Raw genomic sequence first — 72089 nt, 5'->3', positions numbered from 1 at the left:
ATATATGTATGAAAACAGTGGAAAATGTCTCTATCCCGGTTGGAAAGAGCCTGTATACATTTCCTAGATGGACCGAAACTCGTAATTAGTATAAGCATTATCCCTATTAACGTTAACACTTTGTCAAGCGCTATAGTGGTTTTTGTGCCCAAACAGCATATGGAAGATAAAAGTTCTTATCAGATTACACACGCCTGGTACTAGTTAATGAAGGTTGATCATCTGTCGCCCAAAGTGTGTTGCCAGTTTGACAACTGATGGCACGTGTGTCAAAACATCCCATTTTTCGACCTATTAAAAGTGATATGTTTGCCCTTGGCAGTTTTCCGCTTTGCACAAACACATGTCCTTTTACCTATAGTTCTTATATTACATTACTTTAACAACCAATCTGTGATTTTTGCAGACTTTTTCCATTTTATGTTCTTTGAACAACATTTCTATTAGATGTGTTAAAGAGATATTGCGTTTTTAAGTTGTATGTAGTTGATGCTGAGCCAAAGTAATCCTTGTCGATGCCTTTTTCAAAAGTGTTCTGTACATTTTGTTTGCAATAAATCGTATAAGGCGGTGTTTGTAAGCAAAATTAAGATTTCAAATTGCTATTTTCAAAAATGCAATGAAATCATGTGACATGCCAAACAATTATAATTTGTCAACGAAAAAATATATGGGTGATCAGAATTGTGAAAATCCATGCAAAGATTTGATTCACACCGTTTAGCAGAAATGCATACAAACGCAATTAAACTTTTAAGTAACACATGGACAAAAAATAAAAGTAATCATGTTGACAAACTGTTCATGGTTTATTTAGGGTCGTGCTCGTGTATCACGTGATCAAAGATAACAAAATATTATATTTGATACTTGTTGTTATGTGGTATTGAAAAATGTGCAAGCTATCACTTAGGTGGAGTGCAACATCCCATTTCTAACGTCTGCGTCGCAAATCAATTTGTGCGTTTACTTACGCGATCTACGGTAGTGTATATTTGTCCTTCGGTGCTTGTGTGTTACATGACACCTGTTGAATCACTTAAGCTTATGTTTTATTTCGACCACATTACAACGTAAAACTTATTTTGAAAGAATTATATAGAGTGACACGCTTCTTCATCTGCATTATCTAATATATAAAATTATTTTTATTTGCTTCCTAATTTTTATTACCTTTGTGTTCTCACAAAATCGAAAATTAAAGCCCATCTTACTTGCAAACTATGTATAGCGTAACATCCAGATAATAGTAAGCCAGTATAGTTGATCAGACTGAAGCGTTTCTTTGTTGTCAGATGCGGATGTGGTTGGTAACCCAGATGTTGTTGTTTTGTCTGTCTTCTGGGCAGCCTAAAACTAAATCAAACACACAGAAACATTTTGGTCGAAAACTCAAGAACTAGGGGAAAAATGACAATGATGGCACTCAGACAACCTCATACGTGAATATAGCAGGGTATACAAACGAAAATTTTGTCCTTAAAAATTTTCCTGTAAAATGTTTTGTGATGTAGGTAGGGCGAAAATTGTTATAGTGGCTGATACAAATATTTGCAAGTTTGCGTTTAGCCAAAAGTAACAAACCATGTGAAAGGATAGCGATATATAACGCGCATAACAAGAAGTCATACTCTACGAAAAACAAACAGATGTGAACAGTACATATAAGGTCGTGTTACGATAACGACACATTCATATCTTATGTCACGCCTAGACTGGTAACGAAAATGTCTGTAAAACTCGATTAATTTCACATCGTATAGGCCAGGTATATTCTGATCAAACAAATATGAACATTTCGCATGGACTACCGGTACAAACCTGTTTAATATTTCCACCGCTCCTCCAAGCTTTTACAAGTTTGTAGATTGCGCAACCAGGTATAAATGCAATTAAACTTAGACTTGTTACATGCCCAATACATTCAGCCCATAGAGGGTAAGTATAGTCATCATATGTTGGACGTTTGATGTTCGCCATTGGGTAGATTGCCATCGTCTGTTAGTAAGATACAAAATTAACCATATCCTGATGCCAAAATATTTTACAATTTTACAGTTAATTAAAACATTTTTCTGTCATATGGCAAAGCAGATGTTTTGAACGGTTTAAATGTTATGTATTCGTCAAACTGATATGATACATATATAAGCTATTGCTGCCAGGCATAATATCAAGTTTGTAGAGCTCTTCTGGCAAATGTAATTTTATTCCGAAGTTTCTACTTCCTATACAGGTCGTCTTCATCAGGGTAAATTACACTGAATACGACTAGTACATTGCACGATAAACAAAGGAAAAAAGAATGGAACGCAAGCACGTCACAACGCAACGAAAACACCGCGCGATAACGAATGATTGGGCCTCTTATCTCTAAGCAGGTGCCTGTGTTAAGGACTTAATTTGGTAAACTCGAGATTTAGAGAAAGTTGTTTGGGTACGAGATCTTTAACGCTAAACCGTCCCAACCATCCCGATTGTATTCTAATACTCAAGACTACCTCCCTAATTCGTAAAACGGTCCAAGACCCTGCACTAACGGCTTATCGCTAAAACCAATTGTTACAACGGTGACTTCGCTACTGGCCAAAAATAGTATATATTATAATCAATAAAACCTTTGAAAGGTACTGTTCGATCACGTTACGTTACAGCAATAATCACGTTGCGTTATGGCAAAACACAATAGCAGCACAACAGCACCAAAAGAATCGCGCACACTTCACCGGGGCCAGGAGAGAACTGCCCCACTAAACACGAGGAAAAACGACGTCACATGCCTCTAGGAATGTGGCCAATCACAACGCGCCACAGGAAATCACTGAAGCGGGGATGCGTTCGAATTTTACCGGTGTTAAGGACAAAAGAAAAGATAATAAAGTGAAAAAGGTTGAAAATGAAACACAAGAAAACAAAAGCGCAAATACAAGAAGTGAAAGGAACAACGTGAAAATAAATATGGCTAAACAAAACAAACAAAGATTATGAAACAAAACAACTAATATATTAATGGTAAATGAAGTTATTTGTGAAAAGCAAGTGCCATAATCAAATATCAAAGAAGCGTATACCAAACTAAGTGAACACAGTGAATAAATAAACTAAGTGAACACCGGTTCACGTTACACCTGTAGCACGCTGAAAGCATCACGTCTGCTTTGATGTTCATTGTGTTGCCCCGTTGGTGAGTATTCCATGACTCAAGAAATAGAATATGCTTATCGAGATATGAAGGACAGTGAAGAAAGATAAGAAATGCGCCTGCGAATATAGGAACTATACGATATACATGGTGGGAATTAGATGCTGTTCTGTCCATTTGTTTGTAGTTTCAAATATATCAAAAAATAGTTTGGCTATAAAAAGTTCATGTGATAAAACCTTTCTTGGTGCCTTTGGGACGTGCTCCAGTGAAGCGATCCCTACATATGCGTGTAGTTTTTAAGTGAAATTAAACAACAACATATAAACCAGGGTTCGGAAGGGGGTTCTCGTTTAGCATATACGTTACATCAAATTGTCTCGCTGTTTGCAGCCTTTTATCCAACAATTAAAAACAAACACATAAATCGGCCAATTTAATATATATTTTTTGGCGGACCGTACATTGCCGATTCCTGATCGAAACCGTCCCAAATATGAACACATATCATACCTTACAATCCTTTAACATTTCCACATTTAATAAATGATATACGATATGACACATAGTGGAAAATGCCAGATTATCTGGTTACACACATAATATGACAACAAACCTAATTAATAACTACACAGCATAGATTATACAAACATAGGACTTCAACAAAGGCTTAGCAAACTGTTATTCTATGCTCCAGTCCTAATACAACCAATCCCAACCCTGAACATAAAACATCTGCCCAGGCGCAGTTCAGGTTAATGTGCCTCTTCCCAGTTTGCTTCGTTTTTTTCCAACTCTGAAAACAAAATACATGCGAAAACAGTTCCGAGAATTACAAGAAAATTATCCATTATTGAAATGCATGGTTCTAGTTTGTTTAACAACGGCAGGCCTAAACGTTTTTTGTTGAATTCCGAGAAACTGAGCCGTGTGGCAAAAGAATATGACATCATGCCTTCTATTCGCAAAACATACAACGTGCAATTTGAAACTTGATCGCATTTCGAAGGAAACGGAAATGAGTCTTTCTCCGTCTTTCTGTGCTGCCATCGCATTATGTTGGATTCGCAATGTCACACAAAACTCTTGTTGGTTGGAACGTGTCTGTCATAATACAACTCTAAACCAGCTGAAACACTTTTGTTATGTAGATAAATCTCCCGTATGCAATAAAAGTAAAAAAGAAAGATTCTGGCTTTAAATCAGGTGAATATTCAGACTGTTAAATAATAAAAAAACACAGTTACAATGCACAAATCGTTTTTTACAGCAACATAAATATTTATTTTGGCTATATAAATTCTACACTACAGTACTATATATTTCCAAAAAAATAACTCCACAAGTTTACCAAACTAGTTATTGCTGATCTCGCCACTGGTATTGTGCTCATTTTGCTCTTTTAAATACTAGCGCCCGAATGTAGATTATTTTAATCACGACTTAACGATAGCCAAGGGTAAGCCTAACCCCGGGTCGAAAACCTGTCCTGTTCAGCGGTATGCAAAAACTCGGATCACCATTAATCCAAACTCAGTCGCTGAACCGAGTTTCTGCATACGGATCAACTGACTGTTAAGTAAATATATCGAGACTGGGCGATAATTAATTTGGGTATTTGGTCCCGAAGACCCATTTTTGTGACGCGTATCGAGTTGCAAATATAACCGACTACTGCCAACGCCCAACAACAAAACAACTGTCCCCAGAAGTTATGTAAGTGGGCTTGGCCCAATGACGTGTTCGAAAACAAGTTCATCTAAAACCCAAACAAGATTCAGTTGTTTTTTATGGGCCTGTTTAGAGTTTTAGTTTTTATAAATCAGGATTGGTTCGGCCCTGACTGCGCACTTGACCATATTTGTATCGTAATTACACCGTGGTAAATTTCACATTCAGATCGGGTTTAGGCACAATTTCGGCGTAGTTAACAACTTTAAATCAATTAGGTCCATTTTATGGTACACTAGTATCGATCAATGGTGCCCCTTTTTTTAAATGGCTGACCAAAGTAAATTACAATTTAGTAATTGCAAGTAAAATTGACAGCATGTTTTCCCATTCAGTAGCATAGTTACAAAAAACATTCAAAACCGTATCCGAAACATTAGTTTATTTCCAAATGCGTATACACAACCTAATCAGTTATGATGAACATAAATTCATAACTAGGATCAGCCCTAAAGCGTCTATGCAGACTAGCGATCACGGCACACTCATACATAAATCACCGTACGCCAGGCCAATTGAAGGCGCCATACCATCTCAGCTGGTCACCAACCATTCACCAGCATATGGCAAGGCGTAGGCCAGAAAAATCCAACCTGCGATGGGATTCGAACCCATGACAGGAGTCTTTCCGGGACTCGCGCTTTACCAACTAAACCACGCAGGCTCAGCGGAGAATCCGCCGAAAGTCGAATCACAAGCACCGTTGCACAACCTTAATTTAGCAGCATATTTAGCACCCCCCCATACACTGACACATCATACCCTCAGAAGTGTATGCGTACGCATTGCGTACCCTACGTAGAAAACCCTGAAGAAAAACAACAGACATTACTGTTGGAAAAAAACTCTTATTGTAATTGTTGATTGTGATGAAATAAAAAACTTTATCCTCATACGCGCGCAGGCACTTTCTAAACAACGCGGATAAACTTGCTTGGCGGGGCGTTTGTTACTGACCCAAAACCGTACCTAACTTGATACTGCGAGAAATCATACACAAACGAAATAGACGCATTTGTTTGGCCACTAAACCGATGCTAGTTCTTTCAAATTGATGATATTGAGATATCACATTACATGCAAGACGAACTTGTAGGTTACATTTTTTTCATTTTTTTGAATTGTGATATTTGTCTGTGTGCAGTAACGACGTATCTCGTTATGAGCTGAAGCAAAAACCTACTCAAGGGATAAGCCACAGTGGACTTAAGGTGCAAATGAAACCAACTGTAACTTTGAACCCACTTTCTAATCACTTTATCTGAATAAACAAAGAGAGTAAAGTTTTGCCCAACAGTTTTGCAGAACCAAGATCTAGTCTGTCGCCTACTGACCAAAACAGTCTCAAATAGCCTGGAGCTTTATCAAACAAGGTTCTGACAAAGTTTCAAGCCGCAGAGCATTGTTGCATTTGTGGCGAACTTTATTTCTCACATTACGGAAACAGTATTACATCTTTGCTCAATCTAACCTGAAATTTGTAGAGTTAGATTGTACCAAACAAAATTTGATTAGTAGAAAAAATGTGGCACTATATACCAAAACTGATGTTTAAAACAAAAACGAAGTAAAACATTTGAAAAGCAGAGAATATTTCGTCTTGCTCATACTTAGCTCATGAGGTCAATCCCTTTTGCACTGATGAGACATTATAGGTCGAAACAGAGTGCACTGTCTGCAATTCCTCTGGTAGTTTTTACGTACGAGCACAAAAGTAAAATACACCGTGTAAAATGGGGAGACCTACTACTAAAACTGACTTTTTGTTTGCTGTTGGCACATAGCGAGATTTTTTCGTGAATTAATTTAAAGAGCTGTAGTTTATTTTTCGGCACGGTTTGAAAGGAATTCGAACGAATTAAACCGCATAACATTGACATTACACATAGACATTTTACTGTTCATGCAGCAAACTAGATGTGTGGCACGGAACGGAAACTTCAGCAGTTAACGTTATGGGAAGTACGAAAGCGTTGAAAAGGGCTCGTAATAATTTCTTTCCAAGTTTCAAATGTGATTACTAGTGCCATCTGGTTGGCAACGAAACACACAGACAGCGCAAATAAACCAACAATAATTGTGTAAGTTTTTACTGTGATGCTTAAAACTGCAGCAATTGAGGCAAAAAATATACAAAACAGCGTCATAAATGCGGTTCTTTTCATCATGTGCAGCCCAGATGTTATGTTTATGTCCCGTTTAGCGAACTTAAACGGGTAAATAAAAATAAATAAAAGCATTGACTGCCCGCAGCCGTCGATCGCTACACCAGAGAGTAATGGCCACAAAACAATTGTGCTTGTAATTTCACAGCCGTTTCCGTAAGTTCCAAACGTGATCACAATGTAAAATGTTACAATAGAAGCCATGACACCAAATATCATCAAGAACAAACTCAAGTAGCTCAGTCTTTGTATCCATGTTGTATTAAGGTGAACTAGAATCGGGCTTTCGTAGAAGCAACGTTGTTTCAACCACAGGAATGAGTAGAAACAAGTTACACCAAGAGCAATCATGGTGGAGCCGATTTTAAACCACAACTGACAAGCGAAACCGGAATTTGTTGAGTAACCAACGTTGAAAAGGACCAGGCATATACAGACGTAGCAGGTGATAAGAAATGCTGTGAGGCAAACTAACAAGTACAAAATTCGGCTATTTCTCTCTCCAGTTGTAAATTTCTTGTTGGTAACTCCATAGTGCAGCAGAGCGCTGAATATGTAAATTGCAAGCAGAAGAACAAACACTTCAACTGTCGTAAAAACCATCCATACTGGCTGCGAAAATCGTGATGGAAATGATGAATTTTTCATATCATCCTCGTGAACTTTTGAACTCGACATATTGTTGTCTGACATGACTTTCTCAAACAAATTCTCAAACAAGTTTTCAATCTTATCCCCTGTTTTTTCTAACTTATAAACAAATTTTGCATCGAAATTTCACCTGGGCGTATGAACAGCTGAAAGATAATAATAATCAGGTTTATAAAATATCCTAAGTTGTGACTCAACATAAATATCATGAAACTGCAAAGTCACAGCATGACTTCCTCCAAATGGCATTTCGCTTAAAGGTCGACTGAAAAAATTTACTAAAACATTTTTTTCAACTCAAACTTTAGGTTTGAAAAACTTATCACCACACCATATTTTCTGTCATCTTAATATAATACAAAGTGGTTTAGGTATAAAAGAAAACTTGAAAGAAATATAAAGTTGGTTAGTTTCCCTTTAAGATGTGACGTGATGGAAGTGAATGACTGCAAGCAATATACGTTGGTCGGTTGCGCTGACGTAAGGTGCATCAGTTTCTAAACAATGCACGCTGTCATGGATCTTGAGAGAAGTTCGCGTCATAGTGGGATTTTATTAATTACATCCTTTTCGACCCCACTATTTTTGTTTGACTGTTACTGTAGGACGAGTATAGTTTTTATTAGGTACACAAATGTAAACTATGCTGCAGTGATTTCCCCCGCTTGTCCTTGCGACATCTACCTTCTGCCATTGTTTTTTTGACAGAAATCTACGTGAAAGACATATATGCGTTGCGTTGTGCAGTGGTATTATTACATGTATTATACCCAACCTGCAATTGAAAATTAAAATTTTTAAAAAGATATGCCAGAATAGTGCAACTAGAGTTTTTTTTAAGTTAACAGTTTTTATTAATCAAGCAGATGGCAAAAAATAATATGATTGCGAGGGTTAATTGAAATCGAATAGTCCCTGTCCTGCGCCAAACCGACTTCTAAGTTGCAAAACAAAGCGAACGTTAGAAGCATTAAGGTTCCAATCAAAATCTTAAACAACAGAAAATCCAAACTGATTCAGCAACAACTGAATTTGCCAAAATGTAACTTAGTGGCGCAACACATGCCAATGCAATCATGTATGTTCTGTGCTGAGGTCAGAGTTTTTGGAGATCACACATGCGGTGATTGGATCTTAACCTCACAACAGCCTTGAATAACACAGAACTCACAACTGCTTCCCATTGTACACAAAGCATATCTCAAACAACAACAATGTTTGACGTCGCGCGATTGCAGAAATTAATTGGGCACATTTTAAAGAATCAATACTGTGGTATAAAAACACACCGAAGCAACACAAATCGCTATGTTAGTTAGTTATAACGGTAACTTAAAAGCTTATTAATAATGGTTTTTTATTCTTTTTAAACTAGATTCTAAAGGGCCATTTTCTTAACCCTTCAAGTGTGCAGACCTTTTACAAAATTGATCTTTTATGACAAACTAAGTACTTAGATACAAGACTAGAACCTTATTATTTTTATGGCATTGTTTAAAACTTTTAAACATCTGCCACATTTTTTTACAATTCTTTAAAACCTTTTACGGACGCTTTCAGGGTCTGTAAACCCTAGGTTGAGAACAATGGAATTTCCGATGAAACGCTTTCGCTTGATTTTTGATGACGGATTAACTGCACATTGATTGACAGGAGGGCAAATCCGATTGCTTCCTGTTGTAATCAGAAATCACAGCACGTTTTTGATACCTGCTACAAGACTGTAACTAATCATAAGAAACAAAAACTCGTTTTAATGACTTCGTATCGCTTGACATATTTTATAATTGGCACACGCCTTTTTAATCTTACAAAGTGTTAAGTTTCAGCTTAATGTAATTGGGAATGTGTTCAGGAAGTTCTTTCATCAAGCTTCACAAACGATTGGTGTTTTATTTGAAACGGTCGCAGCTAAGTCAAGTGGATACCAGATTACAAAGTCGCATCTACATCCTAATTTACTGCGGCAGAAATATTACAAAGTTCAAACATGATTTGACAATACAGTTACAGTTTAATAATCAAAATATTGAACTGTTTGACATCCTTGCAAGCTTTGAGGTAACGGGCTAAAACAAGCCATGTTGGTAAACAAGTATGCAACAATTTACGTATTCATCATAGTACCAGCTTTTACCTGATACGAAACAAGCAGAATTTATATTATAATTTGTCATACACTACGTGTTGCGGCAATTTACATGTTCTTGACTCATATTGACATTACATATGTTTAAAAACTTTCGTTTCCGTTTTGTTTAAAATTTATCAGGGCGTTTAGTTATTTCCTGTAACCGTATACCTATTGATAGGAAATGCTACAAAGCCGACAGCCTTGCATAAAAAAGTGCGGCTGGAAAGCACAGGCAAGCGTGCCGAGAGTTAGGCAGTATTGACAAAATTGAGAAACCCTGGTGTAGAACTTTTGTTCTGCACCCTAACAAATTACTTGAAACCAGTTTTAGCAGACGTGGTGTCGATATGTAGTGATGTTATTGTCACCTAATGCAGAAAGTTTTATGAGAACGGTGTGGGACCAATTCGTTTATATTTTATTGGAAATATTTAACAAGGGTTTACGTCCCATTGTAAGTTGAATAGGTTTTGATACAAACTGATGTAAAAATATAAAAGTTTAATGTTTGATAGTTTGAGTTTAGGAAATGTTTTAGATAGCTTAGATAGCTGAAAGAACTACCTTATGTATTGTAAATCACTCTATTGCAGGTTTAAGTGTTAAAAAAGAAGTTCATTCGTTGTATGTGTTATTCAGACGCCTATCTGTGGACGCCAAGAAACAAATGTATATGTCTACACTGTATCGAATCTGCTTAGGTTTAACTGCTTTTCTGTCACTGGCAAGCGTGAGCATGTGGAACCTTTCGGCTTTTAGATCAACCGTTGCACCAGAAAAGGAGATCAATAAAGATGATGGTAGCAAAACTAACGATTTAACGGTAAGCAATTTTTTGTAGGTGAAACGACATATTGTGACATCAATATTTGCAAGCGTATTCCACCAATTACCCCTTTTCAGTTTATTTCTTTGTTTAATAGCTTTTTCTGTGTCATTTTTTCCGTTTTTTTATGTTTTACAACTAATTTAAGAATTGCTTTTTTGCCCTTATAATTTCCCCTTTTGTTTATCTGTTTTAAGTTGCACGTCTATCGTGTTATATCGTAACTATGTTTGTGTTACACCCTTCCTTCTGGCGCCGGAAACTATCCAACAGGGTTTCTTTTGGTGTGTTTTTTTAAATTGAACCCCACCCTCTTTCCCTAACACGGGTGGTTAGCTTTTAGGTCCCAACCTGACTGGTTCCACCAACGTTGCTGTAAATAAGAAAAAAAGCCCGTTTGTGCATCCACCACCGTTCAAATCAAATTTGTGTCAAATAGGAAATGTGATCATGAGGTGTTACATGACTAGTATGAAGTTTAAAGCCACCGATGTAGGCGAAGTAAATTTAGTGCTTAAAATTGTTCAACACAAATACGATGTCTAATAGTTTTGTGCTTTATCAAGGTTACATAACTTTTTTTGTTTGATAGCAACAAGTCTTTAAGCGTTTTACTGAGCCGTTGCCGAAAGAAAATAGAAACATAACACCAATGTTCAGAAAGGAGGAAAACAAATGTGAGAAGCCGATTTTCAAGTTTGTATATGTAAAGACTCACAAAACCACTACTAGGGGGGTACTCTAAAACTTCATCAAAAAATATCGTCTATTGCAGGTAAGACTCTCAACTCTAACAAGATGGTGGGAAACATTTATAATTGCTTCATTGCTTTTTTTTGGGAGGGGGGGGGTTCTTAAAGTTATGGCCCGAATTTAAACAATATATTTCCATATACTGCATTGTCTACGGAAAGTGATATACTGAGTGTCTAAACTAAAGGCTGCATTCAATGTACAATCAAGAAAGCTAACTAAAGGCTAGAGGATGATGTTTAAGACTCCAGTTTTAACTGTTAGCTGCAAAAATAATTTCAATTACAGGTTACTTGGTATGTATAATAATTGGAAGGGTAATACAAAATCCAGGAAATCTTCATGAGGGATTTCTATGATAAGGTCGCTACAAAATATGGACTAAATATATGAGTTGGGGTATTTATTTTTTTAATTTGTTTTTTAACCGTTTGTACGTACCCTAACGATCTTGTTGGAGGATATCCTGGTCGGTTTAAATGCAAGTTTCGTTTTCCAAACGACGCTTCTATTAATGTTGAACATTTAAGGTTTGATGCAGAAGAAATGAAGAAATGTTTTCATCCCGAGACAAGGTGTTATGTTTCAAAATAGATTGTAAAGGCAATATGCGATTGATTCGAATATTTGCTTAGATGGAAAACATTTATAATACCCGTCCAAGTCAGAGTTGCAAGTCGGGCCGGGCTTTTCGGGCCGGGTTCGGGTTCGGGCCGGGTTCGGGCCGGGTTCGGGCTTAGGTATTGGTGAGAAAACGGGCTTAAAACGGGCCTGACTTTACGTTCCGTGTCCGCCATCGTTTTTTAAATAAAATCACTCAGCTAAGTAACAATTCTCTGGCTTTGACCCAATGCCCACCCTCCTCTAAAACGTATTGTTTACCCCATTGTCTACTATTGTTCATTGTGTTTGTTGTCTTTCTCTTTTTTCTATCTCATCCTTTGTTGCAAGGCTTTCGTGGATAGGCCTGTCAATCAAAATTTCGGGCCTAAACGGGCTTTGCAAAAACGTTTCGGGTTCGGGCCGGGCTTCGGGCTTATACTTTCGGGTTCGGGCCGGGTTCGGGCTCAGATTTCGGGCCCGCTTGCAACTCTGGTCCAAGTCAATTTGGTCCTTGTAACGAAATTAATTTTGCTTGATTGTTGCAGATATGTTACAATCATTCGCCAACCATGGAATCATTATCTTTCGGCGTACAATTTTTTTCCTGATTGGGAAAAGCAAACTCTTAACTGCGGTGGAATGCCGACTTTATACATTCAACAGGGTGAAAAAATGGATCCTCTAAAATTTCTGTCTAAAGCTGCTGTCTTGTTAAATTCGTCTGTTCCTTTTCATTTCAGGTATTTTTCGGTTTGTCTCATCCCGTTTATGATCCGTTATGTTTGATAAAAAAGTGGACATAACTTTCTAATTGCTTGGGGATAAACTAATATACGAGTGGCCATAGGCGCCGAGTTTTACGAAAGTGCAAGGTGGCGGACATAAAACATGCGTCACTAATGCGTACAACCAGAAGAAATCAGATTCGAAGCCAAACAAACTTTTTTAGAATGCAACGTTTGTCAAGATCAGAAAAAAGATATGTTTGAAATACTGTTTAGTTTGCAATTGCAACACGTTGTTGTAAGAGGATAAGAAAAACTTTGAGCATCTTTACAACATTGTACGTAAATAGTTATGTATTGACATAATTTTTCATTCTGACTTACACTTTGTTTTGTTTTGATTATATCGTTTAAAATCGTTAAAATCTAGACAATAAGTGCATTGACATATTTCTTTTGTTTCAATGTCTTCTATGGTATAATACAAACGTGGCGTTTGGAGAACAGCCATTACTCATTTTTACAGGACATTGCACTGTACGATTATTTCAACACAACCTTCTGGGAACGGGTTGAAGATTACGGACGGGACAGAATGGCTAAAGATCTAGAAATACTTCGTAAAAGACAAAATAAACCTAAGACTGTCCTATCACTTGGTCACCGACCAAAACCAGATGTGGATTCCCAACTAAAGGCGGAAATTCAAAGTTATATGTTTGATAACAACGGAAAATGTCTCTACCCGGGTCGTAAAGAGCCGCTGTACATTTCATAGATCAGCATTTGTTTCTTTAAAAAATTCCTGTTTGTGCTGCTGACAGATAGTGTGTTACAATTCGAATTGTGTCAATATACCTATGGTAATGCAAAATTATTTAATATGTTTTTTTTTTTAATCGGCTTGTCTAGTTTGGTTTCTGTCCATTATCAAAGGATATATTTTTCTGACCATAACAGGCTCTTTGCATATTGTTACGTATATTTATCGCAGAAATAAGGTGGTCAACTTGTCAGCAAATCGTTAAACACCGCAAAATGTTTTAACTACCTTCATAAATAAGAAAATAAAGTCACATGTTTGCCTGTCTGTACATAAGAATTTACCAAACTTATCAACCGAAAAAAGTGCAACTCGGTAAAATAATATTTATATGTAAGCTTTGAAATTTTGGGTATGCAAAGGTCATCTAAATATTTCATTAGTTTATCGAGAAGGCAATAAAATCCAATGGACTTAAGATTTATTATTTCGTTGATTTGTTTGAAAGAAACCTCCAGAGCGTAATTTTTTACTCGTTGCGTTACTGATACGATCTCGTTTATCAATACAACTTAGTCAGTTTGAACAACCATGTTGCGTCCACAAGGAAATTTCGTTGAAATAATTGTTGGTTGTTTCGTAGGTTTAACTTTTCGTTTTATAATTATCCATTTTTGTAGTGCCGCGTGTTCATTTATCGATCACTGGTGTTTAAATTAAGATAAAAGCGAGTGTCCTCATTTTAAACAGACAGACAAAAACCAAATCAATCTAAAATTTACGAATGCAGTATTTTAACAGCAACTGGACGAAATGATTATTACATTGTTAACCAAATCAGTGAAACAAAAAAACCTTCCGCCAGCATTAGACACATAATAATTACATTTTCATGCAGTGTAAGTTTTGTGTGATTTTTTTTCATTAGTAGTTTGTTTCTATTTTTTTAATTGTTAATTTAGGTAGGGTTTTAATGTTTTATTTGTAAGTTATTTTTTTTAAATAAAGTACTGTGATCAATCGAAAAATAATCTATTTTGACATGTTCATCATTAAACTACAATGTTCATAAGAATTGAGACCTTTGGAAAGAATATGTGTTTGATGTTAATAAGAAAAGAAAACTGTCGTATTGGAGCGACTTGATACGGACGGCTAACAGATGAACAAAAAAACAAAACAAATAGGAATTAGATATGCTTGCATGTCATTTAAACTGTGGTCGCACACAAGAATACATGAATAATGAAATGAAGACTTGTTCTTTCAGGAACACTAGACACCTACACACGGATTTTTTTCATATCACACTTTGAACCGGATTTTTAGTAACTTATAATGTTGGCTAATAAGATTAAGGCTGGTTTTTCTGATCTTGATTGGTTTTAAGAAACCTGCAGGTTTCAATGGTGAAGAAGTATTTTCTTTTTTGAATTTTGTTGTTGGACGCAGTATGCAGTATGCAATGGAACAGAAAATCGACCAAAGAGGGTGCAATATCCAATCCCGAACACGCAAAGTTGTAAGGCCTTAATCTTACAATGTGTAATTGTGAATGTGTGCAGGCAGTTCTTCTATCCGACTTCTCCAACGACTGGTGTTTTATTCGAACTGGTCACGCTACAGCAGCTATAATCACGTGGAGACCAAATTGCAAAGTCGCATTTACATCCTAATTTACTGCGACAGGAAATATTACAAAGTTCAAACAATGCAGTTGAATGCAGTTGATTGACACCCTTCCAAGCGTTGTGTTAACGGGCCGAAACAAGCTATTTTATTAACAAGTATTGCAGAATTTTCACAAATTATAATTATTGTTGCAATCGCTTACAAACGATTTTCAGGGGAAATATTAGAATTTATGCAAAAAATACATATGCCAAGCCAAATTTTCAACTTTCACACCAAAATACGACACAATTAAAATAAGTTACAATATTGAAAGTTGCAAGTTGTTCTAATGGACTATTACGTATTCATCGTAGTACCAGCCTTTCTCTCACAGGAAGTGAAAAGAATTTATTTTTTTGCCTTTTTTTCTAGTCCTTCGATGACTGAAATTACTGTTTGGTAGCTTAGTGTTAAAGGACGTTCAATTATTTCCTGTAACACTATGCCAGTAGTTCTCAAACTGTGCGTCGCGACGCCTTGGTGCGTCGTTTCAATTTTCCAAGGGCGTCGCAGAATAGTTCTGTTTTGTGGCTTTTGGTGTTGTATCAATAAACACAACTTTAATAATAAGTTTCCTCATTAACTTTTATTTGCTGGTGCGTCGCAAGTTCAGAAAACTTTCGCAACAAGCGTCGCAACAAAAAAAGTTTGAGAACCACTGCACTATGCCCATCGACGGGAAATACTACAAAGCCGACAGCCATGCATAAAAGTGCGGCTGCTAAGCGTATAAGGCAAGCTTTTCGAGAGTTGGGCAACGTCGACAAAAATTAGCCATGGTGTAGAACTTTTGTTCTGCAGTCTAAGAAATTACTTGATTGCAGTTTTAGCAGACGTGGTGTCGATACGTAGTGATGCTGTTTAAGTGCAGATAGTTTTGGGGGACCTATTGTGTGTGTGTGTGTGTGTGTGCGTGTGTGTGTGAACGTGAGTGTGTAATTTCGCAACAACGTATTTGTAGCGTATTTGTAAAGATATAACTAGTAATAACTAGTGATAAACAGTTGTGTATGTTTTGGTTAGCTGAAACAACTCTAATAATATTTACAGTTTAGGTTGCTTATTTAAATCGTTTCGGCTTGGACCCTAACATTTTTACGTATAACCGATAGCGCTACACAACTTTAAATGTAAATCCATCGTTGTTTGGTCTACTACAACATTTAACAAGGGTTTATGCCCACAATAACGACACACTCATGCATGCATACATTTATATAAATCACAGTAAGCTTAGCGTCATGCTACAAAAAATCAAAGCATCTTCAATCAAAAATGGCATAAAATAGAAAATTCCATAATCCACAATAGTCCATTTTTTCTGAAAAAATTGGGTGACTGTTATCAAAGGAAAGCCATTAAGTTTAGTTGATTAATCCCACGGGGCGTTTATTTCTGAACTGAGGGTTTATTTCTGAAAAAAAAGATGCCAGAAAGCAAGCGCGATTTTAAGAACCACGCACATTTATATTTACCCTGGTCGATGTAAGAGAATGGACGCTGTGTATTTACAAAATATAAATGAAGTTACTAAAAAAACCAGCCTAGTCAAGTGATGATATTTTAATATGGTGTCATGCAAGCGTTGTAAGTATGTATCATAAAACACAATTTGGTTATTTTTTTTGTTACCTTGTAGAATAATATTACCACTACGTTGTTGTATGTTTACTGGTCCTGCAGAAAGGCGATGGATGTGTTCATTGTTGTCATTTTCAGTAGATTGTCGTCTTTTTGTTGGACACGTCTGCGTAAGTCAAACCAACATGCGGACTCAAGGCTCCAGAGATTAATATAGAGTTTGTTTAGGTTTTATATTTTAGAAACCTGGGTGAATATTCCATTGGCACGATCGTGAATATATCAAAAAGTCTACGTCAACTCAAGCCCAACAAAATTTAGAAACGTTTTAAACAATTTTGTCAAATTGTACTTTATTTATGAGGCAGGTTATTAAACTTTGGTCACTGCGAAACCATCTTTTTTGTCAAATCAATTTTGTGTTGCATCTCTCGAACTGTGTGGTTATATATGTTATGATAAAAATGTTTTTGGCTAATTCACTTTCACTGTCCAACACATTGTTTAGTTGAGTTTTGACAGACAGTCACGTCGCAGTGAATGTAGATAAATTGGTCTGCATCACTGAAGTTTGTCCACACAAAACTCGTTAGCTTAAATTGTGCAAAGATGGACTCATAATTTCGGAACAACATCTTTGCATCGGCACTTTCACTTCCGCTGGCCGGGGCAACACACCTAAAATAGGTAAAATCGGTTGCACAGAGCGATTGTCTGGAAGGAAAATCATCAATTAAAAAACAAGTCTCAAACTCAAGTTTAAACAAGCGTCAAGGTTTTGCTACCAATATTTTCAACGATGTTATGTTTCGCATATTCTGTTTTCTGAATATATTTATTCATTTCCTCTTTCCAATTTATGCGAACTTCAGAGTCAAATTTATGCCTTTAATCTATTTATCTTTTTTGTTTTGTTTCATTTCTTAAAAAATCATTCAATTCTCAACAATTCATTTGCTTACCCGCTTTGTACAATCGAGTAACTCGGCGAACCACTGGAGTTTTCGACCCGTGTCGCCCAACAGTTTTGAAGCTGCACACAAAGTATGTCCGGAAATTTAATAAGTTATAAGTTACATATACACAAATTATTTTGTAACGAAACGATGTTGAAATGTTTAACAATGGTAGAACTTTAGATTTGCATCGTCATGAATTAAAAACACCTATTTACAAAGACATATAAAGAAAGGTTAGAAAAGGCTACACTCAAACAAAATGATGTACATTACGTTTTTGATAATGTTTTATCATAAGCATTAGTGAATGAAATTTACAAAACCCACCTGAACAATGAATTCATTATTGTCAGCCGAAATCCCACCAAGTTGAACTTCCGCAAAAATGTAATTGGGCACTGTGACTTCACCGGACAAGCTTTCGTTGAAATGATCGTTATTAAAGAGGTTCAGAGACACATCCAAAGTCCCGGTATCTTTAGCCATAAATTCAGCGGATCTGCAAATTGTTCACATGTTTAAGAAAAAATCACATATTTCAAAGTGTTGAACTGTCCAATTTGTTGAAACAGTGTATTTGTTTCTAAATAGTCGTGTTTGCACAATCAAGGGGCAACAAAACTGCAATGGACATCTCAAAACATCGACGTAATGGCACGTGTTGGTACAGCGTTGTTTGATATGCTTTCTGTCAGGTTGCTGAATATACGTGGCTTTATAATAAGTTGTTAAATTTCAAAAAGTACATGTCAGTGATTGAGTTAGAGAGGGCATTGTTAGTGTTTTTATTGTGTATGACGTGTGATGAAATTTGTGTCATATGTTACATGCCGTTGTTTGTCATGTGTTTTCGAGAATGTGGGGTGTAATTCTACTATTTTACCCGCTTTGTGGCTGGATATTGGATGAAGAAAGTAGTTGTTGTGAATCAAACTGGCAAGTCACATTAAGCTTGTTTTGATGGTCACGTTGAATTACCGCAGATGATGGAGCAAGAAATCTCCAAATCAAGTAAGATACCGACACCACACCGTTCTCATTCTGTGAATTAAAAAAACAAAAATAAACAAATCAATCATAGTCCTGGTGATAAAAGGTCAAAATTTAAAACAAAAGGAAAGATTGTTTTGTGGCAAAAATGTTTGAGTTTGAAACAGTTAGAAAAATTCTCACCTATTTAGCTGCAATGGCTTGTCAAAGCCGAAATTCTGAAATGATTAGTGTTCGGTTGTAATTTACCTTGTAGTGCCCTTCGCAATCTTCAATGTCAAACACAAACACTGGATTCATTCCCGTAACCTTGCAGTTGTCATGGAGATCAGCAAGAGGAGTTTCTCTGTCCAATGCAATGTAAAGAGTATCTCCGAGTTCGTAGTCTAATGTGATCTTTTCTTCCGCTGTTAATCTAGAAAGATTGTTTTTTTTTTGCTAATTGCAGGTCGGCAAAAACCCAACGAAAAACGGTCAGTAGCTGACTGTAATTCGTGTTATTTTAAAAGTTGATAGATTTATTTGGTATTGCTACGAAAGAAGGTTAAACTTACGTGATGGTCAAGTTTTTTTCCTTGCACTCAACAGCAACGGACACTAAAAACAACGCAATATTTAGTTAGTCTAAATATTACGCATGTCGTAAAAAGAAAAACTTAATCTGATTGATTACAAAAGAATCAATCAGATTAAGTTTTTCTTTTTACGACAATAATAATTTGTGGCTGTGTAAGTTACATTTATATCATTTTTCGGTAACGATGACTGTCGAAAATTTCTTTAAGGTCTTTTAGTGAATAAAATGTTTTAATATTTCTAGAATGAAGTCAATTAGTTTTGTTTGGATAGATAAAATCACTATGAGAAAGTTCGTATGAAACGCAAATCGTCTGAACGAACCTGGGGCGTCACAATTAACTTCTTCATCGTCGAAATCGGAACAATCATGAAATCCAAACAAACTTTTCTGCATGGCAGTACCCAGATCGGCATTTATATTTGCCAGGTCCACAATCTCCACCTGAATGATGCAAACGATTTTTAGTGACAAAGAGATCATGTATACACCTGTAATAAGAGGTAAATTATTCCAGAAAAGTGTAATAGTGATACTCCACTGCACAAACACTACATCAGGACATCGAACAATAAAAAAAAAACATAAAAAATGAACAAACCCGAAAAATAGTTGTAGTTTCTTACCAAAGCAATCGCTTGCGAGGTCGGAATGACATACAGATAACGAGCAGCCGAAACGCAAATCACGACACTCTCCAGCACAGTCGAATTGATGGGCAGGGCAGTTGTCCAAACCTACAGAGTAAAAATAGTATAAGCATAGTGTCTTTATAAAGCGTTATTGTGGTGCAAACCCGACACAAAGATTTAATAACGTTTCAACCTTTACCATGTAAAAGCTAAGATAACACAAAACAGTCTGAATTCTCGAACAAAAAACTGGTGATCCAGTGTTAAACGGTTTAAACAGTGGTTTTTAACACGTGAGAAATGTGACATGCAGAGCTTTTGAAAATCACACTCGAGCTGCAAACATTCAAATGGTAATGATTAGGATTTACTACGCAATTAACTGTTTGTCTATTAATTATTAATGGTCTTAACTTTAGTTATTTATTGTTTTCATGGCCCTTATTATTATTATCCAGTATTATAAACCAATGAGGCAAAAAATTATGGACCTCCTACTAAGCGTTTCGTTTAGGATTTGTTTGGTTTAGCGCCAAAAAGTTTTTTTGGACAATATAACAAATTACCATGAGATTTATTTTTTAAAACATTGGTCGGAGCTTTTTAAAAGTTCACATGTTAACCGATTATTGGGAAGCTGCCCGAAACGTGCAAGGCGAGATTGTGCACGCTTCTGTTTTGTTTACGGCAGCGAAGAAAGGGTAACAATAGTAGCATTCTTTTGAAGAGTCGGACTACAAACTGTAGTGTACATTGCCTGCATAAAAGAGGTCTAAATTATATCAGGTTTAAAAATATACCAAACGAACACATTTTTCTAAAAAATGGAACGATCACAAGTTGTAGTCGGCCAACCCTAAAAGTTGCAGAAAAATTGTTTTAATCCTGATTATTGTTTAAACATATAATAATGTCAAACCTAGTTTGGCTTTGAAGGTCCATTTTTGACGAAAGACTTTATGGCACACACACATATATATATATACATATAAATTGTTTTTTTACAGAAAGTATGGTACGTTTCGAAAGTGTTTGAAACGCTTCTACTTTACACTTCGACGGCAGTATTAACTGGAACCTGCAGACATGCTTTGCAAATGCATCTGTCATAATGCGAACTAATGACCGACTGCCATGTTACGCTATCTTTGCTCATTACTGACGAGCAAAAAGAACTGCGCGAATGTATCGTTAAAAACCCTGATCCGTCCGCCGTAACAGTTACCGATACCAAGATGCCAAATCAAACTGCAGTTAGAAAATTAAAAAAAAGTGTCCGGAGAGCTGCAAAGAGTCTGTAATGTTTTCCCCTATTCTGAAACATTGGAGACCCCAAAGTAAAAAGATTGCAGAAACTTACCTTGTTGTATTTCAGTGCATCCAACTTCATCGTTTCCACTTTCACAATCCCATACTCCATCACATTGGTAAAATTGCGGAATACAGGCTCCAGAAAGGCACTCAAACTCATCAGCAGCGCATTGACCTGTGTCACAGACTCATCGCATAGACGTCATTATTTTATCAGTGTTTACTGAAATAAGATTTGTGACCCCACTAAAATAAGTTGGCAAAGCCAAAGACACTATAATGGTTAAACGCCTTTATTGAAGTATGAAAACAGTCAATAGAACATTTACAACGGAATTATTTGATTTGTTGATACAGTTATTTAACGAACCCTTTATGTGTGATAGGATTAAATTCTACCCACCAAATACAATAGACTCAAAGTATCAATAAACGCCACCTAGCGCAAAAAACAAGAACGACAATATTCTTACCATTACATACGGGTTGTTCATCACCCGCTGATCAAGGGCACATGCCTAAAGTAACTACACACTTCATTGAAGGTGAACATTGAAATTCATGATACCTACAGCCTTCTGAAACTAAAAAGTAAGAATTGACATGTAAGCAAAGATCTATAAAAACAGTGTGACAACATTTTTTCCACTTTTTAGGTTGCCACGTTTTGCTCATGCAAGCGAAATTAACTGTGTCATTAACAACATGTGTATTGTCAAAACCTGACAATTTGAAGTTACCGGGTTAGCGTTGGCGTTACTAAGGGTTTCGGGTTCAAAATATATTTCAAAAAATAGTGTTTTTATTAGTTTCGGTAATTCGAGGAAAGTATTGTAAGTGCTGATTTACTCTCTGTGTCTGTTACAAAAGCTAGCTTTTACTCTCTGTGTCTGTTACAAAATCAAGCTAGATTGACTTGAAATGGCGAGCCCTGGGACCTGGGACGCGAACTGATGTATGAGATTAATATTTTTTGTTTTGAACAAGGTTAGGCGGTTTTGTTGCTGATGTTAAATGCACAGTGACTTCAGCCAGAAAGTACCATTTTATTTACAAAGTGTGGTGTCACAAACCCGGCGATTCAACTGTTTATGCAAGTTCTTTCCAAACGTGACGTGATGCACCGCAATTTCGAAAATGTTTCGAAATTCAAGCAGTAATTCTCAAATGATAATTCATGCCAGTAATTGCCGATTTCTATTGATTCCCGTTTTTCTCACTACAACTTTATTGATTTGTGTGAAGTAATAGTCGACTGCCAGTTTTGTGTGACAACGCAACGTGGTTTAAGCTTAGTTATTTTCGTTGCTGCTTTCGGTTGTATTAGAAAAGCCGTTTATTGTCGTGTTGACGGTTATTGGTGAGTCACTTTGTATATATTTGTTTAATGACTCCAAAATGTGAATTACTATAATGAATGCGAACTTAACTGCAATGACCTAAAATACATATGAGTTGTAATTATTGTTCTACATGTGCAGTTTGGTTTATTCAAATTTCTTAAGTTGTATTTGTTTACGCAGCGTTCTTGTACGATACTCACGTAAAGCGTGATTATTCTACACTATCGCTCTACAATGTAGAGCTTAAACTTACATTTTTTTTAAGTTATATTTCTACATTTGAAGCACAATAGTAATGCCATGATTTATGTAGAAACCGTTTCTATCGTCTCCTACAGTCCTTTTCCTTCTTCTTTAAAAGTGTTTGCACAATAAGAGCTACAAAACACCCTATCTTTGTCAGCTTGTTGGAGGCCTTTACGCGTTTCAATTCTTCCCTCGTGTGATGATTCGCGTTAGAACCGGGGCGCATTCACGGAACGTTACATGAAAGTTTCAACTGGGTGTTGAAGACAATTTTACAGTTGAATGAAAGTTTCAATTTTTTGTTGAACAGTAGTTTACATTTGAAAGCAGTTTCAACTCTTCGTTTAACAGAAGTTAAAACTTCAATTCAGTTGAAACTTGGTTTGTTGAAAACAAGTTTAACCGTTTGTTGAATGTTTGAGCGGTCCATAATGAGCTAATCATACGTCACCAATCCTTAAGCGGTTGCTGATTGTCGTCGATGTCTGAGTGAACAATACCCAGTCGCCGAGTGCCTGATGAATGACTACCGCAACAAGCAGGTGCTCAAGACGGTTTTGGATGCGCTTAAACATCTTTTTGCCGATGCTGTTGATGCCTACGAGACGCATCCTAAACTTGCCGACGAACTAGAGAGCGTGAGGAAAAACAATATCGAATTCGATGACTTAGTTTCTCACTGGGTTCGTGAGGAAAATTCTTCATCTGCAAGTAATTAACTTGTTATCATAGCTAGTACAGGTGGAAGCGGTGATACGACTCGTTCTGCGGGCGAAGTAGGCGCTATAGTTCTTCGACTAACATTAAAACTAGAGTTAAAGTATAACGACACAGCCTGCGCGCTTTGCCATTCAATAGACTGCGCAGAACCAGGAGCTGGCCAGACAGCGCGAAAAATTGAAAAGGCGGCGTGCCGAGGAAGAGATTTGTCGCGTTGAAGAAGAACAGCGCCACAAGAACGACGTGGATATCCAATGGACTATCGGAAGTTTTTTTTTCGCAATTTCGATTCTCGTATCGACGACAAGGTCGATGGCGATGGTACCAAATTGTCGTATTTGCGAAGCATTATGACGGCAAGGCCCGCAAACTGATTGAACACTGTTTTAGACTTAGGAAAAACGCTTATTCAAACGAGACAGTTGCTGTACGACAAGTATAGCAAGTCACCTATAATCGCTCATGCATGTGTAAGATGTGTTGACAACGGTCCAAAAAAAGTTTGCACAGTCGCTGCGCGGTTGTTTACTATCACTTTCAGATATTTGACGAGCATTCGGAGATGAATAATTACCCTACGTTGATTGCTGTCGGAAATCGTCTACCGTTTAAGATGCAGGAGGCTTGGAAACGGCGTGTCGCAGCAATGATCATAGAGCCTGGCCGTGAACCCTCTGTTCGAGCATCGTGTTAATTTCGTTGAAACGGGGGACGAGATTGCAAACTCGTTGTTTAGTCGCATGAAAGGTCAATTTAGTCACGTAGTGGCTCCAGTCATGTCGTTTTAAGCGAACAAAAATTTAGGCCCAAGGCTCGTGCTGGACCTTCCTACTTTCCCACTAACCCACAGTGCCAGTGCTGTTCGGGAAACCATTGGCGTGCTAAACGCTAGAAATTTAAATCCTGATGTTACCGTGATCGTCTGCGCATCACCCGGCGCCGCACACTTCGTGTTAATTCTTTGAAATTCGGACACTTTGCCACAAAGTGCTACAGCCCCGAGGCGTGCACCTTGAAGGACTACAACGAATCTCATCACACCTTGTTGCATCCGCCAGAGAAGAGAGAGTACAGATCCTCTGTCAAAGGAACTGCGCCGGAACGGACTGTTTGTTAGGTTGTGTGGGCGATTGTAAAGGACTGTCATGCTTCCTCTAGTAGAGTAAATGATGGTTGCGGTCAAAGTCAGTGCTAACGGTAGGGCTGTTGATACGTACGCTCTTTAAGATACTGGCTCGGGCATCACTTTCTGCGACAAGAAACTGACAGACAAGCTTGGGCCTCGATGTGAACCTAGCAACGTGATGCTTAAAACGGTCAACGCAGACAGTCGCAGGCGCGAGGGCAAAAGAGTTAATTTATCTGTTGCTTCGCTCGATGGCTCCACAACTGTGGAACTTCCCTAGGTGTTCATTCTTGATAGTCTGCCTATTACCACCAACAAGCTTCGAGAAACGAGGAATCGGATGAGCTTCCACATATCAGACATGTCATTTCAACAAGTAGATTGGAGTAAAGCTTTTCTGCTCATCGTGATGAAAGTTCCAGATGCCTTTTTCGTGGAAGAAGTACGAAAGGGAAAACCGAAGCAACCTGTTGCATTTAGGGCAAAGACGGGATTTCGGATAACCAAGTGGCGTAGCAGCCTGCGAGTTGTCCATCAACGAAGAGAAACGGACCAAGTCACCAAAGGAGCTGGACGTGGATGGTTCCTCGTGCGAGAGGGTACTTCGGTTTCAACGTCGATGTAAAGCAAAATAACCCTACACCAGAAGGTGTATCCTGTCGGTGGTAAGTTCCTTATACCATCTTCTTGGCTGATTGTGGTGCCCAAGACGATACAAACGGTTCTCCGCAGAAAACAGCTTGGATGAGACGACGTGCTTTCCGCTGATGACAACGAAACGTGGACAAAGTGGTTACAGCAACTACCGCGGTTAGGAAACATGTCTGCCAAGATGTGTGAAGCCCTATAATTTTGGTAAGGTGCGAACAACGTATTTGCACCATTTTGCAGATGCGTCAGTCACAGTTTACAGTGCGGTGTACTATTTGAGACTGGTGGACGAGCGAGGACGCATTCCATGCTCGTTTGTAATAGGCAACACACGCGTTGCCCTCCTGAAGACATGTTCGATTCCCCGCCTGGAGCTGACAGCGGCCGTTGTTGCAGCCAAGTTGGATCAACTTGTGAGAAAGGAGCTGCAACTGGACGAATGCCAATCGGTGTTCTTCGACAGATTTGACTATGGTCCAAAGTATTCGTAACTGCAATAATATCTTTCCAGTCGTCGTTGCAAATCGGAACTTGGCCGAATGGCCTGGCGCGCCTGACCCATATACAGACATAAAAAACTGATCGGGATTCGTCCCCGGGAGTGTCCTGGGTTCGAACCCCGTGAAAAAAGAATATATTGCGTAAACGATAGTCAATAACCACTTCTGCCTTAAATGTCTTCGTTTGCAAGTGGGTTCAAAAACCGAGACTTATGGAAACAGTATTAAAATGACTTTCAATGCAGCGTTCGGACCATGGCCTTGTTATCAATATTGAATGTGCAAATTCGCAGTTTCTCAAATAGTCTTGGACATCTTGTTGACAGGAAAGAAAGCCGGTCCTTTCCCAGTGAAACCGAAGCTATCCAAATTTTCCCCGCCCCAGTATTGTTATGGGCTTTAGGAGTTTGCAGGTATGGTGAATTTGTACCACTTTCTCCCGGCGCTGCACGCATTGTGTTCCTTATTTATAAAGCTTTGGAGTGACACGTTGGATTTAGTTTACTCTGAGGCAAACTTATACGATATATTTGTCAAATAAACACCTCACTATAATTTGGCTTGTGACCTGGGCAAGTGTCTTCAGGCAAGTGTATTATTACACAAAGTGCTTTCCTTTTGTGCAGTCTATCCTTTCTCAAAGAACTGTTAGTTTCTGCGATAAAATAGCTTGCTAGAAGTCTGGCGGATAGTGACACAATGCTGAGTCAGAAGCAGAGTTGTAGGTCGGTCCAGGCTTTTTGGGCTGGATTCGGGTTCGAGCTTATTTTTTCCGAAAAAACGCGCTTGATTCGGGCCTGTCTTTAAACTTTGTGTCAGTATTAAAAAAATAACTAGCTAAATAGTCAGTTGCCGGACTTGTCCATATATGTCAAACAGCCCTAACACGTCTTTGTCGAGACCCATCGTCTATTGTGTTTGTTGTCTTGGTGTTTTCTGAGGTTTGAGGTATGGGCTTGTCGATCAAACTTTCGGGCCTAAACGGGCTTCTCAAAAACGATTTGTGTTCGGGACGGGTTTCGAGCTTGTACTTTCGGGTTCGGGTCGGGTTTGGGCCGGGTTCGGGCTTCAATTTCAGGCCCGTTTACAACATTGGTCAGAAGCAATAACATGTGCCTTAACGAAAAACGCCATTGCCGGAAGTGTTGTATATGTAGAACGTGATGTCCAAAGTGCGGCCTGCGGGCCAAATGCGGTCCCCGGCGGCATTGCATGAGGCCCGTGTCTTTTTATTTAATTGTGTTGCGTATGGCCATCAGCCGCTAGTTTGGATTAAGTTTTTGGTTTGCGGCGATTCGTGACTTCACGCAAAAGATTTCCATGGAACTTTATTTACCGGTAAAACGGAAGTACATATGGTTCTGACGCAACAAACTCCCACAATTTACTCAAATCAAATTTTACAGTTAAAACCCTGGCAAAAAAAAATTGGCCCCGGCCGTCTCCACATGATAAAAATTGCCCCACATCAAAAAAGTTTAGGCAAACCCTGATGCATAGTATATCATGCGGATGTTTTAAGAATCCCTGTTTTCATTATCAATACAGGTGGTCAATCGAGCTAGAACAGTGTTTATATAAACACCCTGTAAAAGGGTGAATGCAAGGTGGGTGGCGGTTTTAGGTATTGCTTTTTTAATACAAAGTGATTCGAGGAATAACAGTCTTACATTGTCTTGGTTTGTGTCCGAAAACTCAGCGGATTGGATTGAATGTGCCCACATACTTCCGATCTTTAGTAGCGTTTTACTTCGTACACTTTGGTATAAACAGTGCGCTATAAAACGAATACTCGGGGGTGTAAAAGTAATCTGAAGGGCGGTTGCAGTTGTTTAATTCGCTGTTACATTTTTTAATCACAAGATTTGATAATATAAATTAATCACCAAGTTGGTATTGCGCAATATGAAGACGTTATGTAAAGCGGAAACGTAATGGACACAAACACAATTACTTGACAAATGTCAGTTTATAAATTTTGGAGTTAGGAAACAATTTGTACGTCTGCGTCCAATCTACGTATAAAAACCTAGATTATTAATTTCTACTTACCGTTGCAATTAAGCTCATCAGTATCACAGAAAGGGTTTCCATCACATCGAAAAGAGTAAGATATTATTGAAGAATGCGTCACGATTTAGTCAAACATCGAAAACCATAGCCCAAAATTTTAGTATAACATAAAATGCGAAAGCTAATATGTTTGGAATAATGCCATTACTTCCTTTTGAATTTTTTTCTGGCAATAAATTGTCTGTTCCGCAGTGGCGGCTCGTGCCTAAAATTTGTGGGGGTGCTGCTCCATAAGTTGGCAATATATAGAAAAGCTACATTGCTAGTTTTCTAGCCATTGTTTTGTGTAGCAAAACAAGTAATACAAATCTTAATTAGCAACTCCATTGTGACGTAATTTAAACAGCAGACGGTATCATTTGTGTATTTTGTTTACTTGCACAGCGACGGGCCAAACACCATAACATACAGTAATAATGTGGCACAAAAACGCACGTGACACAGACTCGAAACGAAGCGGTTGTAAATACGTTAAAACACAACAAGAATATAACAAAACAATAAGAAAAAAGAAATGAGTCGAAAAAGGTCGAAGTATTTCAGTTAGACAACATTTAAAAAAATGGTCATGTTTCATTTAAGTAACTTATAGTCACAGTCAGCGTTTTCAACATATTCTATGACACGTCACAGATTATTGTCACACAAAAAAACTAGCCATACAGCTGTTTAATGGTATCATAACTGCCAAATTTAACAACCACATTACATTTGTGTCAGAACTTTGTTTATTTTAACATCTTTTTTTTGAATTTTTGTGGGCAGACTATTATTTGTCTTTCAGATTTCTAACTGCTATACTTGCTGCTTTATTTGCTGGCAAATAGCTTATAATTGCTTTTTTTAAGTGCAAAACTCCTTCAAGCTTTAAAATTTACAACACTCTCACTTAAATTTAACACATATTATTAAACCTTGTGCTTCCTTTTTACAACCAAAATGAATCATAAAGTAATAGTTTGGGCAAAATAATTGATAGCTTCTTTCTTGATTCCAAATGACAGCTAAGAAACTGTTTTTCTATTAGTACTAGCACTGCAAGTGCAAGTTTTTGGAAAATAATGGTGTTCTCATAAAGTTATAGTTTGGGCAAAATAATTGATAGCTTCTTTCTTGATTCCAAATGACAACTAAGAAACTGTTGTTCTATTAGTACTAGTCTTTTGAAAATAATGGTGTTCCTAACAAAGGTTTGCATCATTTTCAGTGTTAAAAAGAACTGTTTTGCCAGCAAAAAGGATTTTTCATCCTAGTAATTTCACTTGTCAAAACATCATCTAGATTATTTTTGAAGTAATTTTGAACATCAGATCTACAGAAACATCTAGCTTTTCTTTGTCAACAATAGGATGTGCTTGGTGGTCACTACTATCTTGTCTGTAGAATGTTCAATCTTAAGAAACACTTCCGGTGAAGCAATTTAGCAGCTACTGTTTAGACAAACAGTACATGTCCATTATATCAATACACATGATTGCACTTGGTTGCAAATACTCTCCACATGGTGTGTTAGGAAACCAAAACTTTAAATTGTCTTCACTTAGGTATTTCAAAATTCCTGTTGCTTCTGCAATTGTTTGTTCTGCGTTTGATATTGCCTGAATTTCAGTGAGGCATTTAACTTCACAGTCACAAATTTATTTTTTCTTTAGTAGCATTAAGAACTAAAACTGAGTATTTCTTGTTGGTGCTTATACCTGCATGGCATTGGAGCAGCAGATGTTTTATCCCATATTTTCTTAAAACTTTTTAATTCAGTTATTTATTATAAAGGTTAATCGTGACTTTTCAAGGTGTTAGATGACCTTTTTTTCTTTTTCAAAGTGTTACATACACTTATTTAATTCAATGATAACTGCAAAAACTGAAACCCACTTACAGTCGTCTTAAAAAGTCACGACTAACCTTCAAACAAATAAATTATAAGATGGCAAAATAATTATTTAACTGTACTCTACTCACTGCCGAACTTAAGAATACACGGGTTTGGCTTTGGAGCTCACTGACGCGAAGCAGACAACACAACTAGCGCTACGTCACGGGAGGGGCTGCGCGAGCCACAGCCCCCTCTCGCCTATTTCGCCCGGCATGTAGCTTTTCTAAGTGCGCATGCGCACAACTGAAAACGCCATGAAACGTCACGAAACTGGAGCTGCAGCTCCGCCATAGATAACATATTAATGCAATAATTTTTTTTTTTAAAGGAAAAAAAATGCCGATAAAGGTGGAAATTATACTTATTATGTATTCCTAAAGAATAAAAAAAAAGAATCTAATGAAAATTATCTGTAATATTGTGGTGGGAATATTAGGTAAAAATATCTAGGGGGTGCTGCAGCTCCGCAGCCCCCTCGCACGAGCCGCCCCTGCTGTTCCGGCTTACTTTCAACACTATGTGCATTACACCGTTATATTTAGGGGATAAGGTTTAAACGCTGTTGGTCATCTTTTCAAGTCCTTTTACACCAGAACCTTAGAGCCGCCAATATTGATATTATGCTGAACGCATATCACAGCCAGGCATACCGTGATATACACAAATGTTAATGTGACCGGTTGGCATTACACCCTGTCCGTTCACATCGCAGTCTTCACAGCTTGTCGACCCCCGGATAGGTCATACATTTCAAAGCTATAAAAATGGAGTGCATAATATGAAGGTAACCAATATATGATACAAACGTGTGTTAATTCTTGGCTTTGCACTGAAAACACGGCAAGTTGAGCTGTCTTGTATTTGCATCTAAGCTACCAAGACATACATTTCTTTACATATCACACAGAACCATTTGTTCAAAACCATGCATCCACGAAACACATAAAACGTACATTCAGAAACAATTGATAAAATCTGACTATCGTTTGTGGGCATATTTACACGTCTTCTTTTTACTTGTAGTTGTTATCAGTTTGTGGCGCAATTTGCACGTTAATCACTAATCGCATGGTGAAGCATATGCGGCATACATGTGCCCTTCGGGCATGTTTCATTTCAAGACGTTTTGCTCGATCACTATTCAAACCTGACAGTGTGTGAAAATGTCAGTTTTTAGCTCAGTTTGTGTTGCAATAATCTGTTTAAATTTTGCCCAAGTTTCAGGTAAGCAACTATTGAAACGATAACTTAACATAAGAGTACATATATATGTATATGAATTTAAATAGTTAGGAAGTTATTTTTTCAAATAATAAGTTTTTAACGTTTTGAATATAGTGTTACGATGCTAGTTATGTTCTTAACGCACTGCAGATGCAAGTAAAGCATGGAAGGCCCGATATAATGATCCCTCATATCGATCTTGCCATAGTTTCTTTGGTGTTTTAAATTTTACTATTCTTTTTTGTCAAACTCTTTCATTACCTTTTGAAGCATTGAAATGTATGACGTGTCAGGGATCGACAAGTTTTGAAGACTGCGATGTGAACGGACGAATTAAAGAATGCATGCCAAACCAAGTGGGACACACATTTTACATTATGTCGTTCGAACAATCGTTCATATATTTGATTGTTAAAAAATACTATTTTTCTTTTTGTTATGCCTAATTAATTTCATATTTCATTCAGGACTTTTGCGAAACCGTTGTAAGGCGCATCTATAAAGATCATCAGCTGATTTTCAAACAGTGCAAAGAAAACAATGCTTGCAGAGAAAATCAGTTACAGGTAAAACCTAACCCGATACACAAAATACTTTGACACCAATTTGATAAACGACTGGTTTCAGAACACAAGGTTATCTGGCAGATCAACACAATGCAATTCGGATCAAATCAATTCGTTCTGTACTTGTTGTTGTGACAGATATGTGTAACATCGCTGTTCCGAATTGTCACCCATCTATTGTCCAACCGTTGTATAGTATTTTATTACTTTTTGAATTAAACTTTAGGCACAGATTAACTAAATTGTAAGAAATGAGAATAAATACAACCAGCAAGCACGGAAGAAAATTTCGCAGGTCAAACTTCGGATCTAGGGTATTATTGCAATAAGAAATTTTTATAACGGATGTTAAACAATGTAGATAATGCGTGTTCAATGCAACCTTCATTGTTTCCCCACGGAGAAGTCACTTGTTTTAACGACAACAAACCAGGTTCGGTTTGTCAGTATCAGTGTTCAGATGTGGATTATTTCGTTCATCCAGTTGGTCATGAAAAAAACGTTTGCAGGAAAAATGGAACATGGATGTATGAGACACCATGTTGTGGAAGTAAATATTTGAAAATCATCTTGTATATATTCGAATGGTAAAAATTTAGTAACTTTATGTGATAAACAGGAAACTGTCCTCCGTATATGGTGTACGATTTCGTCGACCTAATTGACGTTTCAATACCAGGTGGTCTCAAAAGAATTGTGTCTGTTTTCCAAGGATTATTAAGGTAAGTAGCCCACCCAAATTAAACTAAAAAAAACAGAAATTTATAAAAGCTTTACGGTAAACTATTACCAATTGCAATGCGATTTACGTATTGTTCTTTATGTACCAGATGTTCAAAGCACGCATTACCACAAATGATAACGAAAACGGATGTGAAATCTCGTGGAATAAAATAAAATCAAAATAATAATTTCGCCGTCGTTTTTTATTTAATAAGCGGCAACCTAGTGTTTGAAACTTGCTAGATTTGCATCTGTTCTTATTTCATTTACACCAGTGAGCAATTGTACTGCATGTTAACTAATACAGCTGAACGGTCTTAATTTAGATCTTTTCACAAGCCTATTTTTCGAATCACTTTTATCAGTGAACTGCTTTCGGACGAGTAAAAGTATATTTGCGTTAAGATCGGGAATGTAGATCGGAATCTTGTGATAAGTTTTGAAAGTTCTTACTGCTTTGTAGTATCATATAGTTGGTCCATACTTCGTCGCGGTTTTAATATTATTTGTAATTGTTCCTAGCGCTGAAGTTTTAGCAGAGGATGCAGTAAAAGGTTCATTTGTCTTTTTTGATGAGAAACCGATCGACTCAAGCGTGGTAAAATTTAACGAATACGGAGCAAATGAAAGTCGATTTCTTGCGCTTTTGCGACAAAGAGCGGTTATAAAAGAAAAAGGTAGGTACAAAATGTATAGTGCAATACAACATTAACAAAAAATGACTTCCAAATATTGTACTACCTAGGAACCGTAAACATCGGTGCAGCCATCAAATATGCACTTGACCATCTTTTGAAGCCCGAGGCTGGAATGAGAGCTAAAGTGAAAAAGATTTTGGCGATTTTTACTGCTTCTGCATCGGATGATGATGCTGTTGGACCGGCTAATGAGGCACGACGGCTTGGTTACGGGGTAAATTTTCAGTCTTACGTGCCACAAGGCGAGTCAGCTTGCCATATAGCAATTAAAAGTGGGATTTTTAAGATTCTGTGGTCTTCGATCGCACATATTTGTTTACTAATTTGAATCAAAGTTTAATGTGTAAAACAGTGTGTGGACAGATTTTGTAATCTTGATTAACGTAACGTTTGCCCTGCTCCTCCTTAAGTTTGAAATTGCCTTGATCTACTCACAATCACGTAAATAATTTCCATTTAGTTGATGCAAGTAGACTCAATTTAAAATACAAAAAACGTTGTATTGTTTTGGTGCAAACATTTATTATGCAAGTCACTTGCAAGGCAAGTTTTTAAAAAAATAATTAAATATTATGTTTCTTCAATAGGTATAACTTACATACATCAGCATTCTTCTAGGTAATGGTCTTATACATGGGGAAAGAAATAAGCAACTGGGAGAGGAAGCAGTTTATACAAATTGCAGAAAAGGAGGACTTTGTTTTCTACTACGACCACGTCTCAGGAAATTTCGGAGCTGACGCTTGGCAATTTCTTAAAGATAATTTTTGTTCACATCCCTGTGATCACGTGCTACACGAACACGATCAGACATAAACCTTGATTGTCGTATTGTGCACATTCTTCTGTTTACGTCTGATCATGCCGTTTAGTAGGAAGAATGGTAAAATTGCAAGTCGTCAATAAACACACTCCTTTGGTGAATTTTCTTAACTTGGTGATTTTCTTAAACTATGGAGTCACATTGATGTCTCATTGTGTAATGTGTTCCCTTTTTTGTTTTCTTGAAAATGTACATTATAAGTTATACGCTGTTTTGGATATCTGTTAGAAAGATTCGTTTTGGGATTTAGCAGTGCTAGCTAACTATTTTTACCTCTCCATGTGCAAAATTAACCAGACACAGAACACAAAGATGGCAACCGGGTTTCATTGGCAAATTTCATTTTGAAACTTCAAAAACATTTGGAAAAAGTATGTTTTCGTTGGAGTTAAGTCCACTTAATGATCCGTTCACCTACATGGCGTGCTCAATGGCCATCACTCAAAGCACGTTTCAGTTGGACTATGCAAGTAAGCTTAAATTAAATTTATGCTACTATTACATCAGGCGGTGTATTTCAAGTTTTCTGCAACAATGTATATACACATGCTCAGTGTGTTTACTCCAACGTGGGTAACACAATCCAACGCATGATTTGGTGGAGTCAAAATGTCAAGCTTGTTTGTGCTATATTTTAACCGTTTTCTGTTTTTATTTTTGTAGTACTGTTACCTAAGTCATAACCTTTTTTGTTGTATGGTCGATAAGTGGCAACCGCCTGCCTATTGTCAGGTTATTAAAGATGTATGCTTATTTTCATTGTTTTGAAATGTATGATGTGTCAGTGATTGACAAATTATGAAGCGGAATGGAAACCAAACCAACAGTATTATTTCCTAAGCGAAATTTTAATTTTATAAGTTTTCGTAACCCTAGGCTATATTAAAGAAACCCTTTAAAAAATAAAGGTTTACATGGGAATAACAGCTAATAGTTTTGAGCGAAAGCAATTCATTAAGATTGCGAGAAGAGAAAATTTTGTTTATTATTAAGAAAATTTTGGGGCAAGTTGGCATTTTTTAAATGTTAATTTTTGTTTGAAATTTAAGTTAATTATTGTTTGAAGATTATGTACAATTGTTTATTTGCACGCATCAAAACTTCCCAAGAATTTACATGTGTGTGACGATTATAAGCGCACAATAAATTGAGACGCTGGTTATAAACAAAAAACAATCCATCTGCCTCTACACTAAAATTAGAAAGTTCCGAATATAATTGTTGTTTTGATTTTTTTATACAGATTAGTATCATAGTTTTGCAACTTTTTATTGTAAGTTTAGCTAGCTTAGTTTCTTGTTTAGTGTGGTCAGTGTCGTACGTTTCTTGTAAATCGCTATTAGCACAATCTGTGCAAAAACATCCATTTTTGTTAAGAGGCAGTCTGAAACATTATAAACGTAGTAAGTGCTTTGTTGTTTATTCTTCTTTAAGAAATACCAGCATAGACTTCGAACTTTGGGACGGTAGCGACGTGCTTGTGCAAGGGATCTTTAATATGACATTATGACCCAAACAGTACAAGAATAAGGGCAAAAACACACACAAAAAAGGAGGTATTGATTTTGACAATCGCCCAAGATTGAAACTTAAAGCTGGAAACACTACAGCATCGTCAGTATCTACGAACACCCAAAAAGATTAGTAAAAAGTAAATGAAAACAGTTTGCGTAAAAACCTGCTAATAAAAGCGTAAAATAGATTATTCAAAAGCTTTACTCAAGATGCAGCGGCAACCAACGCACCGAGTGAACCACTACCACAATAAACAAGTTTTACAATTACGCCAAGATTTTTACAATTACGAACCTATGGTTTCCAACGTCTGGCTTAGACAACAACGAAAAAAAGAGACGATATTGGTAAGGAGCAAGAGGGTGGAAAATAGTGACATGTTCTCATCGGACGTTCAAGCAACGATTAGTGCCATCATAAGTGATGAGTTGTGTCAGTGATGTACACTCTGGTTGTTGAGACCACAACAACGTCTAGTTTAAATTGTTGGATTTAGAGCTGAACCTTTCCCCGCGACTTCGATGTGATGAGATTCCTACCCACTGCGGTAAAGTTATGGGATCCTACTTTCAACAAATTGATGTTGTGGACACATCTTGCCAGTGACTTGGCAGTTTCATCTGACAACCAATATCCAGTAAGATAAAGGAATTCCATCTGAAAAAATCATGAAAGGTTTAAAGATGAAGATCATGAAAGGTTTAAAGATGAAGTGGAGAGAAACACAAAAAGTGCTGGTCTGGAAATAATGCGAAATTGGTATGCAGAACTGTGATTTTCCACGAAACTAAAAACCGCAAACTTTACGTCGCGTTGTCTGTCCATTTCTTTACTGCATTATAAGTAAATGTCGCTTGACTGTGACGCTGAAGAGTATTCGTTACCGAAGTATTTTTTTAATAGAGCAAAATGTTTTCCATGTTATGTGATATAGTAAAAACAGTAGAATTAAACTATTTAATAAGAAATATTTTCACAAAAAAAAAATCCAACAAGAGATTATTTCTTGATCTATTAGTTGGCTCTGCGCAGTTATAACAGTTTTACCGGTGTATGTATTCTTCATCCAACATGTACCAAAGGCAATCAATCCATTGAAAAGCAAAAATATCCTAAGCGGTTATGTTGACATTTTACTTCAAAGTATATACCGGCGTGGTTAGACTTTCTACTCCAGTGCAGAGCTTTTCTACGCCTTCACTTCCAAATCCACAATCCTGCAGAAAAAGCTCCCTAATATGTCTTACGCAATGAGCCAAGGATGCTGCGCCAGAGTTGCCGATCTTGTTTTGGGAGAGATCCAGACATTTGAGCTGATTTTAAAGAAATAAATGATAACATTTGTTTTACGCAGACATACACAGGTTGTCAACGCGTTTTTTATCCTTACTTTATGCTTATATTTTCACAACGTAAACACACTATACCTTATATCACTTTAAATACATGGATCCATTATGTTAACAAGTGCGTTTTGACAAAACGCAAACTAAGTTTTTTACCGGTTTTGTAAGCTTTTTTACTCCATCGCAGAGGATGTCGGTGCCCTCACTTCTGATCTCACACTTGCACAGCAACAGCTCTTCAATATTATAGACACATCGAGCCAGTAAAGATGTGCCAGTATTGCCGATCTTGTTGCCGGATAGGTCAAGTTGTTGCAGCTGGTTTAAATGCAACAAATAAATCATTACATATCACTAAGGGTAAATATTTTTGTGATTGAAACTACAGACAGATCCGGGAATAAAACAACGTCACATCTATTAAATTAAGGTCGGATGTGGTGACTTTATTTAAATTGACAGTCGACAAACGCGTATTAACTTTTTGGGTTTGCAAGATCTTTCCCACAAACAAATCTAAATGATATGGACCTTTTTAAGCTTAATTGTTGCGAGTGAAAAAAACATAGGTGCAAATTGGCTGTTAAACCAACTTACCTAAAACTATTTCTATCAGTAACTATAAATGTGTAAATTACATACCGGTGTCGCTCTGTGTTGAATCACGAATGTAAGATTTTCGATGTCAACAAGAATCAAAGATGAATTGCGAAGTCTGAGCTTTTTGGGGAGTAGAGAGGCCACACATGAAACAATTTCCGGGTCGTTTGTTTCATGAGCCCAGTTGCAAACACGCATGATTTCCTGGTTGTTGAGTTTTTTCTTGGACTTAAGAAATTTTGAAAGACAAGTTTTCTTTTGTTTCCAATCGTCAATGGAACTCGCAAGAATAAGCGGCTCGAGTTGCTGGAAAACTAAAGGATCCGCGATTCCGAAAACAAACTTGGAAACAACTTCCCATCTGTCGTCATCAAGTTGTTTGTGGACTAGCTCAAACTCGTCAAGAGGCATGATTAGCATCAGGTAGAACGCCGCAAAAAACTCTTGCCAGATGAGGTGAGAGAAATATCGCACTTTATGCCCGTCCAGTATAGTCAGCTTAAGATTTCCGTGCTTTGTGACTGACGTGTTCGTAAATGAACTGGCAGTGGATGCACTGATACCTGCTTTCTTGAAAGCCCTCACTTTAAATATGATCTCCATTTCTTGAAATCCATTCCAGGCCAATTTCGATAATTTGTCCAGCTCACCTTGGTCTTTGACATGATTTGTCATCAGATATTGAAGACAAGTAAAAGCAAGGACTCGTGTGAGTGAAACAAACTGAATATCTCCATCATAGTTCATCAGGTAATTAAGGGTCAATATGTAATTGACAGGAACATAGCAGTATGCAAATACATTGCGATTTTGTACCAACTTTTTTCGTATAGGCTCGTATTTATTTCCACATATCTGGTGTCCGAGTTCATCTTGAGCTGTTTGATTCAATCCGAGAATTTGAACAATAAACCTAGGTCGGTATGAAGGGTGAAGCTTGTAGAGGGGAGCTGGTCGTGAGGTAAAAATCTTTCGAGCACGTGGCAGCAAGTTTCCACCAGCTAAATGCTTAAGATAGTTTTCCGCTTTGGACTTCGAATATAATAAAGGTTTGGGAACTTCCGTTGAAAAAGATTTAAAAGCTGCCTCGTCCAATCCGTCAAAAATAAGCACAACATTCGGATCACTGCAAATTTCATTATGGATACTTTTTTCTTGCTTCAATGAATAGTCGTTTTCAATCGACATGGTGAAGAGAAGAAACTGAAGAAGCGTCATCTCAGTTGTAAAATCGATGCGCCTGATTACAATGTAGAAGAAAAAAGAAGTCTCTCCGAACAAATGCCCACCTAATCCTTGCTTGGCCCACTTTTTGGCTGTGGTGGTTTTTCCTATGCCCGCTTGCCCAACCACACCAACCACATTTCCATGCTTCTGTATGTAATCTTGCCTCGCATTCACTTCAACCGCTGTAAACTTATGTTCTGCTTCTTGTTGCGCCTTCTCTTTTGCACGAGTAAACATTTCTTCACATGTGATGTCACTTTCTGGTCTTTCGTAAGCTTTTACAAGTTCCTCTCTTTTGCGATAGTGTCCGGCTCCTTGAAATTCATCATCAATTTGCTGTGGTTTGCTGACTTTGGAAAGTTCGACAGGAATTATTGGTCGCTCTGCAAAATCTGCTAACGACGATTCTTCACTGGCAATCTCCCGCGTTCTTTGTTTGAGCAAAGACATCAATGACAACGAAGACTGGTGGCCCTTATTCTTGTCTCTGTATGGAAAAAAATAGTGTCAAAAATGGTGGCATAGAAAATATAGCCACTACATATGTATTATTATCTATTATAAACGTTTTATTCCTTTTAACACAACATTTAATATTCTGTTTGAAGTTTGATAGATTCTAAAGGACGGATAAAGTAAAAAGTGGGACTATAGGGTGAACCACAAAAAATAATCACCTTAAAATAGCATATTCTATAAACTGTCCAGATTTCATTAAATTCGAACATTGTTAAAAAAGAAAACATTTTGCTGCCTAGTGGGGTGTTTAAAGAGACTGCAAGAAGAAAGATAACAACCAACACCTAACATACCACTGCTGACCTAGTTTAAAAATTTCAACCATTTCAGATGTTTGTCGGGTAAGGCTCCACACGACAACACAACATTCGACACATTAAAATGACATATTTGAAACTTGACCGATTTTCATTCAACTCCAACATTGCTTTAAAATCATTACACGATCCATTTTGGGGTCTAACCGGGTTTGTACAGAAAGAAACGCAATAACTGACAATTAAAAAACTGTCGTTTTTTGCAAATTATTTACCCATTTTAGGGTTCTGATTGGGTACGTGAGGGTATTCTACTCCTAAAATAATGAAATACCAAACTACAGTTCTGCAAAATTTATTCACATTGGCCACTGTTTATTATTTTGATTACTTGGGAGTTTTTTGGGCAATGCTGCTGACATCATAAGGTTGTTAACTACCCGTAACGTCATACGGTTGTTAACCACCCGCCAACTGCAAAAGTTGTCATCATTTAATGCAGTTAGATCACTAACCAAGTACGTATGTTAGGTTGCCTTTGTAAAACTACACGACAGGAACCTTGCTTTTGTGATGGCAAGCAGCATATAAAACGCGCTAGGGGTTAAAGGGATAGCCGCTGAAGCCATGAAGTCAAACGAAACAAATGCCACATGTATTATGAAAACGAAAAACACAGGGTAATGAAGATGTGTCCCTTTCAAGTAAGAAGCCGATATGTAGTAACTAGCAAGTAGCAACCCATCCCTATAACTAGCAACCCATCCCTATTACGAGCAAACTATGTAAAGGTAACCAATAGAAAAAACACCTTTGCGTGTCAGACGTACGACGGCTGGTTTCGACAATCTTTGGTTGTGTTTGGTGCTGAATTGCCTGATCATCAACAAAGTCCTCCCTCTGTGCGGATAAAGTAGGTGCAGCAATGAGTTTAGGTGAAGTTTGTTCATCGTTGGCATGTGAAGAGCTCAACTGAGCTAAGCAGTGAGGTGATTCGTATGTTTGATGTACTGTTACATGCTGTGTAATGTATTTCTGATAAACTGGAGCGTTGTAAACTGGTCCAGTTGTGTGAATGTTTGTGTCTCCTATTTGAGGTGCTTGTTCGCTTTCCTACAGATAAATCAGTTATTAGAATAAAGATATTTTTTCACAATAACAGTCTTACCAGATTGAAAACCAAATTTTTGTCATCCACACCCGCCAAGTGTTGATTCGAATTTGCCTGAGGTACTACTTCCCTCAAGTCATGGGCTGGACATGGTTGGGAAACAACGTCATTCGGCGTTTCGGTTGGGTTTAATTGGGATTCGGCATTACTCGGTTGTAGGGTCATACTAGGCTTGATGGGTCAATTTTTTGTTTCAGCTGTGTTCCAAATAATTTTACACCTCACGGCAAATTGTTTTTGTTTTCGATAAAAAATAATATTGTAAGAGTGACCCTAATATCTGGAAAAAGACCGTAAAAATAAAGCGGCTCCAAACAAATCAAATGATAAAATTGTATCAGCACTTTCCTGCAAAACGTAGTTTAGATATTTTTCAAAAAATCAGATTTATGTGACAAAATGTTTTGTCTCTTTTCTGCGGAAGAAAATATGATGTAACAGAAAAAGGACGCAAACATACAGATTATTGACAAAAGTGTAAACAAATCTGACAAAATGTTTGTTTCTTTTCAAATATGATGTAGTAGAAAGAGCAAGTAAACATCGCCCTGAAAAAAATCAATCACACAATTATGTCGTATCAGGGCGATAATACTATCCATTTTGCCAAGGTAAAATCTGAAGGTAGTAAATAAAGGTCATGTTATCCAGTTTTGGGTAATATGCTTTCGAAGATCGTTGGATTTAATTTATTCACATCGAAGAATCTGGTGAGATGAATATATTCATACTGGGATCAGCCCTGAAGCGTCGATGCAGACCAGCGTTCACAGCATACAGTACTCGATAAATCATAGTACGCCAGTCCTATAAATAAAGGATTTTTCTGGCCTGTGCCTTGCCATATGGTAATGCTTGTGAGACCGACAGATTCACTTCAACGCCTTCAGAAGACCTGGCGTTCTGTGAAGAATCTGGCGTGTACTGTAGATGATTTCTGTAGCTAAATTCAAAGTACAGCACGACGAAAATATCAAAAATTGATAACAAATAAGTAATCAGCAACAAACAAGACAGTTTAAATTTTAGGATCGGTAAATTTCCCTATACTATTTTCTATTAGTTACCTAAATTGGATTTTGATACCCCCAACACAGAGAACTGTAAGACAGCATAACGCATAATGATACGAAAATGTGTGCATTTTTACTGAAGTCAAGCATATTGTCGCAAACTATTCCAGAAAATAAATTATTATTAGTACCTTGGTGCCCCTTGATTCACCCATACAAATTAAAACGATGTTTTACGTGATCGTGTCAAAATCCGCTATAAGTTTGCGAAAATCGTCACACTACCTCATGAGTTGATATATGTTGATAGAAAGGTTGTTTTGTACTCCTTTTTTAATTACCAAGTTTGGCGTCCCTGAAAGCATATTAGCCGAGCTCATATGTTTCTAAGCTATAAAGTGGAACATTACCTAACTTATTACAGTTTCCAAACGATGTCGTTGCTTTTCTTATTATTTAGTTTTCAATAAGATGCGTTTTTCCAAGTGGTATAGTTTTCCTGGGGATTTAATGGTTGGTCAAACTTTTCTAAGGTAGAAAGTATATGGAAAACAATACGTAGTTATTTGAGTAAAAACAAATTCCCTCCATTTCTGGTATCTATCTTTGACATAACAAATAGATAACGTATGTAAGGGGAAATTTTGCTTGCGTGACAAGGCTTGTTCACGCTGGGTTTGGTCGCCAGCAGACCGTAAAGTGTTTTGCACAGCAGTAAACTACAAAGCGCCAACGCCGAATACAACCACGGCTGAATTAGGTTAGAAAATAGACCGAATAATTCCAAACGGCTGAATTAGGTTAGAAAATAGACCGAATAATTCCAAATAATGAAAAGGCATATTAGCAAAAAACTTTTCAAAATTATTCAAAAAAGCACTCTATTGTACGTAGCCTATACAAAGAATTTGGTTACGTTCAATATTTAAATTACTGCCTTTATGAGCTGCATCCAAATCCAGGCATCTGTGCAAGGTTTCCTATTTTGTGAAGCCATTCCAGAGAATTGGCCTGGAAGAACAAAGGGTGTACAAATAACATATCGCTTAATTACGTATTTTGCCGCCTACAAAAGTGACGTTTTTACATAAGAAATGATTGCCTTGCTCAAACAATCAAATCCCACATATCACTATGAACAAAATTGCTTCTGTTTTGTAACTAATGAATAAATTCGTATTTTGACAAAAAACATGCAGTTCAAAAAAAATCAACTCGGAACAAATGCGAACAAATATTTGATGCTAAAAAGGCAACGAAAGACTAATTCTTCGCACAATTCAAATACATCGGCTTAGGAAACAGCAGAGCGTAAAAAAGCTTACAGCGTGGAAAAGTACTTGACAAAACCCCAACAGTGCATCATGAGGCGAAATTGGCACAAACGAGATCGCAATACTTTACCTAACTATCATGAAAAAGCAACAACCAATATAGTTGAGCAAGAAATCAAAATAATGTGTATTATTCCAGTTATATGTTACTGAAAATTCTGGCTACACGTTGCTAGCCCACATACCAAAGCCGACTTTTTCAGGTGAGAAAATACGCTTTTACAGGTATTGAAACACGGTCATCATATTAACATACAACCACATCATATTAACATACAACCACATACGGTCGTTTTATGTCTACTTTGGATGGCAATGGACCATGAATAGGTTACAGGACGAAAAGTACCAAGCGAAACGAAATCGATTCAGTATTATCATGCGAAGTGCGTTTACATGTTTTGGTACACACCAGGGGTAAGCAAATACCGGAGCTCAAGAGAGTTGTTCTATTAGTTTTGTTTAGTCCACTTACAGCAAAACAAATCTATGAATTCCTGATAATCTGTGTTATAACAAGTAGTAAATCAATTTGCTTTTCACAAACGTACGATACTTTTAAATATATTTATCTGGAATGAAATACGACAAGCAACTGTGTAAAAGCGAGTTTAGCATTTTTAGACCAGAATTTTTTCTCCGAAACTGACGTTGTCAATGACTACCGTTCTAAATCTTTGATGTAAAATGAGGGATAATCAATGATTGTTGAGGGCTAAACAACAAAATTTTTTGATTTAAAAAAACGATGAGAAACCGACATCCGTACACACTGAAACATAATACAACGCCTAGCTGGTTGGTCGCAGCCTATAAAAGTTGGGGTATTTTAAAAAAGAAACTTCTCAAACAATCTCGACCCACACACACATTAGAAAAGAAATTGCTTGTGTTTTGTAACCGATGAATTAATTCGTTTTTTTGACAACACACATGTAGATCGAAAAACCCGGCTCGGTACAAACGCGAAAATATGTCAGGTGCTAAAAAAGTCAACTAAAGGTCTCTCCGAACATTTTAATTACATCGGATTTGTAACAGATTGGGGGAAACAGCAGAGCGTAAAAAAGAATGCAGCGTGAAAAAGTACTGGTCAAAGCCCCAATTGTGCACTGTGAGGCGAAATTGTCTCACACGAGTTCACAATACTTTTCCTACTTCTTTGTGATAAAAAGGCAAAACCCAATCCAGAGCAAGTAATCGAAATGTTGTAAGTAGTATTCAAGTTATGCATGTAAATAATTTTTTAAATGCAAACTTTTTAACTGAACCCTGTTTTCCGCGATATTTTACGTCCAACTTCCCCACCAAATATTGAATATTGATTATGCACTGTTGTATTGTGGCACTCGCAACTCCTCAGGAATAGCTTTTGTTCGTATGCAATTTATCTATCATATCCTGATACTTTGACAGCAATTAGACGCTTTGGGATAACCTGCTGATACCGCTAAAAAGAATCTAAAGCCTCGTGCAAAACCATCTGGAGTTATCGACATTTGACAAAACAAACATAACAATGTAGCGTGTAAACGCTGCAAAGATTCAACCAAGCATGTAAAAACTAACCAGTCAATATCCAAATTTTATTGATTGAACTTAAATGGTCAGTGTAGGTGTGTTTGAGTTAAGGTATGGTTCTCTATGTCAATGAGGATTAAAGAGGAACTGCGAAAGCTGAAATAAAGAGGTCACAATCTCGGTATGGTTGGTTTCTGGCACAAGCGCGCATAAGGTTTCATTTAGTCTTGGTCGGGCAACTTATAAACATCCACAAGGTATGTACATAAACTAAAATTTTACCCACACCTGATGTCAAGCTTCAGAGAGCAAATACTTTATGCCTACTTTGGTAGGCAGTAGACCATAAACAAGTTACAAAGTGGAAAAGTACCAAGCCAAACCAAATCATCTCATAATTATCCTGCAATTTAAATGCGTCTCCATGTTTCGGTACAAACCAGGGGTTAGCAAATACCGGAGCTGGAGATTATTGATGCCGCAGTTTGCACAGAAACACTACAGTATGATGGCTTGACATCAACAACAATGTAGGTATTATTGAGCCAATATTAGATAAGAACCTTGCCTTACACCAAAACAAATCTGCGTTCCTCGTAATCTGTGTTATAACAAGCAGTAAATAAATTTGCTTTAACAAACTTACGATACTTTATGAGATATTTATCTCGAATGAAATGCGATAAGCAAATGCGTAAAAGCGAATTTAGCATTTCTAGTCAAGAGTTTCTTTTCTGGAACGGTAAATGTTTCATGTAACATAAGGGGTAATCTCTGAGTGTCCAGGGCTAAACAATTACGATTGTTTAATAGTTTAAACCAGGGGTAACCAAACGTTTTTCAGAGCTGGCCGGATAATTTTAATAATCACGCGCGGGAGCTACATGACTTACAAGGCCTGAGGCAACCTTTCCCACACTAGAAGGCAGTCTTGTCGGGTCGACCAAGGGTTTATGGTCTTTCCACAGTCTTATTTAAAGTCAGATAGTGCCGCTTTTAATTTATGAAGAATGTATGTTTATCACAAGTAGTAAAAAGAAGCCAATTGTTCGCGCACAAATACTATTCTTTGCTCTCGTCTGTGATGTAATAAAATCGCTTTGGGATCATACTTACGCGTTGTAATCCTGTTGAACCGGGTAATAGAATCCAGTCTGCAGATTTGCGCAGTATTTAACGTATTACGTTACGAAATGTTCCATACGTTTCGGCAAATCAAAAATACCTTCGCGGGCCGGATAAAATTACCTCGAGAACCGGATGCGGCCCGTGGTTTGGTGACTCCTGAAACAATGACAAACCTACACCCGTACAAACATAACACACGTGCTCAAGGCAAAACAATAAAAGTATCTAGCGGTATGATTTATGTCTTACGTTGGTTAACTACAAACAAGACAATAATTCATTTCGGTTGGCACAAAGAATGTGAATCTTATGAACGCACAGAAGAAATCATATACTTTACATTGCGTTGCACCACCAACAGAAGATTACCTGGATTTAACTTTATCCAGATGTGAGCCACTCATATCAATTGACTCGATCCGATAAAAGGCACACCAAAATATATAGACGGAGTTTAAAGACTTACATTTTATGACCTGTTGACTTACTTGTTGACAGGCAGCAGCGTTTCGTACTGACCGAAAGTCAAGATACTTTTGCGTCCTTTTTGGAATTTTCTGGTAGTTAACTTTTTGTACTCCGACAACCCTGACACAATACAAATTAAATATTAAGCCTCGACGTTGCAGGGCGTTTAATTGACTATTTATCTATACTTTTAATTGGTAAATTTGAATATCTATTTTCGCAATGCAATGCAGACAAGTGAACGTATGCACACCCTAAGTCGCACAATGGAACCTGGCAGAATTTTTATGTCACGCTCGTTTTTAGTGGTAGAGAAAAAGGGAAACAATGAGGAAGAAAAAGGCAGAGACAGTCTTTGCCGAGCTTGTGAGTGTGGATCCCCAACGAGAGTGAGGTGCATCATGTGCGCCACACCAGGGCGCATGAACATAGTTTTTGTGCAGCTGGGATTAGGGGAAGTCTGTTTTTTAGTTTTTTTTCGAAATTAAACGATAACCTGAAATAGTATCATGTAAATTGGTGCCCACAATTTAGCATTGCTATCCTATACAAATGCTTACAATAGGTAAATCGTCTTGTTACACTAACATATGGTGAGTATACTCCCTACATTCAGAAAACTCCTGGTCGTGCTGTTGAAGCGCAAAAGACTTTAACTTTTATGTTTTTAGTTCCGTTTGAGCATGATAATCGATGCGACAGAAACCGAATCGCGTTGAGTTTATCATCGAGTTTCAAACGTGCAGTATGCGTGCCTGGTCAATAAAAGACACACGGTAAACGATTTAACGATGCAAGCAATTGTGATGCTATGATAATGAAGTATTTTAAAAATTTGTGCTAAGCGCTTTTTGTAATTGAAACGTAAGTATTGTAATGAGCGCGTACGCACATTGTTATGTTCTTTGTTTTCTTGCACAACATTACTGTTGTTCATTTATTTCATCACGTTGCATTTCTAATGTTTTTCCACACTCTTCGTTCATATTTAACTTATTTGTACTTCTATTGATTTCAAGCACACTTGTTTATTTTAACTTGTATATTATTGTCTATATTTAACTTTATATTTGTTTTTATTTGTATTCCACCTTTTGTATTGACCGCTACAATCGCTTGCCTATTTAAATGTTGTTTTGCACGGACGATTTGGACGTCCACGTGTCGCGCTTGCGCATTGTAATTGGACGCTAAGATCACGTGACTTTGTGACTGTCATGCTTCGTTTAACATTGGAGGCAGTACTAGCTTGGGCCACGTGTTGTTCGTAGCGTTGTGAGTGCGGTGGCAAAACGCAATAGCATTGTGATCTTGTATTGTAGTGTATTGAAGCATTCAATAGCGCTCTGTCGTTATCTAATATTATTGTCTTTGCATATTTTATTAAACGTGTTTTGGTTAAGGCCCTGTTCGGTGTGACTATCTCAACCTTGGCTTTAGCGGTAAGTCGTTAGTGCAGGGTGTCTGGTATTTACCAAGTTAGGGTCGGTGATCCCTCTTTTAGAGTGCTTAGAATTGAGTAAGTGTTTTTTATTTAGTAAAAGATAACGATTTAGTAAAAGATAATCATCTTTACCAGCAAATTATCGGACGAGTACCTATTCCGCGCATAGCAACGGATGTAGGTGCCGATACAGTACAATCGGGTCATAAAATCACACGGGCTCAGTGTCACACATATTTAGTTACCAAAGCTGAAAGCCATCGACATTTGTTACTCTATTAGAAATAGTGCCAATAAAGATTACAAACGTATCAAAATTAAGCTGAACACAAAATAAAATCAGCAACCAAGGGTTGAAATATAATCTTTTGTAAATTTTTGGTCTCACACGCCACAGGAAACCATACGTTTTTTCCTAGAGCTGAACACTTGTTATTTAAGGAATTTTTCGCAGACAATAGCATGTAAAAACAAAGAATCTTGATTCGGATCAGTTGAATATTTGACGGTAGGGTAAATTGCTCATTGTTTGTTTTGCACCCTTTATTTTTCCTCGTCTTTAGATTGGTTAATTCCCTCCGTGTGTTCATCATGGCTTATCAGTTACGTTAGTTTTTCCTTTTCTCGTTTCGCTTGTTGTCACTCGATATTCGTGGTTTGCCTCTGCGATTTGCAGGTGTTTTTTTGGCCTATTTAACTTTTTACCACTTTTATAGACAGTGTAGCCTACTACATGTTTTCTGTTACAGAAACTGATGGTGCCTGTTTATTTAAGGAGAAATACACATTTCTGTAGATTTAAAGAAAAGATTTATGCTTTTTTTTGTTATAAAACAGTCTAAATATCCTTCACCTAGAGCAGCGTGGTCCAACTGCAGGCCCGCGGGCCAATTGTGGCCCGCGAAAGTCCCAACATTTTAATGACAACTATAACTTTTGTTTTCAATAATTCAATGTTTTTAACATGTGATGATTAACACACACTAAATACTGCCAAATCTCCTATTGTGACGCATGACAAGGCATTGTTATGTAAAAAGGGTTCTGCTTCTATAAACCGTTCAGGGGCATTTTTGCGCAACTGAAGAGTGGAAACTGAATGCTTTTAACAGCTTCTACTTAGTAAATAACTATAAAATATAAACATTAACTTATCTATAGATAAAAAAGGTGTATAGTTACCCTAGTTTGACCCAGAAAAAAAAGTTTTTCCTGAAAAAATTTAAACCTTGGCCCGCGTAGTAGGTTAAACGATATTGAATGGCCCGCAACAAAATAAAGTTGGACCATACTGACCTAGAGAATTGATATTATATTTAGGCAGAGTAACGAATTGACCTTTTTTTAAATATACCTAGTGATTGGTAAACCAAACAAAATCTATCGGCTAATCAAGAATAAAGCTAATTTCCAGACTATTTTTTGGTGCAACCAAAATTTCAATACGAATGTTCATTTGTGATCACCCTTTAATAACATGACTTTCCGTTTAAAATATGATCAATAGCTTAAATGGAGATTGAAGGAGCAACAACAAAACACAGCCAATAATTATGCATTCGAAGTACACAGCACTTTTTGACTTTAAGCTCTCAGTTTCCCTTTTTAAGCATCATGGCACAAACAAGAATCAGGATCATTATCATTGTAGTCACAAAAAGGCACATGTTTAATGATGTCCAAATTTCGTCCATTGTATTGCTCACTTCTGTTAAAATATCTTTGTTTAATCATGTGATAGGCGGAGGGTTACCTATTGGCACGAGATACACTTACCAACACAAGTCTTTCCGTCACTACCTAGAAAATATCCTGCAGGGCAAATGCATATTGGTTTCCCTTTTTCGTCGATCATGCACTTATAAGAACAACCTATTTCATTCTTTGAAAAATGGACGTCATTAGTTTTTGCCCTAAACTTTGCCAAATCATGCAAAAGACAATTACTCTGTCACAGGATGGATTGACTGTCTCCTTTTCGTCTCCAACAATGTTAAAAGGTCCAAGCTCAATATTCCTCACATCTTTTTCATATCCAACTTCATCTTCAACTGATCGTTTGACAATTAAATCGTTTTCACAGTTCTGGAAGTATAAACATGTGTATATTAAAAAGTGGTTTGCTGGAATGTGATTACAAGCATTTCCTACTATTTGACAGTTTTCATCCACATGTTTCTGACAGATGTTCATGTTGCATGACATCCACAACTCCTGTTCTCCATCCTGTCCATGAGACCAACTGAAACCGAGAAAGGAAATTCCAAAAACTCTTTGATCCATTAAGTCGTAAATGATATTTCCATTTATAGTAAGAGGATCTTCTGCTGCACATCTGTAATTTTGTTCGTAAAATAACCACCTTACAATTTTTTGTCTCAACTAGTTCTTTACCCGTTATCGACAATTGGATAGACGAGAACCGCTTCGTTTTGTGATGGCTTGACATCGCAGGTAATACCCTAAAAATACCGATTATTTGTACAATGCCAATATTGAATCAATAAAACAACATGTAACAATTTCGAACCTGCAAAACCAAATCCGTTTCGATGTCAACATTAATTTTAACACCGATGTAAACAGGAGATCCAATTGTTATTGTCCGTTCATTTTCGATTGTCATAAAATTATCTGATGTGTAACGAGCCATCTCCATGACAAATGATGTTGAAGATTTGCCCAAATTGACAACAACGTGACTATGCAAAAAATAATTTTGTAAGAAAACAATGAAAAAGTTAGGACTAAAATCATTGTCTTTATTTAAAGGTTTCACAAATAATTGGTTTTTCGCTTCGTCAGTATGAAACCAGTAAAACATGCAAAAATACGCACACGCAATAACAAAAAGTAAATTATTTTGCTATAAGTGACTGCAACTGCAGACCGGGAAACAAGGTGCTAAAAAACCCCAAGGACGAAAATGGGTGGGGATTAAAAAAACGCTGAGGAAAAACCTTAAAAAAGGTGTAAAAAATCGAAGCGATTGTGGGCAACGTACGGTCTGAGTGACCACTGCTTTATATTGTAATTCAGACTATTGTTATGCAGCGAACTTTGTATTATGTGGACAGGTTGTGGCTCTGAGCAATTTGGCGATATTTGAAAAAGTCAGGTTTGAGGGCCGTGCGGTCACATCTTATTAATCGGTTGTCCGCCAAACAGCTCAGTGGGAGTTTCCTCGGGGATAAAACAATTGATTTGTCTCGCCGACATGTTGTTCTCCATATTATAAGACAAATAGTGTAACTAGATACTGTAGTTGGCGACGTAAGTCGTTGTCGCAGGTGAATAAACGTTGCTGTGGGTAAAAATCAGTCACCTGGAAGAACATTTGTTTGACCTTGCTTTGGTGACCGTACGAGGCACGTTTGCGCTCAATCACTTGTTCGTGATTCAAACGTTTGGCGCACGGTACACAAGATTACAAAAACAATATCTTATCTTTATGGAAAATGTGTGGTTTGTGCGGTCACCACGCCAAGACTAAGCAATTGGTAATTGTGATTTTCTAAGGATCTATCGATAAAGCAAAAAATAGGTTTTCACACAATGAAACTCCCATCGAGTTGTTTCTCGGACTCCCGCTGAAAGTGTTGGGGTTGACCTCACGGCCCTTTGAGATTTTCTCGTACCCCCTGTCTACAATGGCTGACGAAAGTAAATAAAATTGTGTATATATGATTGAACTCAGTGTATTTATAACTTACGTGTTGAATGTATGCATTAAAACAGTCTTGTAAGTTCAACAAATTTGCAGCACACCAACAATTAATCAATTCAAATCAGTCAAAACATATAACAAAGTAACTTGTTACGCATTTATCACAAATATGCCTAAATAGCGTATAATTTCACACTGCATGTCGTACCCCCTGTTTTGGTGCTTCGTACCCCCAAGGGATACATGTACCCCTGGTTAAGAACCCCTGACGTAGAGGTTTCTTTGATATAGCGATATTTATTAGGTTTATAAAGTATTCATATGTTTTACTTAAAGTAACTGCGTTTTGGTCTTACCTTATCATAACTGTCAGGGGCTGAGAAAGTGACACAACTTCGGTGCGATTAAACGCACAATGAAATTCAATAATTGGTTGTTGGTCGCTGCGAGAAATGATGTGTTCACTTGATGTCTCAAGAAGCAACAATTTGTACGTCACCACAATCTCACTGTCGGTTTCCTGAATTTAACTTTTTAATTAACTGTAATTTCCAAGCGGATGAAATCGGACACCATATTGAAAAACGAAATGTATATTTACATTGGTATTTGCTGAGCATTGCTCATGTCCACGAGTGAATTCCACCTCATATATGTCCAAATCATTGTTTTTCACAGCAAAACAATTGGCCAATGGCTGCAGACCGTCACCGACCAGCTGCAGTTGGCGACCCGCTTCAGGCAACAAGCTTCGCACGAGAGGACCCGACAAGCTACAACATAGAACGAGTATTGTTTCCAAATCGGTGCAACGCGTTCTTTTCAAAAGACAAGATTTCATAAAAAAATATGATGTATTGGTAAAGTGCAAGAATAATTCCTGCTTCAGTTTTATTTGTTTCTTTTGTAAGTATTCTCTAAGTTTATTCAACACGAGTTATACATTTTTGCTTTGATTTTAGAAAAATTAGCCTTTGCAACATACCTTGTTTTTACACCAGTAGATGAGCAATTAACAGTAAAATCTGAAAAAGGGATTAAATTGCGTGAGACATTAAAAACACAAAAAAACTATTGAAGTTGATTGGTATTTTCAAGAATACTTGACTTGTGTACCTTCGCTGCTCCTGTCTTCATTGTCACCGATTGTGACCATGAATCCTTGTCGAGTTTGTGTATAGTCGGAGGTCATAAACATTCGAAAACTTGACCCAAAGGTTTCAAACTGCTGGGTCTGGTTGTAATTTCCCGTAATTTTTAAGTTTGGTGACGACGGATCATCGGAAATCACCTTAATTCATCAAAAAGTTTAATTGCAAACTTTTCTTTGTTACCTGTAAGTTTTAAACAAAAGTATTTTTTTTTATTACAAACTTACGTAGACGAAATCATACGTATATTCCATGTGAATACTTTCGAAGTTGAACACGAACGTAACTGGCCCATCGGAACTAAACTCCCACATACAAACTGAAGCTATGTCGTAGTCTGAAGGATAGTTTGGTGATGAGATGGTGACAGGAAGACTGGTGATGGTTGTTACTCCACATCGACTGGAATCAACTAAACCGTAAAACGGCGATAGAAGTGTTTTATTTACCCCCTTTTCTAATACTTTGTTGCTCCATATAAGCTATTGGTGCCAGGCATAATATCAAGTTTATACAGCTCCTTTGGCCACTGTATTTTTATTCAGACGTTTCGACGTCCTATACAGGTCGCCTTCAGTGCGCGTAGAACAGTGCACGAAAAACAATAGAAAAAAAGAATTAAACGTAAGCACGTCACAACGCAACAAAAACACTGCTGGGAAAAGGATAATTCGACCTTTTATCTTGGAGCAGGTGCCTGCAGCACGCAGTAAACATCACGTCTCTTTTGATGTTCATTGTGTTGCCATGTTGTTGAATATTCCATGACTCAAGAAATAGTTTTTTTTCTGTATACATGGTCCCGGGACAAAACGGACGCCGCACTAAATTTAAAGTATATGTTGGCCTTGTGATACCGCATGATTGGAAAGAGCCGACTTTTCGGCTGATGTTGAGTGACCTTCCAGTCTCCCAAACGTATATTAACAGACACTTGGGGGCAGGAATAGAATATATCCACCTCGTTGTTCAAAGGTATTGATAGGATCTTTCGGGTGACTCAGTAACATGTTGGGAGTATTGGCAGGTTGGGCGCCAACCGCAATGCCGAATTCACGCAACATACGCCCTAACCTAAAATATTCGTCAGTTTCGAAACCATTTGTTTTTAATGGGTCATCTGTTTGCAAGTTGTCAGTCGATCGCAGAGAATCCAGTTGGAATAGCCGTTAAATTTAAGGCTTTGTTAAGCTTTGTTAGTGTCGCATGAACTTGGCCGAATGGTCTGGCGCGATCTGGTGTGCTCGGGATTCGTCTCCGGGAGTGTCATAGGTTCGAACACCGTGAAAGAAAAAGGTTTGTTCAAGGGATGACATTTGCCTCCCCTGTCTAAAGGAGTGGTGGTGTCGTATGACGTTGTGTCAGTGGAATTGGCGATGGAAATCGCGTCATCCAGGATTTTAAACGATCATAGTCTTAAAGACTGTACACCATGGCCCCCTTTTGATATTGTAGACGGTTTGCGGATTTGCTAGGAGCAATCCTTTTTAACATTCCGGGGAAGCCTCTCCCAACAGGTTTAATGTACAGCGATGGGTTCCCCGGTCTCTGTGGTTGTCGGAAACATGACAACTAAAGCGCGTAAGAAAAAAGCCGTATCAACATTTGCCAACCCACCAAGATTTTGGCGACGATATGCTGACGACATATTTTGTGTCAATGATAAGAACCTGGTTGAGGCATTTCTAAGGCATCTCAACGAGATGCAACCAGGCATTCGATTTACCATGGAACTCTAATCTGTAAACTGTCTTACATTTTTAGATGTTCAAGTCACAAAAACCAATGACGGTGTCTTGTACTCGAAAGTGTACCGCTAGCCAACGAGTACAGGTATCTCTATTTTCGATCTTATCACCTCTCATACCACAGAAGAGGTGTGCTTCGTTCCTTTAAAGATTAGCCACTACGCTCGTGCACTTATAGCGACAACTGCAAGGCGGAACTGACAAACGATAACAACGCCTTAAATTTAACGGCTATTCCAACTAGGTCGACTGCGATCGACGGAAAACTTGCTCCAAACAGATGACCCACTAAAAACAGAGAGTTTTGTGACACTTCCTTACATACCGAAACTGACGGATATTTTACGGCGTATGTTGCGTGAATTCGGCATAGCGGTTGACGTCCAACCTGCCAACGCTACTGAGTCACCCGAAAGATCCTACGTGGTGTTGTAAATTCTATTCCCTGCGCCAAGTGTCCGTTAATATACATCCTTGAGACTGGAGGCCACTCAACACCCGCCGAAAAAAACATCAACGGGATGTTGCCAAAATCACGCAGTATCACAAGGCCACTCTGTGGATTTCAATGCGGCGTCCGTTTTGTCCCGGTAGCTTGTATACAGGAAAAGATTATTTTTTGAGTCATACAATATATTCACATCTCATTTTAACATGAGCAAATCTTTCGCCTCTTACTAAAGCTTTTCGTGCAGTGGGGTATTTTCCACAGTCTTTGCTATTTGTTAAATCCAAACAAAAAAACAATTAACATCAAAACAGACGTGATGCTTTCAGGATACTACAGGCACCTGCTCAAAGATTAGAGGCCCAATTATTCGTTATCTCGCAGTGTTTTCGTTGCTTTGTGACGTGCTTGCGTTAATTCTTTTTTTCTTTGTTTAGCGTGCACTGTACTACACGCATTCAGTGTTATTTACTCTAATGAAGGCGACCTGTATAGGACGTCGGAATAAGAATACAGTTGCCAGAAGAGCTCTATAAACTTGAAACTTGTTGCTTTTCACAAAAGTCGTATTTTGCTTTAGTTAGTGCACAACTTTGCAAAAACGGCAAAAATGTGGTAAAAATGTAGAGCAGAAAAACTGCAAGTTAAATAAGCGAAATATTTCCCATGTTGCATTCTTAGAGTAAGTTCTAAGAATTTTATGTTAAGCTGTTTGTGGTGATAATTTTCGTGTCTTTATTAAAACACAAATAGACTTGATCTGCAGCGACTTATTCGGGTTTGTATATTTTTTTATCATAAAGTTCTTACTGCACAAAATTTTGGTTAGTTAGATGCGGAGCGATTGGTAAGTTAATTAGTAATGATGTTTTGGTTAGGCCAAAGCAGAATTAAACGAAATGAGGAAACATGCCTGCTACCGACATTAACCCTTGTAATGACAACACCAGTCGAAGCACTAGGAAATTCACTGAAACTAACACCTGACCGAAAAGTTTGAACCTTAGCCTAGCCCTATGATGAAAAACTATCATAATGTTAGTTTCGTATGTTTCACCACACAAAAATACTAATCGATCACAGTAAGCTTATAAAAAAAAAACATGATTTTCAAATCAAATTGTTTTTGCAACACACTGAAACCATTAACAAACATGCATGAAAACAGATTGTTACACAACCGAACAGCTTTTATATTTACACTTTACCTCCGTCTAATGTGAGAGTAACATTCGTCGTAGTTTCGCTGGTCTTACAGTCGAAGAAAATGCTTCTAGAATTGTAGGCAACCACAGGACCAGTTATGTCACCAGTTAGTTCTCCAATATATTGGCCGTTTGTATCGTTTCCTGCATATGCCTGGTAGTAATAAATGCAAAAAAATAAATGAAACGGAACAGACTACAATTTGCTGACCACATTATTGCTAAAAACACAAAAAATGTAAAGACGTTTCATTAAAATGCACTTATGCTGGGTTAATGTCAAATACGTTAACTTTCCACTCTTGTCTTTCATTGAACAGTTTAAACCAGTGTTTCTTAACCTTTTTAGCGCCCGTACCCTTTGAGCTCTCATGAAATTTTCTCGTACCCCCTATCTACAATGGCCGACGAAAGTAAATAAAATTGTAATAATAGAAATTAAACTCAGTGTATTTATAACTTGCGTGTTGAATGCATTAAAACAGTATTGTAAGTAGTACAAAACCAACTCGTTCTAGATATATAACAAAGTCACTTGTTACGCATTCTTCACAAATATGCCTAAATAGCGTATAATTTTAGCCTGCATGTCGTACCCCCTGCTTTGGTGCTTCGTACCCCCAAGGGGTACACGTACCCCTGGTTAAGAACCCCTGGTTTAAACTGTTTAAAAATCTGACTATGTTTGCTATTAGCAATTAGTTGCCCAAAATTCATTTAATTGTGTTATTTTTTCACTCACAATAAATGTATGAGTCAAACAGCGTTAAACAAGTTACAAAAAAAGATCAGCTACAAATTTTTTTGCAGCTGACTCTGTTTATTTATGAATGGCAAATTTTGTGTATAAAACTTGATTGGAATGCGACAAGTTGCATGAAACAACGTAGAAATGGTAATACAGTACCACTGCTGGGTAATTTATTCCAACTAAAAACGAAACGTTGTAAATTTAAACAAGGCAACCCCACAGATGTGAAGCACTATTATATGCACGCGGAAATTTTCGCAAGCGTGCCGCTCGGGGAAATCAACATACAGCAGTACAATCAAAGCAAGAATAAGGAGCAAGTGTCACAAAACACCGTATGGAATGTAAGCAGCATAAGCGCCGAGTGGGCTGCGGCTGGGTGGCGACGCCACCTTGGGTTTGTAAAACAGTGTGGTGGCCACCGTGGATATTTTGATTTGTTTGTAGCGGTATCGTACGAAACATTATAAAATCTGGGAAAAATTTTGCTATTAAACAAGCATAAGCAACAAAACGTGCCGAAACTGCAACCTGTTTTGGTTAGTGTTTTGTTTGTGACGTTAAACACACAATTGTTGGCAATGTATTAATGGCCATTATTGTGTACAATGCGATTGTACTGTAATAAATAGTTATTTTGGTGATACGAGAGCAACAACTTGACGAAACGTTGCTAAACCAACAATAACGTTCAAGCAAAGTGTTTCAAATGAATATTATTTCAAGCAAAGTGTTTCAAATGAATATTATAGAGGTAAGCAGTATAAACATCGAGAAGGGTTTCCCATTCTGATATGGCGTTGCTGTAATTTTTGCATCCACATTTGTCACCTGTGTCTTGTATTGTATTTAATTTAAAAGTTTGTTGATCAAAAAGTGTTCTCTGTGTGAGTTTGTTCAAACACCAGTGGGTTTCGACCACGTGACTCGTTAGTCTATTTGTTTCTTTATTAGTTGTATCGCGAGCTTTTTGTCGTGCGTTTTCAAGTCCTTTTACAGTTCACAAATCGACGGCGGCGTTTGTATGAAGACGTTTACTTTCGAAAACTTTGCTGTTCCGCCTGTGTATATGTCAAATTAAAAGCATTTTTCAAAGAATCTGTACGCACCTATTTCAAATAGCCATACTGCTTTTGTTTGTTCTGATGGACAAATAAACGTATTAAATGCTTGTTAATTCAATTTCCGGAGCATAAACTATTTTGCAACTGAATAAACTATTATAAATATGTCTTGAGTGTTCAAAAGAGGGCCCAGAAATTAACTTGCACTAGCATATTTATTATCTCTTGAGGGCCCTGTGTTGGAGGCAGAAACAAACCTTAACGAACAACAAAACCTATTTGATTTTGGTTCCTAGATGATAATAAATATACAAAGTGACAGAGCATAATAGAGAACCGGTTGCATGATTTTTGAACATTTCCGCTCTCTTTTCGCGTTTAGCAAGCACGTGCCATTGACGCAAAACCGTTTTAAACTTATATTGCAAAACAAGGGATGGCCAACTTGCCAGTAAATAACACGCGATCCACAGGTCCATAAAAAGGCTATAATTAAAACAAAGAACTTTTTTGATTTCAATTCTCTTAGATCTTCTGTTCAAAACCATCGAAATATACCTTATTATTTGCCGATTGTAAGTGTGAATGTAGACAACCAGCCGAAACCAGATGATCAATTGGCCATGTCCGGTATGTACTGACTAATAAAAAATAACATTCGGCAATCATACCCCACATTATTTTAAGAACTAAAACATTGTGTTTTATTGTGTACAATGTTTGTTTTATGCGCGCGTTGTGTGTCGATTCCAATCGTTTACAACCACGTTTTCCAAATGTGCTTCATTGTCACTACACTCTATCGTTGCTAAACGGTCCGAACCATTCCTAAAGCATACACACGAAAAGGTAAAATGAACCAAGAATCTTGAAGAAAAAATCAACCAACGATGTACCTCACGGCAGACGCACATTTCGATAAATTCCAATAAGTGGCGTAAAGAGCACTAACACACAGTTAAAACGACATATCCCTAAAAATGCTGACGGTTAGGGCTAATTGGGTTGGGGTATTAAAACTAACTTTCAAAACTCTTTTAGGGACTTCCGGTCTAACCCTACTCCTCTTTGGTTGGTACGTAAATAAATTAGCTTTTTGCATCATATAGTTAGTAGTTCTGCCATCTTCTAAAAACGCATTTTTACACCGGGAGGCATTATTGAGCCAAAAACACCCTTTTTCAAGTGAAATATAAAGAATTTTTACAAATGGTACCCCATAGTATAAAGTGATAAAGCAAAAACGATGCTTTATTTAACTATAAGCGACAATAGAAGACCCCGCAACAGGAAAAACGAGCGTACAGCGTTTCTCTGCATCCGAATATACACCAAAGAGTGCACCAGAGTGGAAAAGCACTTTAAAAGTGTAAATGATTGTGAAATGTGATAAACTAAATCTTTTAAAACTTTCTGGATACGTTGTAGCCTACAACCAAATAAACAACTATCTTAGAAGTAGATAAACGTGCGCACACCTGCGTGAGACCTAACCGTCGTGGAAAGGAGCAAACGGTCCGTTGGGGGGCAAACTATTCATAGATACCCACAAGTGGTTACACTCTTTAGGATGATGGAGGCTTGGACAACTAGCTGATTCTAGTTGTCTAATTGGGCAAATTAGAGCAAAATGGCGGTAATTCTAGTTCTAATCTAATTTATAATTATCGAGTAAGCTCTAATTTCAATTCTAATCTAATTCAAAGTTTTTCCAAAAACGCTAGTTTGTCCCACGGCAGTTTTGGGCATGTGATACGAGCATGTATTTCGTATCCAAAGCGCACAAAACCACGTAACTAACATGACCAAACTAATTCACTGAAACATGTTTTTCAGTCAAATTTGACACTGTGACAAACAATACGACAAGCATTATCTCATTGGCTGTTGCGGCATAATACAATCTGGCAATAAAATGGAATATAGTTTGTATGTCAGATGAAAAGGGGATGCCAAAAAGTTCACTCACTTAGCATCATCAGATTATGAAAAACCGGTATTTTCTATGAAAAATGGTTATGCGAAAACTGAGGTAGCTGCGTAAATCGCAAAAGGCGAGTACAATTGCAACTGTCCGCCGACTTACAAAATCGAGCATTACGAAAACCTCTGGTACAAATAATGGACTATTTTCGAATTGATGCTGCAAAACCGCTTGACATGACGGCTACATCAGCTCCGTTTGAACACGTATTAAACACGCCGAATTATTTTGTCTAAAACGTGCGAATCTTCAAATTGAAATTTGAAACAAACTAAAGTTGGTTGGCTTAAATCTATGTCTAGTTTGAAATCGGTAATTTTAATTCTAATCTGATGTGAAAAAACGAAAAACAGACGTCAAGGCGTTGGTACAAAAGTACCATTGCCAGAAAAGCTGTATCACGTTGATCAGCTTTATTTTATTTTGCTAAATTTTAACAGTTTTTGACCGGCTAAGGTTAAGACTGGGGTTGTATCTATATGACTGGCTGAAAATAAAGTTTTCTGATTTTTAAGAATGCGTTTTCTGACAAAGAATATGATCTATGCCAGTTGAAATTAGTAATTGTAAACATTAAAACCACTCTGGATATTTATTACTGTTAAACAACAAACAGCAATTATTAACAGACTGACAAAGATATGGCCTTTATGCTGTAACAACGTTTTTTCCGAACACAAATGCACAAACATTTACCTTGCAGTAGTCGTTTTCAGCTAACCCATGATAACGAAAGAGACCAAAAACGCCACCGACACCAACTTTGGTGTATATGAAGTTCCATTGCCATGTGTCGCATTCTTCACTAATAATCGTTTCATAAAATTCGTCACCTATTGTAGGAGAAGGCTGTACACATGCCGACGAACCTGGAACCAATCCAAAGTTTTATGCTGCTTAGAAGTTTAAATCGCTTCCTGCACGAAAGCAGTTAGAACTTATTATTTTGCACAAACCATTTCATTTCATTGTGTTATTTTGATTTGATTTATTATTCATAAATATTTTCTTGAATAATGATTTTCAAAAACAGACTTTCTTGTTTCTATTTTTATGACAAAAACATTTTTACTTACCCCCGTGCAACATGGTACAGGTAGTCAGAAACAAAAATAACAACCACAAATTCTGCTGCATGTTGCTAATATCCAATGATGTTTACTTGCAGGTTTTTAACAGCAATTTTACGGTTACTAAAGGTACGTTGAAAATGAGTTATACCATACAGCCTAGTTGTGACACAATGTTGGCAGATATAGAATCCCGCAACGAAACGGATGTCATAAAACCTCTGACGCATATTGTTCTGGATTGTCTGATCAACGTGTGCTTAGATATACCGATGCTCTGTGTTATGAATTTATGATACATTGTTGCATGGCTGGTGTATCTATATCCCCCTTGCAAATGCTTTATCTTTGATAATTATATCAAAATCCCTATATGAAGCTAATATAGGCTTGTTGTTTGAAAGTTGGGTCACCGTATGGTTTGAAACGCAATTTGTGCAGAACAAAATGTGAGTAAAAAGGCCTATGCTGTATTTTCAGCTTTGTTCTGACTGGTCAAACGGAAACAATCTCGTCTTAAAATGTATGAACCTTTTTGCCTGGTACTAGATTTCTCCTTTTTCCAACGTTGAGTCTCATCATACGGTCAGTAGTGGAAAAGAAAACTTGCATAACTTACTTACCAAGTATTACAGAGAACAGATTTTTTTGTGAAAAACGTTTGACTGTTGTAGTGTACAACCTGCTGGTAAACAATATAGAAACATTGTTACCCATATCATATCAATACTTATAACATTTGTCGGACAATAACAATAACGTTTAGTATGTTTAGATTAATATTAAACCATTAAATAATCAATCTGCCGAACCTTTTCATCTTAATAGATGATTGTTATCGCGTTTGTCTTCATAGTGTTGAAAACCAGTAAACATTGTCAAATCGAAAAACAAGAAAAAACAACATTTAACTGCAATAAACTGTAGATATAGTAGAGAAATATATTTACAACGAAAATGGTACACAAGTTTGCATTTTAAAAATAAGCAAGAAAAACATAATTTAACACCGTGTTTGCAACGTCTTATTTGCTAGCAATTGCCGATTTCTATATATCCACGTTTTTCCCAACTACAAAATGTGTTGGAATTTATTGCGTTTTGTGATGTAACAGTTTCTAAATCCGTGAAAATCGTTGCTACGTCTGTGGCAGTAAAGAGGCGTGTTTTGTCGTGAAGGCGATTATTGTTGATAATAGACTTTGTAACATTGTGTTTAATGACTCTTAAAGTGAATTACAGCAAATCTCGCATTATGTAAGGAATCATTTAATATCTAATTTAACGGCATCCATATAGGCGACAAAACATGGTGTCATGTAAAACTACTAATGTAAATCGCGTGATTGTGAGGTTTATTTTCCGTTTCACATAAACAGACTGTACATATCTATTTGTAACAAACCAAAGGTTCATATGTGACAAACCTTATACGCGCAAAAGGGTATGCAAAAGGGTATACTATTAGTATTGGTATACCACAAACCAGCTCAAATCTAGTACCCAATAATGTAATGGTTTCGTTTTGTCTCCATTAAACCGATATTAATCGTTGACGGACAAAAACATATCAATTAGTTTGACTGAATTATGTTTTGCTAAATTTACCCGACTTTAGAATACTACTGTATACTACTATAATATACTTTGAAATACTACTGTATTTAGTTACCAGAAGTCAAGGCTGAGTCAATACTATGATATGAAAAATAAACATGAAACTGTAATTTATGGGTTGTTTTGCATGGGTGTTAATAACCCTGTTTACATGGACGCTTGAAACGGATTCGAATCCGTTTCGTCAATCCGCTTCTCTCGTTTTTGCCGCTGAAACGGATTGAATCCGTTTCACGCTTGAATCCGTTTCACGCTCAATCCGCCCCGACTAGGTGGTTTAATCCGTTTCGTGCTTAATCCGCCTTCTTGGTAAGGCGCATTTGCTGTGTTGTCAGGTTAGTTGGAGGGTAAAAATATGTTATTTGCCAGTTTATTTGCTTTGCATCGGAAAGTATTTTGTACAAATAGACTTAGGGTGTAAACTGCTTATCAGGCGAAATGTGCAACGGGAAAGTATAGTCGGCTTGTTGTCAGGCCTATTGCTGGCAGGTTATAACCAACTTGAAAAAATGTTAATTTGCCTATCTGTTCAGCTTCAGTTTATGTACTTAATATATGGTAGTGACAATTGATGTTAGCAGATGTAGAAACCCCTCTGCAAATTCTCTGGTCAGTATTATATACATGACATAAAAATGCCTAACAAATGGTAGAGTATGACATGTAAGTGAAGTCTTGTTCCAAAACATACATCTTTCAAGAAAAATAGTTACAAGGATTACTAAATGTTTTACCTCAATGCTGGTTTTGCTATACAGAAAACATGTTTCTGTTAAGTGTAAAATTATTTAAACCCGGTTTTGCAGAAATGCAACAACAGCATCCAAATAAGTGGACATTTTTTGATGATATTAAGAAACTATATTCAGATTGATTTGCAATGCAAGTGAGTATAAACAGTAGATGCATGTCATAACTATTTCATCACACAACACCACAAAGCATATGTAAATGTGATTTATAAATGTAAAGCCATTCGGTCATAACTGTAACAAAATCTATACAGTGTGATAAAATTGTGTGGCTATTTTGTAATGTAAGGCAGCACCCAATAGCATGTACTGTTGGTTTTAACTTCACTCCACATTCACATGTTATGTTTTATTTTGTAGGATGAACACCTACATAAAAACATGTGTTTTTTTTGTAATGATACTAAGGCACCACCCAATGCTATATACTGTTAAATGTATTAACAATCACATGTTAAGTTTTATTTTGTGGGACTAACGCCTATATAATAACATGTGGCTATTTTGTAATGGTACTAAGGCACTGTATTCCCAATCACATGTTATTTTTTTGTAGGACAACCATCAACAGAAAAACATAATACATTTTCGGATTTATTTGGGAACGAAAATGAACAAGGCACAAGCAGAAAGGCAATGGTGGAGTCCATAAAAAGACAATTGTGGAAAGATACAGCAACTAAATGAAAAATATCATATCAGTATTCACACAACAGAACACCAAACACACAAAACAGTGATAAAATGATAACTGATGTGAAGCCTGTATTTTAATTAGTATTTTAAATTACACCATGGTGCTGTAAATGTATTTATGTTGTTGTGTCCTTCCGCTTTTTTACCAGTACTCATTGGTGTAGGTTCAGATATATATGTCTTTGTCAAATGTGTATGGAGTAAAATTTATGACAGACTTCATCAAACATAGAAGCAAGGATATTGAGATTTTTAAACAATTAAGCACTTCTTTAAGGTCTGTTGCACATTATGACATAGCATTACCATCATCCTCTTGATAGTGTCCTCTTGAAAAGATTTGCAACCAAAAAAACATGTTTTACTTGCTGAATGAATGAAACCAAAAATGTACCTGAATAAATAGTATTTTATACAGTGTTGTTGCAACTTTGCTTTACCTTTTTGTGACCTGGGTTTATACATGTTTTGTTTTAATACAATTATCAAGTAATATTTGTAGTAATTTAAAAAGCAGTCAGAAATACCAACAAAGCTAACTTTATTGAAAACCTACAATGACTTCTGCAGGAAGTGTTCAGTTAGTAATCAGTCTCAAACATAATGTAATGTCTATTTTTCCAACCTTGTTTAATGCCATTATGCTTCATATCCATTAAACTTGCTGAAAATAGATTCACAGTGAACAACTCAGAATTAAACTTTATAGCTAGAGGAAAGCCCAGCAACTTCTGAAACCAACTACAATTTAGAAAGGAAACAGTTGTTGGCATTTTAGTTGACAAATACAATACATAAAGACAGCTTTTAGCACTAACAGCTTGAATTTTTCCTGACAAAATGATCTAAATAACATTTCTTGTCATATTGTAAACAAAGGTGCATAATTGCCATATGGCTGCGATTTACAATTAAACAACGACTTTTTAACCAACAAAGCAAAATAAATTACTATTTTTGGGGTAAGTTCACCGTACAAGGCGAAGCGGATCGAGCCTTGCGCCATGCGCATGTAAATAGGACGCTGCAATGGATCAAATCTCAAGCCGGCTTGAGGCTTAATCCGATCCGTTTGCAGACGACGCATGTAAACAGGGTTAATGTTATCAATTGTATTCAATCTACATACAAAGAGTAGACGTAGGATAACATCTATCCGACAGCATTTAAAATGTAGAAGTAGCCGTGCACATACATGAAACCTGCAACTGAGAATTAGGAAACGAAAAGCGGGTAGTCGCAATGCACACCCATGTCAGGAAATCACGTCATGGATCCTATCGTTTCATTCACTAACTCCCCTACATAGGACTGTACATTTTAAAACTGCTGGAATGTCTGTCAAAACCTTAAACCGAGTGTTGGCAACATGGGTGAAATTAAAACGATTTTTTGCCCATTCACCGTGTGTAGATAAAGTTCATTGATGTTTTTATTTCGAAACTAGGATTTATCACAAATCATTAGGCAATGTAAAAAATCAAACAATCAAAACTAAAAATGTTTAAAAGCCGTTGCCAATGGCCACTTAATTTTTTATAGACGTTTTCACCTAATTATTTTTTAGACCTAATTGTTTGTAGAAATATAGGCCACCTAATGTTTTATAGACAATTCATTATTAGAGAAATGCTGTTTGATCATTTGATATCAACCGGTGTATGGTTTGCAGTGTTGGACCACAATAGGCCAGCACGAAGTATCCTAAAAAAACTACTCGTCTTTTGTCACCTAACCCAGAACTGTTATTTGTATGTCAAGCGGAGAAAAATCGTCCGGGATTTATCTCACTACGGTCCTTCCCAATCAAAAATTTAAGTCGGCGTATATCCGGCCAACTGTTAATTTGACCAGTTTATGCCTGGATTATACCACACTCGGCCAAGTGGTCCTAATTTGACGACTATCGAAGATAATTTAGGCGGTTTTAAGCTTGGTTTGTTATGCACGGCCACCTGAAGTATTTTTTAAGCATGGCCAGATCTAATGATTTGGGGAAAAATGCACGTTTTTTATTTTGTCTTAAATTTCACCAGTGTTCAATTTAACCTGCGTTTAAAATTGGTGTTGGTTTTGAAACGCTTGGCAAAATGCATGTAATGATTATTAAAACAACCTGGGTTTGTTTTAGTTCGATCATAAGACAACTAATAGTCTACATGTGACGAATAAATCAAAATGTAGTGCGTTAAAATGGCGTCGTTTTTTGGTGAAAATATATCATTATTTAGTTAAAGCTACAGCAGCAACTAACTTTCGTGTGACGTAACGCGCAATGTTTTTTAAAAGCTGTCGGGTAACGTTGAAACAAATTTAAATAGACTGTACAGTTTATCAAATAAAAAACAGCACCTAGGTATTGTTTGGAGACTTTGAAAAACTTTGTGTGCAACCACAGTCTTGTCCAAATCGTTCCTTTGTGACGTCAAACAACGTCCTATTGTGTAATTGGTTGACAAAATCACGTGAGTATGTATTTGAATATGATAGGCTAAGTATTTGCGACTTGTGCCTCGTGTTGATTAGTTACAAAGTGTGGCAGTTAGAGAGAGAGAGGTGTTGCAGTGGCACTGTTATGACTGTTTTTAAACCTTGTCATCAACTTTTAAGATAGCTTAAATGGAGTCGTCGTTTGCTATACAACAATGGCGAAGAGTGTGGTCTGTGATATTAATGGAATTATTTAGAATCTTCAATCAAAAAACGTATCAGCATAGGTTTGGGAAAGCGTGATGTACATCGTCGTTATAAGTGGTAAGTTCTTGGTTTGTATGTTCAAGTTCCTTTAAACAAAATAGACTCAAATAGTTTTATTTGTGTAATAAGAATTAGGGCGTCTACTTTTCAGCAAATCGGTTTAGCCTTTTATTTTTCTCATCACATGTGTAAGTTTCAGAAGTCTGAACTAACTTGCAGTCATTCTCTTTACAGATGTTTTATCACACGGTGAGCAAGAGCTGGAGAATAGAATATGGACGTGCACTACGGGCATCACTGGCAGCATCGATTGAAAGCGAAATGTTCTTTTTAATACAAAGTGTACGAAATAAATATGTTGTGTCATTTTTGCGATGCGCCGAGGTAAAGAAGTATGTGATTTTCTCGTGTTTAGGCTTGGGACATGTAGGGGTTATCTTAATTTTAACATATTTATGTTTGGAACACCCAAGTGTTATCGTACTTGCGCAGTGCATAATGCACGTGTGGGCCATCAAACCGCCGATGTCAAATTTCAGGGGTATAAACAAGTGTCTATCCAATTTTATCCATGGACTATGCACGGATAGAGCGTCGGGGATTAAGAGTCACGGAATAAAAGCACGTAATACGAGGCGAAATAGCGAACACAAAATTAGAAAACCTAACGAGCTCAAAATTGGTAAAGCCATAGCAAAATGGATTTGCAACTTTTAATGTTGAAATCTGCTAATGAGATTACAATAAAATGGCCGAAATGTTGCCGCTGTTTGTAAACGGGCAAGACGAACTCGGCAGCTACATCCTGTGGCATAAACGCATTGCTACTATCAACAAATGTGACAGATGCGCATAGGCAACTTCTCTTTGCGCGCTTGTAACTGGTCTTGCGCTTGGGTAGAGCTACTAACACCATAACGCACACGACATCCAAAGTCGATTTGATTATATCTCCAAAAATGCTCACGGTTAGGGCTATTATGGTCGGGGTAAGGTATGAGCACTTAAAATTCAATAAAACTAACCCAAAAAATTAGTTACTAATGTAAAAAATTTAAAAAACTTATTTCCCAACCCAACCCATTTATTGGCGTTAAATAAAAAATTCAGCTCTTTACGCTCCCTAATCGACTTTTTTTTCTATTTTTTTTTTTCACGGGGTTTGAACCCAGGACACTCCCGGGGACGAATCCCGATTAAGGTTTTTCCCTAATCGACTTTGGGTGTCGTGTGCGTTATGGTGTTAGTAGCTCTACCTTGCGCTCGAGGTTTTATTCAGGAGCTTTCAGACACCGATGCATTGAGAACAGGACGAAGTTTTGTTCTGGTATACCAAACCTTTACGAAAATTTAATGAATTTTTAATTTGAATAAAGAAGTTTTCAAAAAATAGGTCGAAATGCTGGCAGTTCTACTGAATGGATAAAATTGCAAAATTTCTTGTTAAACGGCAGTTTTATTGTGTATTTGCTTGAAAAAGCACCCAAGACATTTGATGTGTTGGCTACAGTTGCTGATCTATTTTATGTCGCCTAAACAAATAATTTAGCTTCTGTAGACAGACGGAGAACATCATTCACGCCAAGACAAGCAGTGTTTTAATTATAAGACGACGGTCACAAGGCAAAGGTCTACACTGCGGACAAATCACGTGCAATCCACACGTGTTTTATTAGCGAAAATCCCGATTTGTAGCTTCGAGGTCAGTGAATCAAAATGTCTGTGCTGTTTTGACCTCCAAGGAAAGGAGAAGACAAGTGTTGTTAGCTGGTTGGCGGCCGAATGCAGCCACAAGCCGAAGAGAAAGTCGGGGCGTTATTCACAGTAAGATGCCTGTGCTTAAAGGCCTAGTGAGTGATCAAGTTTTTAATGTCCTTCGTCATACCCGCCCTACCGGGGTGGTCATAACAAGCGGATTTCCCGCAACCAACGATTGAACATAACTGGTCCAATAATACTCTGGCCACTTGCATAGTCGTAATAGAGGTTGCAAGAATAACCGGTAACTCGCCGTATACTTGATAGGACAGGTAGATCTACTCTGCTTGCCAAATCCATTACATGATTTAGTCATCGAAAATGTTTGGAATCGAAGAGTCAGGATTTCTGAAGATCATTATTGGGGCCGCTACTCGTAGTTGACAAATATGACATCACTAATTAAACAAAAACAACAACATAGCTGTCACCCAGTAAGTGTCCCTAGAGAGTAACATGAATGAATTGTTACTTATAAATTTCTAAATTGAATTCGTTTTTATTTTATTTAACGCCGAAGTTAAGACAAGGGTCATACGTTTTACTTTACAATTTTACACTCAAATTTAACGCGTTTTCCAAACGAGCTTTGTGCAATCAGCCATAACCCTTCTTTGCTGTGTAAGAGTTTCGTAAAATCAAGCGCAATTTTACTTCTTTATAATTTGCGCCATTTCGTTTCATACCGGTTCCTAATTCATCAGTTAGAGCGCAATACGAAAACCGTACAAGGTTGCGTGGCATGATACGCTAAAATTGTTTCGCATAACGACCGATTTTAGGTTAAGCGTGTCAGACAAGTATTGTAAAATAAGAATTGGATAAAGCTTGATGAAGAAAGACTATAATAAGATATAATTCTGATTAGATTATTTCTAATTTTAACGGTTTTGGGAATTAAATATCGTAAGGTTTTGCAAATAACAATATCAAAAGGTAAGAATTATGCTACAAACTACACGGGAATTCCATTTACATTTCAATATTCACCCATTAAACGAATATCCGGTAAAAACAGTTAAATTAACCGTGGGCCTATTGACGGACAAAACTCGATGTCTCTGGTCGCCTTTCATTGTTAACAGGGTGGCGATTTTTTAGCATCTTCACCTTGTGTTAATGATGCATTATTCGATTTTTCTTTATTTTCCAAACCTACGTGCACTTATAAGTTTACCAAATAAATTGATTATTATTTTCTTTGTCGTGTTATATATCTTCGCCCACGACTTTTTTCATTCGTTTATTGTCGTGTTTAACTGTTGTTTTTTTCTTCGTTTCCATGATCGCAACTCATTTCCGAGTTTACGCTTCTGTTTATATCGTTACCCGGATGCGTCTTAGTTCGCCACATGTGCCGGCGATTACTTTAAATTAAGTAGAACTTGTTGAAATTGGAAGTTCTAGTTGTTTTATGCATATGCCTTTCCATCGTTTTATTTTCAAGGCGCCCGTAGTGAAACCAGCTTGTGGTCTGCGTTTAGTTTAGTGGTGAGCCGTTACTGCTGTGTTAGGGCCGTTTCCGAATTAAGTAAACAATTTTATGTTAGGATAGAATTAGGCATCTTTTTGCCGAATTCCAAAACCTGTCGAAACAATTCCGTAACAACAATTACAGTATAACTTACTTACACTATAGAGCAGTGGTTCTCAACCAGGGCCCATGGGCCCCCAGGGGGGCTACAAGCTGTGTTCCGGGGGGCACGGGTGTAGATTCACCAGAAACACCCTCTGAAATCCATTTTCTTTTTAACTTTATTCCCTAATTTAATCGACTTTTTCACATATAATTTGTCAATATTAAGGTTTTTACGATTACGGATTGTTGTTTATTCTATTCGACCTGTTTAAAGTCGAAATCCGTACCGAATTCCAACATGAGATTGCCATTTACGATTTTTTGTGGGGTCACGGGTCCTACAGGGTGACTTGAAGTGGGACACGAGATCCAAAAGTTACTTTTACTGGGCCACGGTCCACGAAAGTTTGAGAACCACTGCTACAGAGCTTCAAATTCAGATTTCACCACTTGTACTTGTAGCCAACAATTGGGTAATGCATGGCAATGAGGATTTAACTACAATAGGGTTTTAGACTTTGCTTTTTCACTAGGTGTCTACAAAGAGCTACTACAGTAAAATGTTAAGCGAAAACTTCTGCTTTCAGTCCGTCTTTATTCTATTTGACGTTGAAGACCAACAATGGGTCAACCCAACGGAACATGGTATCAGTATAATAAATACTAATTCTCCCATGTTTTCTGTTACTATTTAGGTTAATTCACGCTATAAGAGTTTTTGTAAAATAAACTTAGTGACAGGTAAGCAAAAACAAAACCTATCGGCTTATGAAGATTAAACCTAACTTGAAGACTTCTTTTTGGTGCAATCAAAATTTAAATACAAATGTTCATGTGTGATCACCCTTTAATAACATGACTTTCTGTTTAAAATATGATCAATAGCTTAATTAGCACGGAGATTAAAGTAGCAACAACAAAACACGCCAACATTATGTTTTGGAAATACACAACAAATACTATTTGACTTTTGACATTAAGCTTTCAGTTTCCGTTTTTCAGCTTTATGGCACAAACAAGAATGATCATTATCATTACAGTCAAAAAAGGCACATTTTAAAAGATGTCCATATTTCGTCCATTGTATTGCTCACTGTATTCTTTTAGTCTCCAACAATGTGAAAAGGTCCAAGCTCAATATTCCTCACATCTTTTTCAGCTCCAACAGCATCTTTAACTGATCGTTTGACAATTATATCGTTTTCACAGTTCTGAAAATATAATCATGTATAAATTAAAAGTAATTTGCGAGAAAGTGGAAACAAGTTTTTTCCTACTATTTGACAATTTCCATCCATGTTTTTCTGACCAATGGTCATTTTGCATGACAACCACAACTCCTGCTTTCCATCCTGTTCATGAGACCAACTCAAACCGAGAAAAGAAATTCCAAACACTCTTGCATCCATCAAGTTGTAGATGATGTTTCCGTTCATAGTAAGAGGATCTTCTGCTGCACATCTGTAATTTTGTTCGTAAAATAACCACCTTACAATATTTTGTTTCAACCAATTATTTACCCGTTATCGACAATTGGATAGATGAGAACCGTTTCGTTTTGTGATGGCTTTCCGTCGCAGGTAATACCCTAAAAAAGGATTGTTTGCTCAATGCCAATATCTAATAAATAAAACAACATGCAGTAATTAAATTTCGTACCTGTAAAACCAGCTCGGTTTCGATGTCAACAATAATTTTAACACCAATGTAAACAGGAGATCCTATCGTTATTGTCCGTTCATTTTCGATTGTCATAAAAGTATCCGATGTGAACGAGCCATTTCCATGACAAAGGATGTTGAAAATTTGCCCAAAGGGACGACAACGTGACTATACAAAAAATAATTTCAAAATTAGGAAAAAAAAGGAAATTTCGGACAAAAGCATTGTCTAAATTTAATTATTTCACAAAATATGATTATTTTTGCTTCCTCAGTTTCTGGTAACAAAAAATGTATTAGCGGGATGAAATTAGTACCACAAGCAAAAATACACACACACACAAACACAAAGAATGAATTCTTGTGTATTCAGTGGAAATAGGTGGAGATGGAGATGGAGATAAAATGCAGAGGAACATCTTTATGTAGCGAACTTTTTGTTACGTGGGCAGGTTGTGGCTCTGAACAATATCTGGCGGTATTTATAAAAGTCGGGTATAAGGGCCGGTGCGGTTACATAAATCGGATGTCCACCAAACAGCTCAATCGGAGATTCCTCGAAATGAAAACAATTGATTTGTCTGGTCGACATGTTGTTTTGCACAGTGTAAGACAGATAGTGTAAAAGTAGAACCTATGGTTGGTGACACGTATAAGTCGTTGTTTAGTTTAGTGGTCGTACAAGGCACATTTGTACACAAACACACGTTCGTGGTGCAAAAGCTTGGCGTACAAAACACAAGATTACAAAAACAGGATTATATATTTGTGGCAAATGTGTGGTTTGTGCGGTCACCAAGCCAAGGCTAAGCTATTGGTAATTCTGAGGATCTATCAATCAAGCAAAAAAAAAAGGTTTTTTCCCATCGAGTTGTTTGGTGGACGTCTGCTGAAAGGGTAACCTCACGTAAA

At 37.2% G+C, this 72089-nt stretch overlaps 5 protein-coding genes, 1 long non-coding RNA gene and 1 pseudogene across 7 annotated transcripts in view; 4 read left to right on the top strand and 3 right to left on the bottom strand.

Moving 5' to 3' along the window:
• The window catches only part of LOC145218417 (galactosylceramide sulfotransferase-like), a 4346-nt gene extending 3479 nt beyond the window's left edge, over positions 1–867 (top strand). For both annotated transcript variants that reach the window (XM_080085831.1, XM_080085830.1), the window contains exon 7: positions 1–867. This exon is cut by the window's left edge and continues 185 nt beyond it. In XM_080085831.1, the coding sequence (XP_079941957.1) occupies positions 1–67 (67 nt within the window). In that variant the 3' untranslated portion in view covers positions 68–867.
• Positions 868–17233: 16366 nt separating this feature from the next.
• On the bottom strand, positions 17234–21413 carry LOC145219782 (zona pellucida sperm-binding protein 2-like). The gene is made up of 9 exons (XM_080087093.1): positions 21267–21413; positions 19901–20011; positions 19598–19718; positions 19252–19294; positions 18947–19112; positions 18591–18748; positions 18035–18206; positions 17711–17781; positions 17234–17426 (listed from the first exon to the last, which is right to left on the bottom strand). Exons 1-9 carry the CDS (start codon positions 21375–21377, stop codon positions 17234–17236), a joined length of 1146 nt encoding a protein of 381 aa, XP_079943219.1. The 5' UTR covers positions 21378–21413.
• Positions 21414–31917: 10504 nt separating this feature from the next.
• LOC145219781 (collagen alpha-1(XII) chain-like) lies at positions 31918–33842 on the top strand. The gene is made up of 5 exons (XM_080087092.1): positions 31918–32092; positions 32162–32264; positions 32788–32942; positions 33011–33177; positions 33582–33842. Exons 1-5 carry the CDS (start codon positions 31918–31920, stop codon positions 33777–33779), a joined length of 798 nt encoding a protein of 265 aa, XP_079943218.1. The 3' UTR covers positions 33780–33842.
• A 1951-nt stretch (positions 33843–35793) lies between these two features.
• Positions 35794–40586, bottom strand: LOC145219780 (protein NLRC5-like). Its single transcript, XM_080087090.1, has 6 exons — positions 40419–40586; positions 40062–40363; positions 37290–38961; positions 36804–36965; positions 36453–36614; positions 35794–35958 (listed from the first exon to the last, which is right to left on the bottom strand). Exons 1-6 carry the CDS (start codon positions 40584–40586, stop codon positions 35794–35796), a joined length of 2631 nt encoding a protein of 876 aa, XP_079943216.1.
• An 8280-nt stretch (positions 40587–48866) lies between these two features.
• On the bottom strand, positions 48867–60553 carry LOC145218598 (uncharacterized). The gene is made up of 14 exons (XM_080086003.1): positions 60424–60553; positions 60044–60216; positions 55552–55702; positions 52375–52559; positions 52113–52287; positions 51982–52021; positions 51598–51769; positions 51353–51516; positions 49860–50031; positions 49724–49791; positions 49481–49664; positions 49277–49414; positions 49106–49211; positions 48867–49037 (listed from the first exon to the last, which is right to left on the bottom strand). Exons 1-14 carry the CDS (start codon positions 60482–60484, stop codon positions 48922–48924), a joined length of 1905 nt encoding a protein of 634 aa, XP_079942129.1. The 5' UTR covers positions 60485–60553; the 3' UTR covers positions 48867–48921.
• On the top strand, positions 54531–54636 carry LOC145221360 (U5 spliceosomal RNA; annotated as a pseudogene).
• Positions 60554–62369: 1816 nt separating the features above from the next.
• Positions 62370–63733, top strand: LOC145218636 (uncharacterized). Its single transcript, XR_013857680.1, has 2 exons — positions 62370–62920; positions 63343–63733. It is a non-coding gene; the product is annotated as an uncharacterized LOC145218636 (long non-coding RNA).
• Positions 63734–72089: the final 8356 nt, after the last annotated feature.

This window comes from Phallusia mammillata, chromosome 3 (genome assembly GCF_965637545.1).
Source record: "Phallusia mammillata chromosome 3, kaPhaMamm4.hap1.1, whole genome shotgun sequence".
Taxonomy (NCBI): Eukaryota; Metazoa; Chordata; class Ascidiacea; order Phlebobranchia; family Ascidiidae; genus Phallusia; species Phallusia mammillata.
Note: the sequence above shows the minus strand (reverse complement) of the source record. Positions and strands in the feature narration are given on the sequence as shown.

What these genes read in the sequence shown, in the direction of transcription:
- LOC145218598 (XM_080086003.1), bottom strand. Translation starts at nt 60,484, where the DNA reads ATGCAGCAGAATTTGTGGTTGTTATTTTTGTTTCTGACTACCTGTACC. An exon ending in ATACGTATGATTTCGTCTAC is followed by an intron (nt 52,288 to 52,374) that starts GTAAGTTTGTAA and finishes TGATGAATTAAG; the next exon opens with GTGATTTCCGATGATCCGTC. An exon ending in TCTACTGGTGTAAAAACAAG is followed by an intron (nt 51,770 to 51,981) that starts GTATGTTGCAAA and finishes TCTATGTTGTAG; the next exon opens with CTTGTCGGGTCCTCTCGTGC.
- LOC145219782 (XM_080087093.1), bottom strand. Translation starts at nt 21,377, where the DNA reads ATGAGTTTGAGTGCCTTTCTGGAGCCTGTATTCCGCAATTTTACCAAT. An exon ending in AGTTAATTGTGACGCCCCAG is followed by an intron (nt 19,295 to 19,597) that starts GTTCGTTCAGAC and finishes CGTTGTTTTTAG; the next exon opens with TGTCCGTTGCTGTTGAGTGC. An exon ending in GAAAAAAACTTGACCATCAC is followed by an intron (nt 19,113 to 19,251) that starts GTAAGTTTAACC and finishes CAATCTTTCTAG; the next exon opens with ATTAACAGCGGAAGAAAAGA.
- LOC145219781 (XM_080087092.1), top strand. Translation starts at nt 31,918, where the DNA reads ATGCAACCTTCATTGTTTCCCCACGGAGAAGTCACTTGTTTTAACGAC. An exon ending in AGCGGTTATAAAAGAAAAAG is followed by an intron (nt 32,943 to 33,010) that starts GTAGGTACAAAA and finishes TGTACTACCTAG; the next exon opens with GAACCGTAAACATCGGTGCA. An exon ending in CACGACGGCTTGGTTACGGG is followed by an intron (nt 33,178 to 33,581) that starts GTAAATTTTCAG and finishes GCATTCTTCTAG; the next exon opens with GTAATGGTCTTATACATGGG.
- LOC145219780 (XM_080087090.1), bottom strand. Translation starts at nt 40,586, where the DNA reads ATGACCCTACAACCGAGTAATGCCGAATCCCAATTAAACCCAACCGAA. An exon ending in AAAATTTGGTTTTCAATCTG is followed by an intron (nt 40,364 to 40,418) that starts GTAAGACTGTTA and finishes ATTTATCTGTAG; the next exon opens with GAAAGCGAACAAGCACCTCA. An exon ending in CGTACGTCTGACACGCAAAG is followed by an intron (nt 38,962 to 40,061) that starts GTGTTTTTTCTA and finishes TTTTCCATACAG; the next exon opens with AGACAAGAATAAGGGCCACC.